Here is a 72,089-nt window from a genome sequence, read left to right as displayed (position 1 = left end):
TATAAAAAGTAGTTTATTTATTTTTTTATATAAGTAGCAGTCAAGTTTAAGACCCTTTAGACTTCTACATTCAGTAAATCTGACCAGAGGGCATTCTGCTGTTTGCATTAATGAGCTCTTTTGCCCAGAAGAAAAAAATTAAACGAACAGCAGAGAGGCACATCTCTCCTCAGCAGAACAAAGAGGACTGCGTCTCTGTAGAGAATCACCGATCCCACATGACACAAAAACCCATTTGTGTGTAAATGACACCATTATTTCTAATGATATTCTTTTTGTTACAAAATAAAAGTCCCCATTTCAATTTTTGCGTTAGATCTCACAGTAGCTAATAGTCCGTGCTGCCCAACACCACGTTAAGTTCAAGTCAAAAGAAAATGTGAGTTGTACATACAGCAACAGGACCGTGATAGCGACTGGAATGAGGTCATATGAGATTAAATTTATGATGGCTATTTATTAGTTTTATGATGTCAATGAAGTTGGACAGGGACATTTAAAAGAGTCAGTGTTGGGGTTCATTTTCAAAGAGAATATAAAAAAACTTTGAAAGGTTTGACAATTTCTTAACTTTTAACACTTTTGATTAGGGATGTCCCGATCAGGTTTTTTTGCCCTCGAGTCAGAGTCATTTGATTTTGAGAATCTGCCGATACCGAGTCCCGATCCGATACTTTTGATGCATAAAAAAATAAGAAGAAAAGGAAGAAACAGTTCCAGAATGTTCCTTATTTTTTTATTTAATTACCATTTAATTTTAATTTTTAACAACATATCACTTCTGTGAGGTAGCTTGAACAATCAATAAACAACATAAATTCTTCACTTTTGGACTTTATTGCAAATATAAAAAGTCTAATATAAAAACAGATCGCACTTCAACTTAAAATACCTGGCAGGGGTCTATTTTGCCTCGGCCCCCAAAATGCTTAGATACGCCCCTGGGCATGGGACGGAGTTCTGAAGATGATCTGAATCGTATCATCTACATAAATACTACATGCTGATAAATTATTGCTTTATACAGGTACAAACGCGTAGTGGGATCAGTCTACCTACATTTTATTTTTTTAAGAACTTTGTTTTGTTTTCTTGGTTTTTATTTTCCTGTCTGTCTCTGATCTTCCTGCATCTCCCAGTCCTCCAGAACAAACTCCTGCCTGCTTCCTTCTTTTTCACCTCACAAGTAACTTTTTAACTAGCAGATCAAATTGATCTATTGACCGCAAAAAAAGCGGAGTGTGTGCTGCGCTGCCCGGCTGCGCCAGTGACGAGCGCTGCAGCACGAGCGCGTCCACACATCATGCTCAAATACAGACAGAACTTACCAGAGAGAAAATGAACGGACACGAACGACTGTGTGCTAATTATATACTTTTTTGGTGACGCCACTTAGAAACTTAGAAAATGTTACTGTGGTCGTGTGCAGAACTCAGCTGGCGTTCATGAATAATCAGCGGTCTTCCTGCCGCTCTCTGCATCTCTGAGTCCATGTAAGTAACATAATAAAGGTAGAAACTGGATCTCTTTTGTGCTCCTTCTGGGTGTGTAAGTTAAGGGCATCAGGGGAGCCTGACAACCTTTAAGGAGAACCAAGTTGCTCTCCTGTAATTTGAACCCAGTATCCACTGTGGATCGGGGCTTGGATCGGGAAGTAAAGCCCGAGTCCCGATCAGTCTGAAACCACGTGATCGGGGCCGATTTCCGATCATGTGATCGGATCGGGACATCCCTACTTTTAATGATCTTTAAAAAGGTGCATCAAACTTACCTGAATGTGCCTCCCTGGTACTCTTCAGGAAGAAGTTTACCATCTCGAGCCTTCTGGGCCAGAGCCTGGGGACAGAGTTCAGGAACCAGATACAGATCATAAACAAATAAGTTAGAACGAAGGTGACATTTACATCTAAATGCTTTTTAGAGGACATTAAGCCAATTTAGTTCAGCACTGATTGCTGACTATTCAGTGCAAATCTCATTAAATACATATGTTTTATATTATTTGCTATGAAAAAAAAAATAAGCAAGGAAATTAAGACTATAGCACTTGAAGGCACAATGTTGCCTTTAGCTAATAACCACATCAATAATAATTCATAGCTAAATATAGACATTCACCAGATGGCTGTTGTGACACAAATACAGGCAAATTTAATTGTTTAAAGAGTACAAAGACATTGTTTAAAATTCAGAACCTCTGGGCCACAGGGATGGGTTTTCCAAAAGCATGCTGAAAAAAACGAATAAATGTCCAATAGCAAATGCTTATATTACTGGAAACGATCAGACTGTGCACCGCTAAAATGAAGAAAGGGAATTGACAACACCCAGAGGGGAGGGTGAGACATCTGGTGAGAAAAACACATTACTTCAGCCAGCTTCCATGAATGCTTGCTTTTTTTTCTGCAGACTGAGAGACAGAGCTTGACAGACTGGTTACGAGCACTAAAGTAACAAAAAAAAGGGGGATTTGCACAGAACTCTGGTGCACCAAAGTATAAATGAGCCATGTTCCTAAACCCAGGAAAACCAAAAAGATCTGTGAAGCACACCCTTCATATATTTGTATCAATCTGCAGACACATTAATAAAGTATTGGATTCTTCCATCATGACGACTTTACCAAATGACTATTACACTGTATATTAATGTGTCTTAAAATACAATGAACAGATTTATGTTCTAAGAAAATATGAATCTCCAGGCAATGATTCAAAAAAATGGAAACATCTTTAATGTCCAGTTTGCACAGTTACACTGTATAAAAAAAAGTTCCACACAGAACCCAAAACTATAAGTACTAGTATATAAGACTATGTTTCCCTTCTGTACCTTAGCATTGGCCGAGATCTCCTGCACTCCTTTGTTGGCAGCATCCCTGATGATGGGAGTGATGAGGCCTCTGTCGGTTGCCACGGCAACAGAGATGTGAATTGAGTCAAGTGCATGGGGTCGATCATCAGACCAGGTCACATTCACTTCTGGCAATTCCTAGGTAAAAGCGTAACAAAACAAGTGAAACATGTGAGATCGTTTGATAGTGAAGAAAAATGTGCTTAGAGAGGGTTCAAGCAAATGACGGTTCTGCAGTTTTCACCAAGCCTCCAAACTCTCAAGACACCAATCTGATAAAAATCGGATGGAATATTTGGGTATGACGTTTAATCCAGAAATCACAGCTCATAAAAGGCCAGTTACTAACTGTAACAGACGTTTCTGGACAACTCTGATGTTCCTTTCAATGACCTGACTGATCATCTTTTGAGGGAGTTCATGCAGAAAACTTACTAAACTGGGAAAAAAATGTATAATACTATGGTTGATTTGTTCATTTTTGATCATTTAGGTAAGAATCAGCCAGTTTGATGGAAGTTGTTTAAGCTTACTGAATGTCATCAGATATTTAATGACGAGTACAATACACGCTTGACCAGAGCCGACCAATCAAAGAAATAGAAAACGGTAGATTTACTTACTTTAAGTGTAACAGCAGCTGCTTTGATGATGAAATCATTAACAGACACTTTAACCTGATCTGGAAATAAAGAAGAAATAACCTGTAAGCCTGATTTAAGCTCTGAGATGAATAAATACGTTCAGTTGAGCTTATTTTAATGATAAAGGAAGGAGGAAGTAGTTCTGAAAAAATAAAATTTGTTAAAAAATTAGACACATTTTTATTGTCTAAGAGAAAGAGATGGCCAAAGGAAGGTGGGGAAAAAAACTGCAGGACAGGCCATGGACACTGTTTTAGTGGGCAGAGCCTCATGACAAAATACTGATTAAAAAATAAAATACTTACATTTTTATTTATTTAAAGATCATAAATAAGCTTTCATAAGACTCGGGCACTAGAATGTGCTCCGTTTCAGCAACTGCCTGCCACCTTTTACCAGTGACCAACATGGCACTAGCAGACAGTTATGAGTGCTGTGAGCAGGATGATTAATGAACTAACCGTGAAATTGCTCTGCTCCTGAACAATGAGGAGCCACAAAAACAACCGGACAAGAGAATCCGTCAGTACACACACACAGCCTCGGTAATAGGTCTGGAATGACCGTCCTGTTCCCTCCGTCACAGACACACAACCCAGAGATTTACGGTTTGTTTGGCACAGAGGCAACCACAGGCCAAATAAAGCCAATTATGAGTTAAACTAAATGTTTAAAAATAGGGAGCTGTCCACACTATTCTGCTGCTATAGCACCCAAGTCAAAAATAATTAGACTTGGTGAAGGAAAATGCTGACAGTGTTCCCGTTTTCTAGTTCTGGTTTTACCCTCCTTCACTTTCAACACACACATCCTGATATATGTTGTGAAACTGGCATTTTGTCACCCAACTGTTGTTAGAAATAACTAATTTCTCCATCTGTAAAGTGTAGTCAGAACAAAACCAGACAAACCCAGTTCGTTTGGCTGAGTGCTTTCATTTAATGAACATTTGTTCAGTTCTCTCCAACGCGCCCATGAACACCCTCATCAGCAGCAAATCTACCAGGAAATTTCATGAACCCTAAATTTAGCAGGAAATGCCAGATTTCATATTCCTTTAAGTCCTTTAATAGTGAAGGTTTGACGTTAGAAAATATTTTTAAAAATTCTTTTTGAAACAACAATTTTTTTTTTCTCCATATAGAGTTCTAACATAAACATCGCAAAGAGACAATTTGCCTTCAAGATGTACACGTTAAGTAGTTTATACATCAGCTTTTGACTCAGAGTTGTTATAAATGTCATAAATGTTAACCTTGCGCTGCAAGATGAATTATCGTGAGCTTTGGAGTTTCCATCTAGTATCGCTCCAGTTCAAACCATCCAAACTCTGGGCCAAAATAGGCCGATCCAATCGTGTGTCAGTACTGTGCTGTAGGGTGGGAGTTAGTTTTGACGATGGTATTAAGCGCCCGGCTAAACAAGAGCACTCGCCACCGTTTCTTGTCCGTGAGAACGGGGGATTGGGGGAGGGGCACTCTGGGTTGGCAAACACGTTATTGGCGGGGAAATCAAGAGTTTTTGCTGTGCTCCGCTGCCGTTTCTCATCAGTATCAGCGGAAGGGAGGCCCGCGCTTCGCTACCGTGCGCCGTCCAAGTCAGCGGAGAAGGTAGGGCTGGGGAGGAGGGGTGGGGACCATGCTTAGCCTAGCAGATGACCATGCAAAGCCTGGCGGCGCGCCAGGATTATAAAGCGCTGGGGCCCTTTATGCGCTTATTCTTCTAGCAAAACTGGCAGAAATCGCCCGAAGACATGGTAATTGCCGTGTGAGTGAATGAAGCTTAAGCGAGTTGTTGTTTTCCAGGCACACGTGGTAAACGTCATTTGAGTTGTTACTGTGATTGGCTAAAGACAAATTACCGTAGCCAGTGTCAGCCGGGCACTACCTTGCACATCCTCCAATCAGCTCAAAATATTATACCAGACAGCCCTCCCTCTATCAGACAGTTTCTGCTGCAGAGGATCCAGATCGAAATGAGTAGGCTCAACACGGGGCGGGGCTACACGTGGAGATCTGGCTGCTGCCAGGTTACATAAATGTAGGATTTTCAGAAATGTGTTTAAGGGCTGCTGACTTGATCACTGACTGAATTAATGGTTTATAGAAATTACTGTGCACTGCTTTCCCGTTACAGCCGACCAACCAGTCAGCACAAAGACATTCATTTCTACATGAAGGCACTAAAAAGCACAAATGTTTGTCTGACTTTAATGATTCTAAATCGTCTTCAAGGGAGAACACATGATTCTAGGCAGCAAATGCGATGTCACCCCTGAACTTTAAAGTGGTTTCTGTTTGGTCTAGCAAAGCAAACCTAACTTAACATAAACAACTAAATATTTTTCTTTCAAATAACCACCTCTACCTAAAAAAGGAGTGAAATTATCCAAAAATTCCTTTCAATCCACGTTCAAGATGAAACTTCAGGCAGTTAAAAGTCTTTTGAAAAGTGGAAAAATTGCAAATCTTCACAGGAAGTTTGTTCAAAGCATAACGAGTAACTTGCAACAGTTTCCCTTTGGATCCAGACCCGGTCAGTGGTAATTCAGTTGTTTGTCAGCGTGTTTGCCTTTGTTGGTGCCCCAGATAACTCTGATGAGATGGTTATGTGGTGACATTCCATCTTTGTGTGGAACTCTGTCAGAAAACAAGCACGCCATCGGGTCTGATGAAAGCGTGTCGCTTTGAGCCAGAGGGAAATAACTTTTGGTGTTTATAAATGGAAATGCTGATAATTATTACCAAGACACATTAAGCACAGTGTTAACTCATTCACTGCCATTGACGACTAAAGTCTAAAGACTAAAGTCGTCATTTGCATTTTTTTACCGTGTGGGCGTCGGAAAGAGCCCCCGCACCGTGACAACAAACATCTCGGCTCTAAAGCCGATCTTCATCCGCATACGTCACGTGATCAGGAAGCAGAAAATCCATGTGTTAGGTCAGTGGTTCCCAACCTTTTTCCCAAGGGACCCCGTTTTTTACCAGTAAAATTTTTGACGACCCCCTCCCATTCGCTCTTCCAGTACAAACATTATTAAGAAATGATAAAATTGTTCAAGCACATTTTAATATGCTTTGATTTAATAGATAACAGTAATAGTAGGCTCCAGTACGGAACAAAGTCATTAACAAAACCGAACAGAGCATAATGTGCTTAACAGTTTGTATTACTTTTCTGAACACAGTGTTTCTTGTAAACACTGATAAATCAATCATTCATATCAATAAACGTTTGACACATAAAAAATACACTGAGCAAAATGTACTTAAATGTGTATATTACTGTTTATACTAGATTATTTACTGTAAAGGCTGTGATTAATCAACCAGTCCGATCTTTAATGAACTTTTGGCACTTGAAAATAAAACAGTGAGCTGAGCAAAATGTTCTTAAAAGTGTGTTACTTTTTCTGTACTAATTATTTCCTGTCTTAATATCAGTAAACTTTTCACTCATGAAAAAAAAAGTGAGCAAAATGTAGGCTATAAACAAGTAATAAATGAAGTTTTAACCCCTTAAAGTGGAGAGGTCCTGGCGACCCACTGAGAGGCTTTGGCGCCCCCTTGTGGGGGTCGGGACCCCCAGGTTAGGAACCACTGTGTTAGGAGATCGTTTTGGGCTGCTGCTGTAGAAAAAAGTGAGGCGCAAACAGGAAAAGCTTCTGCCGATCACAATTCAACAACGGATTATGAAACAACGGATAAAGCTCGAAATGCGCAGATTCTTCCTGATATAAGAGGTGAGTCTCCGCTTTGTTTTGGTTGTTTTGAAGTCGACATCATCCTAGCGCACAACGTTCTGAGACTCTTAAAAAAAAAGCACAAATGGTTATACATTCGCTGGCAGTGGAGGGCTTTACCGATCAGGAAACGGCTGGCAGTGAATTAATGCAATGAGTTAATTTAGAGAAGAAATTTTAATTTAGTTTCAGTCTTTTGACTAAAATGATTTTAAACTTTAGTCACGATTTCGTCACCCCATTAGTTTTAGTTTCAGCTTTAATTTAGTCGACTAAAATATGTAAAATTTTCTTTTGATGCAATAATTTTCAACTTGTGTAAAGGAAATGTTATCTACACTATTTGAAACTGTAAAGAAATATTAAAAAATTCACATTTCACACTTTAGATCAATAAAAATATATATCTGTAATTGTTTCTATAACAATAATTATTGGAAAATACCAAAATGAACACCAACAGTTTGAAACTGTGTCTCTCAAAATGAAAAAAATAAACAAATCAGTTTGATGTGCAGTAATATTTGTAAACACGACAGGAAAATACATACCAACAAAACTTGAAAAAGTAGCGATAGTGTGGAGGTAAACTAAAGGTAAGAATTGTTTTCGTGTGTATTTACTGGAGTGTTCATTAGACTGATTGATCAGGGCGGGACACCTGAACGTTTCTCCTCACAAAAGCACCGCTAGAACGCTGATCATAACTGCCGAAGCAGCGCCACAAAAAAATTAAAAATGACAAGATGCACGTCGCGCTGATCCGTCAGCTCAGTTCGGTTTGCTGAGCTACAGCAACCCCCCCCCCCCCGCTTGCTGCTAACACCATAACACTTTAATGACCAAGGGAAACCCGGATGTGTACTCACCAAGCAAATACTTTTCAGGTGGTCACATCTGCTGCTTTTACTCCCAGCTGCAGATATTTTCTCCCTTCAGACTTGACTTGTACTGGCATAAACATCAGTAGATGACGTCTGGTTAGCGGCAGCGTGTTCAAACAGCGGCCGACTCCAGACTCTGGTTATTTTCTCGTCTAGTCCCACCTGTTGCTGATTGGCTCTTTTTTCCGGTCTCCCATCTTCTCCGTTTTCTGACTCAGTTTTAATTAATCGTTATGTTTAATAATTCGTCATAATTATCTTCTTTTTTGTTATTTAACACAGTAAAGTAATTAGATGTTACTTTACCTTCGGCTGACATGAATCGGCTGGAACTTCCGCCTTCGTCAGAGCCGCCCCGAAGACAAAGGCGGCTGACATTCAGAACGGATATACACGATTGGCGTATATGTTTTCGTTTAATTTTGGTCCGCAAAAATGAATTCGACATGAAACATTTTTTATATTTCGTAGATAAAATCAACACTGATACATCTAAGGTAACATGGATGAGAAGAAATGTACACATGCATGTTTTCATGTGGGCCTTGTTACCTTTGGCGAGATCCTTGCGGAGCTGCATAACTGAGGCCAAGTCACAGTCAATAGAAGCGTATGAATGTGGGATGGTAGTCTTTGATTGGGTCAGTCTTTGGGCGATCACTCGGCGAACATTTGAAGCAGGAATCTCAGTGAAAGTTCCCTGAGGAGGTTGAATCAAGAAATTTAGAGATGAATAATTGAATGAGAACATTTTGAAAGTGACAACAAAGAAAAGTGAGGCTTTAATTAGTGAAAAACATTCTGTTATTATAAAAATGTTTTGCACAGTAAATGGTTGATATAAAGGTTGACTTTGCTCACTGGTGCTCCAGGTTTTCCTGGCACAGAGACAGGAGGTATGCTGGGTCTGCTGCTCGGAGGTGCAGGAGGAGGAGCTGCTGGTGTGAGGGCAGCACGTGTGGCAGGAACTGGGCCTGCTGGTGCGACTGTGGCTGGTGTTGCTTTGGGGGCAGGGGACTTCTTTAAAAGATTCAGGGCATCTCTGATAAAACAAAACGCACGAGGCACTCAGAAGGAATACAGTTTGCTCATTTTAAAAGGTTGTTTTACAAGAAAAGCTAATTAAACAATTTTTATTGAGTGTCCTCATTTATTTAGCTATCACCGTTTTAAATAAACTCCCCTGGTTATTACCATCTGAACTAAATCACCTGCTCCCCAAGGGCTTGAAGAAAGCAGGCTGTTTGCATCATGCGTGCAGAAAGGCAACTTCAGGTTATCTGCAAGTGGAGTGTCCTGAGAATCATGCTGGGCTCACAACCACACCAACAGGTGCAGCAGGATCAGGTGTCTGCAGCATCAGGGGACTAGTTCATTCAAAACATTGGCTTTAGTGTCCCTGCAACCTGTAGACACCTACCAAACCATTAACATGCTTCAATAAGTGTTAAACGTGTTATTTTTGACAACTTAAAAGTTTCTTACTTCAAATGTTTCTCCACAGGTGTTAAAAATAGGATTGTTTCTTTAAAATTTGAGAGGAATAAACATTTTTAATCCACAACATGCCTGCCACTGATGTACTGTTACATCTATTAATGGTTGACTAACATTAGAGCTGGGCAGGACAAGTATCAGGTGCTTGAATCTCTGTGGTTCCAGTTCAGTGCACGGCGGTCCACCTACCCATATGCATCCATTCTTTTGTTCGGACCAGCTGCCTCTGATCTTACCCTGCAGCTATGAACAGTCTGAGGCCAACGTTTTGGTTCTCCACGTCCTTGTTTAAGCTCCGTTTTTATTCTCTCCAAGCACACAAGCTCCTCCTTTCCTTCACAGATCCTGATATTTGTTTGTGAACACACAGAGCCAACTTGAAAATCCCCTAATAACCAGGCAGTGTCCAATGAGATACAACGATTTCTACTAAATCAGGAATAGATCTGAACTAAAATGGCAAACACACACATTTGTGTTGTGAAATTGATGTAAGCAAGCAGACACTGATCTCTTTTGCGCAGCTGGTTCACTCGCTCCCCAACTGACAGCCAAGGCAAAGGAGCTTCTGAAAGAGCAGGAGAGGGTGACTGGAATATTAAAAAGGGGCCGAGGCATCGCTCACATGCACAAAATCTACAAAAGAATTGCTGTTGTGTGAAGACACACACTTTGTCTTTTCTTCCAATGGCACCAAGAACAAGCTAAGATGATAAAAATGTATAATATCACTCAGACTTGCTTCTACTTCACTGTAAGTAAATGTTTTGTGTTTTTAGCATTTAGGGGTAGGGAAAAAAAACAGGGCCTCTAACTGCTTGAACATGCTAAATGACCAGTTTTCTGAAAAAAAGTAGACATTTTATATATTCTTCATGCATTTTGTGAAAATCAATGATAAGATTATATTAAAAAAGAATAGTTAAAAGGGCATAAAATATTAACTTCACATGTAGGGCCCAATAGTTCCCCATCCTAGCTCTGTTTGTGTCAGCTGATGGATAGTGGACTTAACACACAGCATTGTCATGAGGAATGCAAAAACAAAAACGGTTTCAGATACTGTGTGTGACATTATTCCCCTACACATCCTTTCCCAACACAAATACTAAAGAGCATATGGTCTTTGTTTCCATGGTCACCAGTGGGTCCTGGAGACTGGGTTGCTATGGCAACAGAAGTTCCTTAATGAGATTCCCCAGCAGGCTGTTTGGGTGAGTAACAAGAACATTCAATCAGTCCCAGAGTGACAGCAGGTTCTTATTAGAGTTGTGCGTGTTTGCAGCTTTCTGCTAGAGGATTTCATAACGGGGTAAAAAAAAACTTTCCATTTGCAGCACTTCCCAGTTTTTGGGCCACACTGACCTTTTAGCTAGTTGAGGACTAGTTGAACTGTTGTGATGGCCTATTATAAGAATCGATAGCAAGAAATGATCATTTATTTTATTAAGCAAATACCGTACGCATCACCTCCTATGGCAACAAATGCTAAAAATGGCATAAAACAAAACCTGCAACCATAAAATGTTTTTCTAAGTCAGCATGGTCTGGTTTAAGCGAGTTTTTAAGTATGTGATGGTCATGTAAAAGTCCAGAGAGGGCACACAAATAACAATCAGTTTTCAAGAAACTTGGTACGTCAGATTTAGAAGCTAGCTCGTTTGTTGCTAGTTCACTTTTAAATCACTTATGAAATAACAGATATGAGAGGACTCACTTAAAGAGCAAGTCAACCCCTACCAGAGTCTAACTCCACTCCCACTTCATGTTTGAAAAATGCAACACATGCTGTTGCCTGGCAGACCGAGAGGGCGGAGCTGCTAACAAATACACACACACACACACACACACACAGGCTCACGACAGCATTGTGACATCATAATGTACCAGTTTACATCATAGCATACCTCTTAGCCAATAGCAGTGGCAGATTTAAATTAGAATACAGTGCAGAGTTTTTACCTGACAATGGCACAACACTGCCAGTTTTAGCCAGAATATTTAAATTTGAACTAAGATGCACTGAAGTGCCAAATTATTGACGACACGGGTCTGCAGCACAATTAGACACTCGTTTATTTAGTTTATCAGCAAAAAAAGTTTATTTGGGGGTGACTTGCTCTTTAAGCTAGCCACTTCCACCACATATTCTAAACATTATTTTAGTAAAAAAAAAAAAAAAAAAACAAGAAAAAAAAAGCATATATTAGGAAACCTTGTATAAAACTCACTTCCTAACAAGCATGTTTTTTTTTTTTTTTTTTTGTTAAATCATTAAAACACTTACTCTTTGGTGATAAGTCCCCTTGGTCCAGTGGGCGTGGCCAGTCTGGGGTCAACACCGTGGGTATCCAGAATGTGTCTAGCGGCTGGACTCAGACGCAGCCTGACAAAGAAAAAGAAGTTGGGGTGTTACACAGTTTAGCAGTAAAAAAACAAACAAATGCAGTAGCTCTAAATATTTTTGATGATCTTTCCATTGATTTTGAAATTTAAAAACACAAGTCTTTAATTATAGTTCAACTGTAGAACCGCTGACTCAGTGAGTCAGGGTGAAGGGCTGCTTATACTGAACTAGACTCTGTTGGAGGTTTCTTCCTGTTAAAGGAGAGTTTTCCTCTCCTCTGTCGCTACAATCCATGCAGTAGAATGGGTTTCCTTACATAGGAATTCTTTAACCAATTGGCGTAATGAACAGAACTGAATTGGAGTACTTACTTTGAGATGACTCTTGTAATTTGGTACAATATAAATAAACTGAATTGAAACAGAATTATTCACTGGGATATTTGGTGGACCATACACAGCATTGTTACACAGTGAATAAAATGAGATTCCAAACACATTATTTGTTCATTGTCAAGTCTTGTAAATGCAGCCATCTTGTTTCTAACCTGTCAAAGTTAAAATAATCTATGTTCACAACCACTGCCACCCAGAGGCTGTGATCTGAGAATTCAGGTGTTTATTTAGGACCTTTTCTGATTAAATCCATTGTAAACTCAAGCAATTAGACAGGTTTGGTGTAAACACCCAATAAGTGACACTTACGATCCTGAAATAGGAGGAGGACTTGAAGGGAGAGCGGCTGGAGGCCCCACAGAGGCAAGGCCTGAAGGTGTAGTAGGTGGTGCTGCAGATGGAAGTGCAGCATCTGGAGAGGGGATCTCAACCTGCTTCCAGTCCTGCCCTTCCTCCACCATGAGGGCAATAAGCGTGCCAAGGCGCACGCTGCGACTGCCCTCTTCCATCTGTAAAGAGAGTCAGTAATGCACTCTTCAGTTCCATGGAAACGTGATTCAGTTCTTGTATAACTGGGATGTTTCTGAATACAAATAAAAAAAAAAAAAGGAAAATGATCTGTATGTGTGTGTGTGTGTGTGTGTGTGTGTGTGTGTGTGTGTGTGTGTGTGTGTGTGTGTGTGTGTTCTGGTACTTTGGTACCATTTTCATTAAAATGTGAGGACATTTTTCTGGTCCTCACTTTTTTTAAAAGCTTACCAGTTGGTTTTAGAGGTATGGTGTGAATTATCGTTTATCTCTGGAAATATCCATCAAAATGTTGTTGAAAATGAATGAAATGATGCCCAGTTGTTGAAAAATATTGGTGGCTTCTTAATATATAACCATAAAAACCAGCTCTAAAATACATGGGAGCGGGTCTAGGTCTCTGGGCGACGCCATATTAGATGCCATGTTTTCTTCTACGAGCCCATGAGGACAAAATTCAATTACTAATATGTAACAAATGGTTAAAAAATGTCACCATTCATAAACATTGTTGTTTTACACATTTACCTCTCTACTCATTGCCACTGATGCAAGGGAGTCTGATGTGCTTGTCATTTTGCTGAAGTTTGCACTCCCCAGGGCTTTTTGACCCTAATGGGGATCCGTTGGTAAGGTCTTACTCCAACACAAAAATACTGCTTGATTGCAACAATCTAGGTATCTACTGCCTCCATCGCCAGGAAAAAATTCACACGGTCACTTAAGTTTTAGCTAAGGTCAGGGTTAGGAATGGTTCGGCACTGGTTATGGTTAGGGTATGGGTTAGGCACAATACACTCACAAAAATGAATGGAAGTCAATGGATGGTCTTCACTATGATTGAAAGACAGACGCTCGTGCGTGTGTTAGTGACTCCGCCTTCTCAGTCTGCCAGGCAACGCCTCCTTGTGGCGCATTTTTCAAACATCCAATGGGAGTGGAGTAAGTCTCTGGTAGCGGGTGACTTGCTCTTTAACAACAAAACTGCTGTCATCCTTTTCGTTTTTCACTCGATGGTATTTGTATAGTGAAAGCACTGCATGTGTTGCAATGCTTTTATACAATATCGTCCTTTGATTCTCTACCTTGTTACGCAGTAATTCAAATCCAATACAAGCTTCTCACTGGGACACCAGTGAGAAGCTTGTATTGGATTTGTATTGTGTTGTCCTCAAATACAGATAGACACAATCGCAACACTGGGCCCAACAAAGTGTTTGCACAGCTGCATTCTGTCACTTTCATTAGGTAGCCTGTCCAAAGTTTGATTGGAAATAACGCAGTAAAGAACAAGCTGTTGTAACAATCTATCAACATGATGCCATCACTGGTCCAGTAAACACATCAATACCTGCAGCTGACAAAAAAGGTAACATTTACAAAAAGACAACTAAACCCGTGGGCATACATAACAAACCCTTCATGTTTATTGCAGGCTTCTGAAATGAAAAGTAGAGCACTGAAATCCAAACCCATCAAACTGGAAAAAGCACCAGAACATGAACACCTGAGCTACATGTCTGCTACCTCTGTGATGTTTTAGTGCAGTGAACTTCGCCTCCACCCTGCAACATTAGAGATAGCCAACATTAGTTGTCCTGTATAAACACTTTGGCAACATTTTTATGTTATTATTATTACAACATACCAATTTTCTAACAGTAAATCTCCCCTTTTCTCTGAAGATAACAGTTAGCTTCATTCTGTATGAGCACACACTATCATGTGCACCTGTGTGCATTCTGCCTGTACTCTTGGTCATCGGAGGGTGATGGATGTGGGTGTCCATAAGAGCTTCCATGGGAAATCCAGTGTTCTGTAGATTTCCACAGATTCCTCAAAGAACCCTCAAAAGGTTTTGTCCATAATGAAGAATAGCTGCAATACCATTTCAGTGGCTTAATGGTAGAGTGTCCGCCCTGGGACTGGGAGATCGGGGTTCAAATCCCAGTTGAGTCATACCAAAGACTTTAAAAATGGGACCCAGTGCCTCCCTGCTGACACTCCTCCTTAATGGGTTGGATCGGGGGGTAAAAGCACCAAATAGTTCCTGAGCACAGCCACAGCTCACCGCTGCACCAATAGGTCAAATGCTGAGATGTAATTTCACCTGTGTGTGATGACGACTGTGGGACTTTAACAATAAGTTTCCCACATTAGCTCTGTGACCCAAACATCGGTGTGAAATCAGATATGATGTGCTGTTAATTCTTTCTCACTATCAAAATATCGCAACGAATAAAACCCTTTACAAAATCACAACACCCTAAAATCACCGAATAGAGTTATAGCTAACGGTTTATAAACAAAAAAACGTGTTAAAACATAAAATAACAATCTAAGACTTCATGCATTTGTGCTCAGCCCACTGTCATTCAGTCGATTATGGAAAGCCACTGTATTATTTATGTATGACAGGCAATTCTATAATTTAACAGATGACAAATGAATGACCACTGTGAGATTTTATTATGGTTGGCCATTTTATTGTATAATTTAACAACTATAGGGAATTTTGTTATCAAATCTAAGTAAAATAAACAGGTTCTGTTGAAATAAATGGTAGTGAGTAATAGGCAGCCTGATGATGAAGAGCATCACCTCTCCAGCTTAGTTTTACAATGTTATCTTTAAAACTACCTTATTTTCCGGACTACAAGTCACACTTTTTTTCATAGTCTGGCTGGTCTTGCGACTTATATACCAAAGTGACTTATATAGCAAATTATGTATACTGCACTGCTGCGGGCTGGCTCCGGCACAGGTTTCAGCTCCTCTGCCTCACTGGGAGGGTTACAAACACCGCCATCACCTGCTGCATACTGTGGCAGGGTGCTGCGGGCGCTCTCCCCGCCCGCTGGGAGGGTCTGAAACACCGCCATCCTCTGCTGGAGACTGTGGTGCGCTGCTGCGCCCTGACTGTTTATTCTGTTATTGTTACTGGTACTTGTCTTACAATGTGAAATGCTTGGTCTCAGATTTTGTAAGAGAAATAATAAAATTTCCCCCCAAAATGTGGCTTACAGTCCTGTGCGACTTATATATGTTTTTTCTTCTTCATTACACATTTTATGGCTGGTGCGACTTATACTCCGGAAAATACGGTACCCATTTATTGTTTTATTAGCACATCACTCCGGTTTTAGATTCACTGCACTGGCTCCCCGTATGTTTCAGGATCCATTTTAAGGTTCTTTTAATGGTTTTCAAGTGTCTTAATGGTCTCGGGCCTTCTTATCTTTCAGAACTGCTTTTACTATATAAACCCTTGCGGTCTCTGTGCTCCTCTGGCAGCCGTCTCCTAGTTATCCCTAAAGTAAGACACACCCACGGCGAGGCGTCCTTCAAGTATTACGGCCCTCACCTTTGAAACGGGCTGCCAGAGGACCTCAGGGCCAAAGGGAACGTCCAGGCTTTTAAGAATAGGCTCAAGACCCACCTTTTTAGCTTAGCTTTTAACTGATTACTATTTATCTAGTCTGTTTAACTGTATCGCTTGTCGTATTTGTTTATATATATATATATATATATATATATATATATATATATACCTATTTATCTCTTTTACTTAATTTTATTTACATCTTAGTGTTTTTATATGATTGTTTTCTTTTACCATCTTTATAATCACTTTTTATCAGTTACTTTCTATCCATATTAGCATTTGTTATTTTACAGTTATATATTTTAATCCACCAGTGTTGCCTCTTCGGAGCCCTCTGTGGTGGGGGTCTCCGCCCTCCCTGCCTGGGCGTCAAGGGTCGGTGTCTTGGCTGCTGCCGTGGATCTGTTGCTGTCGAGGCAGATGGCTCCGCTGATGATGTGTCGTCCATTACCTGACCCATCTGAACTCAAGTCTATTGTTTACTCTGTTGTTCGCGCGCGCATGTGTGTGTGTGTGTGTGCGTGCGTGCGTACGTGCGTGAGCGAGCGAGTGTGTGGGTGAGTGTACGTTCACCTTGGAAATTGGTTGCGGGAGGGTAAGTGTAATTGTCAATTGTTTTATACTGGTGGCGGGGGGCTGGGATGGGAATATGGGATCTATGGGGCCATTTTAATCTGTGAAGCACTTTGAGTTGCATTTTTTTTGTGTGAAAAGTGCTATATAAATAAAGATGATTTGATTCGATTTGATTAAACACCCGACTAAGAACATAGGAAGCCCGCTTTACAAAAATGTGCTCACATCTTTGAAACGACACTAAGGGTACGTCTCGACTCAGACATATTATCTTGCAATGTGAAACATTTGCTGAAATAAACTTTAGTTGAGCCATTTCAGAGTTTTTTGTTATATTAATTATTATGCAGCATATATAATTTGCATAATGGCCAAATCCGAAGACTACATTGCAGAGATATTGCACTCAATGCTGCCATCAAATGGTTGTAGAGAAGTTGTAGAGCAAACCATAAAATAGTTTGAGTGGTTAAACAATTTAACAACATAGCCTTCAATTACACTCAATGAGGGTTTGTGGTTTAAGAAAAAGAAACCAACACCAACAACTGTGGGAGCATGATGAGCTACAAGTTACTCTGCACAGCTAATTTATAGTTATCTGCAGATTAGGAGAATCTGAAATAGGGCTGGGCGATATGGCAAAAATAGAATATCACGATTTTTCCAATATTTTATCACGATTTCGATTTTATCACGATTTTTTATCCATGAATAGCATAACTTCAATTGCGTATTAAAGGAGAGAAACAGTGAATAAATAAACATTTATTCATATTAGGGATAATCAGCACAGTGCTAACACACTTATATTTTAAACTCACACCAGAGATTATAAAAGCCCTGAGAGAAACAATTACAAAAATCAGTTTTTCTCGTTTTTCAAGTAACTTAACATAAATTAAAATCGTAAACATATTTAAAGTGCAAACATGTCAATTGCAAACGTATTGTGCAAACATTAACTTGTTCAAAATACTATGTAGCTCCCAGTTGCTCATGTAGAGGATAGTTAAGCTCAAATAAGGCTCTGATGTGCGGCTGGACCAGAGATCGCTTGTGGTAGCAAAAAACTGCGCATTCTGAATATTTTCTGCAACTCTCACTTTGCATTCAGCGTACATGCGTGGAATGACGGTGTTCGAAAAATACTTGCGGCTGGAAAACTCGTAGCGTGGATCCAATGTTATTATCATTTTCTTAAATCCCACTCCTACTGTTCGCACGGGACACAAATATTTAACCAAGTGGTACGTCACTGCATCTGTCACACTGTTCCATCGTCTGCTGTCTGTCGTAAGGAGTGAGTTTTGTGTTTCTGTTAGCGTTTGCTGCCTGGAAGAAGCACTAACCGCTGCAGCCGCAGGCTTTTTAGCTTTAGCTGCCAGCTGGCTCTCTTTGTATTGTTTTGGGTGCCTTCTTTTCAAGTGATTAAACAAGTTTGTGGTGTTGCCATCACTTGCCTTGATGCTCTCCTTGCAAACTTTGCAAATGACGTTTCGCTGCTCTTTGTCATCTGGTGAAAAACCAAACCAGTTCCATATAATGGAACGAAAACCTCGCTGTCGCTCTCAGCCGCGGCCGAAGCCATGTTTGTTCACACACAGGTGAAAACAAGCGGGACACTAATATATTACTATGACTCACTCTGATTGGTTAAGGGTCAAACAAAGGCGTGTCATTCGCATGAGGTAAGTTCCCTTTTCATTCAGAGGCAGAATTTCAACAGCAGAGCTGTGAATCGTGATAAAAAGGTCTCTCAAAAATGACAGACCGTCAGATGTGTAGATCGTAAAACGGTCTAAAATCGTCATATCGCCAAGCCCTAATCTGAAAGTGAAAAAAAGGCTAAAATTACATTTTTTACAGTGTTTTACAACCTAAATAAATTCAGGACATAACGAGCCATGTGTGAAGTGGATTTATATGTTATCAGGCCTGCAAAGTCTCACGCTGACCATGTGTCTTCATGCTCTCAGGCCACGCCTCCAGTTTCTAACCCTGATAAATAATAATTCATCTACCTGAGTGACACGTTGCATTGTGCTACTGTACACACTTCCCTACGGCACCGCTGGACAGGACTAAATAATTATTGTGCAGCAGGTTGTGGAAGGTCACTACAACATAGCCATTTCTATTTATTTTTATATTACAGATGTTTTCACTATATAGCTCTTTTGTTGTAGTATTGGTTAGGTAATGGGTAAGCTTAAATAAGTTAAACTTCAGCCTATAGCCTTTCATCTTCTGTAGGTTCATTCTGTGTATTTTGTCAACTTGCATTGCTTGGTTTGTTTAAAACACAGAAAAAAAAGGTTGTTCTTTACCTTGTTTTGCAAACGTTTCGGCTAACTATTATAGCCACCTTCAGAGCTGTGCCGATGTTGGCGGCATCACTTCCTGCCTTTCAGTCATTGACTATGAGCAAGTGTATTGGCTCTTTTACACAAGTAATCAGTAATTGTTTGTGATTATGCTGGTTAACGTTCCCAGTCATCCAGGTCATGGTAATCCAAAAGGGTTCAAATGAAGGCAACTGGACTTCTTTGGTTTCTTGAAGACGTTTCTTTCTGATCGGAGGAGCTTTGTCAATTGAGATTGAAAACGTGTCATCATTTCCGGCTTCAAACCGCAAAGGATTGTAGGTATGAGGGACAGCCCCCCCCAACTACTCTGAGCGAGCTCATTCCATTCAATTTTTTTCCGGACAGTTGCACCCAAACATGGTCAGAGCTTGTTGTGTTGTTGATTGCCATACTAGGTCGCATGACCACCAGGGAAGGCTAATAGCCAAAGGTACACGTTTTTTTCTTCGGATTCCTGCGTGGAAGAGAGGTTGTTCCAGCGATGTGTCTGAAGCTACAAAGAGGCAATGGATGGCGTGGATTACTGCTATCAGAAGACCTAACTTAACGTTCGAGGACACCCCAGGTCACATGTTGGTGTGCTACAGACATTTCCATAAAGGTAAGTTTATGTATTGCAGTGAAGTAATTTATCATAGCAAATCTGTAGATACGGGTCACAAATAAGGCCTCTGCTGGCCCATTTGTTTCGCTGGAATGCTTTGTTTACATTAGCTTTGCGGGCTGCCATTTGTGTCGTATGCAGGCAAACCGGCCTACAGCATGCTGGCATGCAATCCGGACTGGGCTCCATCCCTCCACATGGGTCATACCGAGGTGAAAGCAACGACCACCGCCAGATTTGACCGGTTTAGACGGAGAGCCAGATCAAAACAACAGCCTGTTGTTGATCTTCTCCTCGTACCTTTCTCTAGATTTTGCGTCAAACCCGTCTTTGTACGAACCGGGAGCAGTCTCCTTCGTTTTATACATCCTTGTGAATTAAGAGAGGTTAAATTCCTTTGCTAGTTTACACAGCAGAAGGACTGTTTGGAGATGTAAACACTGAGCCCAACAGAGAAAAACTGACCCGTCCTCAGTTCCTACAATGCACCATGCTTAAGTCACGTGGTCTGTCAATCTCAATTCTGACTGGAATATGGGAGCATCAAGCTTATAAGCTGTAGTGGTCTATTGTTATTTAATGAGCCGGAACTACTCTGGGTATCCCTCTTCTCCATCCCCTGATGAGTCGTTGGCCTCTATTGAGAGGGAGCCGTTGTGTTGATTAGATGTAGGAAGGTGTGACCTAGACTGAAACTGCTTAGGAATGAGATTCAAAGCTGCATTATAGGTGCTGGAAAGGTGAAATCTAAGCTCCTCTTCGCTATTTAAAGTATTTTTTACACATTTGACACAGTTAGCTTCTTTTACTCCTCTTTCAAACCATTTATCTTTTCTGTCCAGAATATGTACTTAGTCATTTTTAAAGTGTGTCCCTTGTCCTTCAGATATAGGTGGACTGCAGAGTCTTGACCTGAAGAGGCTCTCCTGTGTTGTGCCATGCACTTGAGTAATTGTTGTTTAGTTTCCCCAATGAGGGTGTGACGGCTGTCCAGACCTTTACCTTTTTGGATCGTTTGTGATTATCTTGTTTCTTTTTTCATTTTCCTCTGATTATGCTCTGTGCAAGTTTATGACCAAATAAATAAATGTGAATTTATAATCATCTTAAATAATTCAAGATTTAAATTTCAGTCAAAATAATTGTGATTATTCTTTTTGCCTTAATCGAGCACCCTAAGCTGACGCAGGTTTCTTTATGTCCTGGATTATTTAATGTTTTAAGCATGTTTGCACCGTCAAATCAGAGACATTTGGGGTTGCATGCCTCTGGCCACTGGCTTTACATTATAGAACAGTACAGGGTAAAACTATCACTTTTACAGGTCATACTTAATTCCCGAAAAACTCCAGTTTGGTGCTTCGATTGACCCTTTGCACGTGACGTCACGCACCTCATGTGACTGCCCCCTTCGCCATGATGGACGGCAAAAAGACTGTTTACACCCATAGAAACTCCAGTGAAGGTAGTCAAAAAAAGCTAGTTTGTAGCCTTTTGTCGCTTTTATTTAGTTGATTTGACAGTAAAATGGTTTTAGCTTGCTGGCTAAACGAGTTGGCTGCACTAAGAGACAAGGACGTAAACTCAACTCGTTTTTTCTTTAGGGGATGAACTGCAGCGATCAATCAATCAATCAATCAATCAATCAATCGGACTAGCAGGCCTCAGATTTGCAGTGAACATGTTTTTACCGGGTAATACTAACGTTAATTTATTTCACGAGGAAGACAGGGACCGGGATAAATGTGATGTGTTTGTACAAGTTATTGACAATCCTGATTATGGGTATTTCACCACGGAGGCTGGGCTCCATCCACTGTAGTGTAAAGCGAGACAATTATTAACAATATTAAAGCTCTGATGTATGATTACGTGTGTTAAAATTACGTTATTTATTTATATGAGCGTCAGCGTTCAGAGATCTTCTCATTCCGGTGTGAGAGCAGCAGCTGAACCCGGTAACACCACCAGCAACAGAAGCTGGTAGGGATCCGGACTTTTTAAAAATCAGCTTTGGTGTAAAGTGAAACGCTGTTTACAACATAATGTTATAAATCCAGAGGGGTGAATTTAGGCAAAGTCAGCAACATGTTTACATCGGTGAACAGCTGCAGCTGCGTAAGCTAACGTTGGTAAGCTAGTCAACATACCGCTCTCTATGAGCCCCAGCTGGATGCGCTACTTCTTCTGATAACTGAACTGGGCATGAGCTAGTTGAAGGAATGCTGGAGGAGTTTTGTTTTTGTTTTGATTGCAAAAACAATTTCAGGCTCTACTCTTCCCTTTGTTTAGTACTCGTGTCGCTCACTGTTTACATGCTTTTGCCGTCCACCATGGTGGACCCACGTGATTAGGTGATGTCGGTGTAAAGTGTCAATAGGTTAGCCCTTTCCGGGTAGTAAGGTGAATTTTATTTAGACGTGCTAAAAAAGATTAGAGACAAACATTAATGTGCCAAGCAAGTAAGATACGATTTGATTCTGATTGTGAAGCAAGAGAGATTGCAGACACAGGACTTCAGCTCCCCTTTAGTAGCTTCTCACTTTGATGTAATCATTCACACATAAACAAGCTGTAGCTCACAACCAGTTTTATTCTTTGTAAGCAGCTTTCTGAGTCACCTCTCCCTTTCTTTCACATCGCTACACAGCCTCAAATATCAGTGAAATTTTTAGGTGATTTTTAAAATTACCTGGCTGTAAGGGTTTGGTATGTCCGGATGAAAACGCTGAGGGGAAATTAACAGGTCAGAAATGCAGAATCTGATTGCTCCATCCAGCAAACATCTAATGCTGCTTTTCTTATAGCTTTTAATTAATTTGCCTTCAATGTTATTCACTCTGTAACCTGAACAGTCCACAGACGAATGTCTGAACCCATAAAACCAATGTGCATCTATAAATCTACTAATTTGTGTTATTTTGTTTGGTCTATGATTTATTATACCCATGGCGTATTTTCAGATTAAATCCATTGGTCAGAGATGAAGTGAAACACAGAGAACAAAGAAGAATCAGTAATCATTAGGCTATTATACGTTCCACCAACCTGCTCTAATACACTGAAACAATAGAGAAGGAAACTGAGCCACAGCAGTGCTTAACCTCCATAAAATAATAAAAAACTCCCTTTGGAGAATAAGTCAAGGAATTTGGCCAGAGGCAAGTAATTATGGTAGCCTCTAATTCAGAAATGTGCTGAGTGCAGTGGTAAAACAGCACTACCACAGAGGACTCATGTACCATCATCCAGACATTTACAACCACTTTAAATTTCTAAAAATCTGTGAAATTATGTCAACAATTGCTGGTTTTCCCATTAATAATGTACACATTCTGTATCACAGCAAGAAACAACGAGGTTGGGGTTTATCGAATGCAAGCCAAAGCCCCTACCCCCAATTCTTAGCTGGTTGCTATGGAAACTAGTACCTCATCCCCTTGGTAGCCGGAGACAAGGATAGAGTAAGAGAATGTAAAATAATGGCAGTCAGCAGAGTGAAGACATGAAAGATTGATAGTCCAATAGTTAAGTGAGCAGGGACTGCACAGGTAAATGACGATGTACCGAGGTGTGCATTTGTGATGCGCTGACACAAGTGGGTGTTTATCATTGTCGGGTCCAATCCAACATGGCCAGAAAACAGAATGCATGTCTGGATATGGCACTTTCTATGAAAGGAAGTAGTGGAAAGTAGAGCTGAGGAAAATAACCAAACAATCGATGCATCGAGATGCGGACATAAACAATTTTGCATCGTAGAAGAGTACGCCATAATCGATTACAGTGGAATGTAGTTTTGTTTTATTAACGGCGGCACCAGCGCAGCATCAGAAGCTGTCAGAGTAAGTGTCCTCCACATTTACCAAGTACTGTTCCACCTTAATGTGGTACTGCAGGGCTGAGCGCTGGAGTTGTAACCTGAAACCGAACCTGAATCAGCCCGACCGGTTCTGTTGGATTTGGGCCGTGAATTATGCTAATTGAGCGGGTTGTCACATGGCCCGCTCCGCTCTCTCGCACGGCAACTGAGAGAAAGAGAGAGACAGTCTGCTCACACAAGAGAGAGGATCGGAGGACGCTCCTCCAAACACGCATTATTATTTTCATAATTTCATTATTATTTCTGCTCGAAGTGCTCAGTCAGACTGAGTGTTGTGATGCCAGGTGATCCGGTCTTGAGGAGGGGGCGGGGTCAATGTCAGCGGCTGCAGCGTGATTGTCTGTCTCTTTTATTTAGGGACACGGAGAAGTTAAAAGGAGAGAGAAATAGAAGAAAGAAGTTCTTGTTCCACTTTATTTTTTTGTTTCATGAAGATAAACTGATGTTAAATTCAGCTTAAAGAGAAACTGGGAGGAAGCTTTGGTTCATTTTAGGTTACAGGAGGTCTTGATTCCTGCCTGCTCCTCCAGAGACAGCATGGACATGAGGGTTACATGGTGAGGGTCCCACAGGACAGGTTAGTGGAAAGGTTTGTAGTTAGCTGGTTAGTGAAGGAGATCCATCAGCTGGGTAATTTAATCCTAATCCAGCTCACAGCCTTCTGCTGGTGTTATTATCAGAAAGAATAAAACACACATCTTAAATATTATTGGAAGTGTAGAATTTGTTTTATGTTTTATTATTTTCTGTATCAAACAGAACTTGATTCATTCTCCAACATTTCAGAAATGAACCACTGGGTTCAAATAAAATAAACTAAGTCAAATCAAATCAAAGCTTTTTTTTAACAAGTCAAACATTTCATTTGGTTTTATTTCTGACACCCTTGAGCTGTGGCATAAATATTGGACTCTAGATCTGCTCAGAGACATCAAACACTTATATATGAACCCATTATGTATATTATTATGACATTATGTGTCCTGTAGGTTTTCAGTATTTTTTTCAGATTTTGTGAGTTTTTGCAAAGCATGTTTTCTCAGCCTGAGGTGTGGTGTTGGACGAGGAAACAGATTGTTTTACTTTGTTAAATCTTCTTAAAATGTTTTTGTCCTAACCTGTTGTGAATGGGGAGCTTTTGAGGGATGGCAGGTTGTGCCAATTATGTTTTTGACAAAAAATAAATAAATAAATAAAATAAAAAGCTATTATCTGACATATTCTATTTATCGATGAAAACAAATTAATATGAAATAATTGTGACGCATCGGGATATCGAATCGAATTGAATTGTTGACCCAATAATCGTAATCGAATCGAATGACAAGTGAAGACTTACACCTCTAGTGGAAAGATTACATTGTCTCTGAGTATTTAAAGTGTTTTGTTACACTACAAGTAAAATGTGATTTTGGTCTCCTTGGGCATCACATCTTGTCCAAAATTGTTCCCCTTTTCAGTTTGGAGACACGTATGTTTCACTTTCAGAACAGGACAATTTCTGTGTCAGTGTCACCGTGATAGCTCACCAATATCTTTGCCAAGATACCATCATCATTAGATTCCATGGTAACCACAGCCTTGTCTGTCTCAATCTCACAAAGGGCATCGCCTGCTGCCACAACCTCACCTGCAAAAGACAAGAGGCACGTCTGATAACTTCTTCAACTCACATTAACACTCATTTGGCATTTGCAAAGCCAAATAACACACACGCTTTTATTAGCAAAGGGTCTCCGACCTTCGCTAAAGTGCACATGAATCATTTGTGCTGTGGCTGCAATGCAAGAATAATAATCAGTGCTGGCCTTTGCAGCTGCTCTTTTTAAGAGCTTCGTACACACTTAGAGCACATTTAAAGCTTGAAAATAATCCATGGATGTGAAAATAAGTACATTCAGGAAAATATCCACTCTGACTCAGCAGTTTTGGGGAACATTTAAATTAAGTGTCTGTATTTAATAAGATTTAAAAATCATAGCATCCTAATAAACCGGCTGGAGCAGTAAATGGGCATTACGGGACAGGCACTTAAGTGGATAAGATCCTACTTGACAGGGAGGAGTTTTTGTGTGAGGTTGGGGGACTGTTCCTCCAACCTGGCTGAGCTGCCTTGGGGAGTGCCCCAGGGATCGATTTTGGCCCCACTATTTTTCTCCCTATATCTCCTACCCCTGGGTGACCTAATCCGCAAACATGACGTGTCATTCCATCTATATGCTGACGATTGCCAGGTCATTTTTCCAATTAGGCGTGGCAGTTTATGCACCATTCAACCTTTGTTGGACTGCCTGGAGGACATCACGCTATGGTTGGCTCAGAACTACCTGCGTTTCAACAAAAACAAGACTGAAGTAATTCTGTTTACTCCACCAAAGACCCTAGGAGGTGCCCAAAGGCTTGAATTTTCCACACTGGCACCGCATCAGAAGACGGTGGTCACTAACCTAGGGGTAAAGTTGGACGCAGAGCTCAGATTTGATGCTCAAGTGAACGGAATCGTGAGATCTTGCTTCTTTCATCTACGCCGTATAGCGAAAATTAAGCATTTCTGTCACGTAGTCTTTTGGAAACTGTGATCCATGCCTTTGTTACCTGCAGGCTGGATTATTGCAACTCGCTATATACGGGGCTTAGGCAAGCTCCAATAGCACGCCTCCAGGCGGTTCAGAACTCGGCTGCTCGGTTGTTAACATCTACCAGGAGGTCTGAACATATTACACCAGTCCTACATGCCTTGCATTGGCTCCCTGTCTCCTATCGCATCAGGTTTGTTTGTGTTTAAGGCGTTAAACTCAAGGGCACCTAAATACCTTTCTGACATCATCCCGACATGTCCCAGTGCATTCCCTTAGGTCAGCTGACCAGAGACTATTAACTGTGCCCAGGTACAGCTTGAAGTCTCGTGGGAGACGTGCCTTTTCAGTGCTCGGACCAAGTCTTTGGAATGAGCTGCCAGCCGACGTAAAGCAGGCCAAATCACTGGAGACCTTTAAAAGCCGACTAAAAACGCATCTGTTCTCGTTGGCGTTTGGACATTGAAGTTGGGATTGCGTGGGCAGCACCACTTTGAATGTGTCTGGATCTGATTCTGGAAACAGGACTGATATGGATTGCGAACTTGTACTTGGGATTTCTTATTGTATTTTAAATGGTTATGTGTCTGTTTTATTGTTGTGCTTGTTATTGGTGTACAGCACTTTCTTTGTCCGTTTTGGGCATGTGAAAGCGCTTTGTAAATAAAGTTGATTTGATTTTATTTTGATTTGATTTAAAAAATGAGAAAAGGACACATAATATTTGTTTAGCATTTGAGAAATTCAGTTAAGTCCCAGTGATGCACTTCATAGGATTCTAGCTATGATAAACCATTAATTTACTTTAAATGCTTGTTTCTGTAGCAAATAGGATTAGCTTTCTGCAGATGTTCATCCATCATCTCCTCAGAACAAAACAGGATGAAGACAATCAGCTGATTATACAACTTTTTTGTGCAGCAAAAGCTGTGAATGGGCCGTGGCCAGATAATATATACTGATGGCTTGCCAGGCTCGCTATCACTGTGTTAAGTTTACCATTTCATAAATATGTTATTACCCTTATTCAAATTAAATCTGTTGTGTATGTTAAATAAACTTGCACAACCTTACATTATAGTTATAGTTGGAAATACAAGAAGCATGTATGCTGCCGGGAAGAAGGCGGAAACATGTGGCAGTGCCTGGCCCAGGCTCAGGGGACTCAGGTAGACCTTGGCGCATTCAACGGCATTTGGCAGGGGGAATTTTCAGCCTCATCCCAAGTGCCGGTGCCTTCTTCCTATTTTAAACTGCACTTAGACACTGAGGGCTGTGGGTGCAAGTGGAGTGGTGTGGTGGCATCAGCTGGCGTAGGCCAGACGATGCCTGCACTGCCTGCTCACCACAGCCATTGAATACACCTCATCAACACGCACTAACACTATATTGGAGCAGGTGGAGGGTGACTAGGGGCCTTAGCACACCTCTGTTGTCGCTTGGCTTCCCGGGGAGGCAGTAAGTATGGACTTGGGCATGTTCAACACATGTCTTAAGGCTGTGGTTGGCACTAAATGCACTGTGATTTATTATCGTGTGATTGTTCAGTAAAACAATGTTCATTTTATATTTCCTCATCAGGTTGACACAGTGATAGCTTGCTCCTGTTGTGTTGTTGCGTGTCCCTTTTCTGCAGGTCTAGAAGCAGATCCCTGTTCATCATTGATTGTTTATTCCCCCTCCCCCTTCCTTGTCTCTTCCTTTCTCTTTCACCTATGTCTCTGTGTCTGGTCAGAATTACAAAGCATTCAAAAACAATAACAATAAAGTTTTAAGTATCAGGCGTGACATTAAAAGCAGATGCTTTGATGCTCCACCTGAGAGTAAATCTGTACGGCTTGTTACCAGCATTCAGACATCAATTATGTGTGCTTTACAGCCAGACAGGACCGGGGGTGGGTACAGGAAGGAAATGTTTTGAAGCATCCATTCTCATGATTTTCACATACACACAATTGTACAAATGGCAGAAACACATGGTAACACAGCTTGTAGCCATTGAGTTCCTCATGCTGCTTCTAGATAAGAGAACCACCTGGATGATTATCAGCAATTGTGATTTCTTGAGTTAATTAGCCAACAAGGCCCTCAGGTGATCTACAACTCAAGTCTCTGTCTTACAAAGCAATGAAATGTCATTGAGGGATTGATTTGTCCTGATGTTGGTCTGTAATTGTGGGAGGATAAGAAAAGTGGAGCTTCGGATTCAGTTTTGTCCAAATAGAAGCTGTTTGAGTCATGACTATAACATATTTATGTATAATTTACTAAGGTATAAAGCTGGTAAGCGAGAGAAATGACATTGATGTAGTCAAGTTTTCTGTAAAATCTAATGCAATTTTCAGAATTTTAAAATACTTATTACAAAAATACCCTAATTAAGAAACCCTTGATTAAACTTGTATCACTTTACCTTCTTTTTTCAGCCATTTGACTATGCTTCCCTCCTCCATGGTGGGAGAGAGAGCTGGCATTTGTACTTTGAGTGGGCTGACACCTAGAGGATGGAAGGAAGAAAACACAAAATGTATATTCAAAGACAAGAGTAATAAAATAAAAAATGAATAAATATAAAGAACCGTTTTTCTCAGTGCCAGTTATTGCAAACCCGTGATCGTAGTTGATGGCTGTCAAACAAGTTAACTAGTTACGAGACTAAAAAGGATAGTAGGTTTTCTAATATCCGTAACCCATAGAGGCCACACTGTCTAACATGGAGGGGGAGGGGAGTACTGTTAATACTTATCCATGGTACAAAATAAAATACAGAACAGGTTTTAAAAATACTGACAGTGAAATTGTTCCTAAGTGGTTTTCAGTTAAATAAAAAGGTCAGAAGTCTCTTCTGTTTCTAGTTAAAGGGGTGTATGCTGTCATTTGCTGGACACTTAAAGCTTTAGTTAATTTTCATGAAGATTGTGATTTTTTATCTGACATTTAAGAGTAAATATTAATTTTTTGTGGTTATTTTTGGTAAGCTGCAAGTCTTTTGCATGTCTATTTTGTCTTCGAGTCAGCATGTTGTCTAAATCATCCTTAATTGAATATCTAATATACACTTTCCTAAAAATTTACAGGAGATAAAATTCTTGGCCACAATATCATGGCCTCTTTTTATTTTTTAGTAGATATTTCAATTTTTGCGAAGCTTGGTTTGAATTGTTTTAGAAGTAACTCAACTCCTTCGTAGATATTAAACCAGATGAGCCAATCCGGAATCGTTTTGTAAAAAACGACGAGACTTAATGTCACACACGTAAATCCATCACAATTAAACATAACTGGGTGTAGCAAACGTCAGGTCAAAGGAGAGCTGTTCTCCCTTGATTAGCCGGTTTTAAAGCCAACACTCACCAAACATCCATGGCGACTGAAATACGTATCTCACGCGATCCTGCGAAGGGTGTCGAAGCCAAAAACTTTTGTTAAAATTAAGTAATTTGAGACCAGAAAAAATTCCTTGACGACCCAAACGCAAGGAGACCGCCATGTCTTTCTCCTCCGTCGTGAGAGGTGCCCTCACAAGTGCCTGTCCATAAAGCAGCGGAAAGCCAGGATGGAGCTTGCTTTTGTTTTCCAAATCTATCATTGTGAAATTATACAGTATAGAAAAGGTTCAAAGGCATAAAAAACGTTAGCACATTCCTTTTGGCAAGGCAAAAATAATATAAATAGCATTGTATTTGTAATTAAAAAGGCAAAAAACTACCTACATGTTTCGGGCTTTATTATTTGAACAAAAAACTTTATTGATCCAACACATTTGACAGAACAGTGAATAGAAAATTGATGGAAATTGGTGTCATTCAAAGAATTAATAAGTAAATATAAATAAAAATAAAGGAGCAAGTATTTTCAAATGGATCTGAGGACACAATATTTTTCTAAAGCAAAGCAAGGCAGCCTAAATAATATTTTACAAATAGAGGGGATTCGATTTGTGAACAGAACAGAATAGAATAGAATATCCCTTTATTCTATATAGTAGGGACATGTTTGTATCACAACAGCAACCACATTCACAATAAGAACAAATAAATAAATAAGAAATAGAAGGCTGTACTCTAAACAAAAACATGTTAAACACTATTGCAAGAAATATTTTAAAGAAGAATCAATGGAATTTACAAAATGTTTGAATTAAAAAATAAAATATTGTGAGAGAACAAGCAGATTATTGGAGTGATCAGTAGAGAAATGTGAAGATAGAACTACAACAGAACTGTGCAAATAACCAAGCAGCAGGGAGGCAAAAAGTTTTAGTGGGTTAGTTGGAAGCAGCACTGGTTGCAAATCCTAACTGCTGCTGGGCCTGGGAGGAAAAACCCATGACAACGTTCCTTCATGCCCATAGGATGCAGCAATCTGTCACAGAAGGAGCTCTTCTGATCCAAAACAGCATCATGCATGGGGTGGGAGACTATCGTCCAACAGTGATGCTATTTTTGCTAGAGTCCTTCTGTCTCCCATTATATGCACTGGATCAAGGGTACATCCCAAGACAGAGCTGCCCTTCTTAATGAGCTTATCTAATATCTCTCTGAGCCACATAAGACGTAAAATATAAGAATGTAAGAATTCCTTAATGTCATTATATACACATAAGTTGGCAGCTCTCAGCTTGCAGACACACATTTGTAGAATATAAAAGCAACAGTGGGCAAATCACAACAATATTGGTCAGTGCAAACACTGGTAAAAAAAAAAAATAGGGACCCTTAGTCATGCCCATCCACTTCTGGACCATGGGTCTCCAGAAGAACAAAAAAAAAAAGAGAGAATGCAAGTCAATCGGGTTAAAACTGTTATTTTCTAATTACACTTGTTCTGTTCCATGGATTTCACAGATGATGATTGTGCATTTTAAAGAACGGGCAAACATTATTTTAGGTTTTGTGTAAAACTATGTCCAGAACAACAAATGTGCATCACCAAAGTGACATCATCAAACCAGAAATGCCAGTACTTGGTAACACAGCATGCCTTGGCCTGTGTTTAAGATTGGTTTTAAGTAAGAACTCTAGTTGTACGCTATCTGATAAGGTCTAATGAAAAAAGAAAGGAAACTTTTTATTGACCCACTTTTTTCTCGAACCACACGTCTATTAACAGTTTCACAAAAACACCTCCCTATTCTCTTGTCTGTGTTCATTTTATTTTTTCTGCACAATTTTTATTTTAAATGTTTTTGGTGCATACGCCAGAAACAAGTCTTTTATCTGTGTGATCTAAAGATCCACAGATCAGTTAAGTCTTGGATTCAATAACCAGTTTGACCACCTTCTGACAGTGATAACATGTTTCCAGTAACTGCAGATGATTTTCTGCACAGTTCTTCCTTACAGGGCTGCTTTAAAGTCAAGTCTTTTCCTCCAGACACTCCACTGCATAGAAGCTCCCTTCAGGCATGATAGCTGCAAAGATAAAAATAATGTAAATTAAAACATGAGCAAGGCACCGACACAAGTTGACATCTCGGCCCAATCCCAATACTTACATTTTGCCCTACGATCTTCAGCAATATGCACTCGGAGGAAGTGCACAGTAAGGCTTCAAATGGGTAGTACACACATGTGCAAATAATTGCAGAATTGGCACAGTGAGGATTGCGTCACTGACTGCAATGCATGCTGGCTACTTAAAAAAAACTTTATTAACAACTTTCAAACAAACAAACAACTGCTGTTTATATTAAATCTTAGTCTAAAACATTCAGAGCAGAAGTTTCACTTGAAAATACATATTTTCAGAAAAGGCACTCGAGCCATTGTTCTGCATCAACACAGACTTAGGCAAAGCACGGTTCAGCGGTGCAAAAGGGGTGTAGTCAACTTCCACACTTGAGGATTGGGACACCCTACGCACTAGCACCCCTGGACTGGAACGTACAATATAAGGGCGCAACGTTGGAAGTTGAGAGTATTGGTTTGGGCCCTATACTATACCATATTGGGTCTGAGATCCTTAGGAAACAGTCAGCTGGTAGAACCCCGGGTCAGAACCAAACAGGGTAAAGCTGTTTTAAGCTACAATGCTGCACACAGATGGAATCAGCTTCCTCATGACCTCAAATGTGCCCCAACTCCAGTAAATTTTAAATCAAAATTGAAACCCTTCATGTATTCATCACTTTTTGAATGACTGTTCTGCATGTTCTGCGCTGTAACTGCTCACACTTTAACTTTGTCTTTTCTTTTACATTTTTAAATCTAAATTTAATTTGTGTGTATTTTAATCGTGCTGTTACATTGCTTTTAATGTTCTTGCTATTCTTGCAAATGGAAAGCACATAGAATTGCCTCTGTGTATGAAATGTACCAAATAAATAAAGCTGCCTTGCCTTGTTGACTCCCAGAATCAACAGCTGGTTGACAGAACCATTGCCAAAAACCACAGGACCAAACGAACCAGTGAAGAAAGCACGGCTCAGCATCATATACCAGGGCGATACGAATTTCATTTCACAAATTTCTTTCACATAATTACATCAATTCATTAATCCATTGTAAAACAATAGCCATAACCATCTTCTATGTGAAAACGGGGGGAAAGAATAAGAAAACCTCACATAGCCTTCCCCCTAGTACTGAATACAAAACACATTACATAACACAAAATGGCCTCCTACGTTATATAATCATATTTGTACAATATAACATGCAAAACAAATCACTATTTCCCATAATTTATCCCTTAATCATAAGATTGTAATATTTTCTGTTTGACCAATTTCAGAAACTGTACAATAGTTAAAACTTTTTTTAAACCACATCACAATGTACTCCACATTTTTGCTCCGTAAACTGATATACACATTTGTTTGTGTCATTCGTGCAAACATTTCTTTAAACTCATATTTCTTTCTTGTATTGCCCTCCTTAGGATTCACCATAAAAACTTTTTGTAGCCCCATTGTCAGTAAAAATGTTTTAGTTATAAACATAATTAATAAAGTTTATAAACCATCCATCCATCCATCCATCCATCCATTTTCATCCGCTTATCCGGAGTCGGGTCGCAGGGGCAGCAGCCTAAGGGGAGAGGCCCAGACTTCCCTCTCCCCAGCCACTTGGGCCAGCTCCTCTGGGGGAATCCCAAGGCGTTCCCTGGCCAGGTGAGAGACATAGTCCCTCCACCGTGTCCTGGGTCTACCTTTAGATCTCCTCCCGGTTGAACTAACCGTATCAATAGATTTTATTATTTTTGACAGACTGAGCAACCTATTAGTATGTTCTCTAGCATTTACTCTATGTAAAATTCTAATAGCTCTCTTTTGTAATAAAAGCAGTGGACTATAGTTCTTGATTTATATGTATTACCCCATACCTCTACAAAATACTCTACATGTCTCTTTCCCAAAGACCACACCATTACCGTTTGTTACTGTATTACTGCGGAGATCCAGAACAGAGCAGTCATCAGCAACCTCATCTATTAATGGCATGTGGACTAATGACAAGGAAATGACAGAAAATTGAAATTTATTTTCAAAGTGCTAATGAAATGGATTCATATCTATGATTTAATCTTTTCGTCAAGCAAAATTTCAGCTTTCACAAACATATGAAGCAAAATGTTTTAACAAAAACAGGAAGCAGGAAAGCTTATCTTTTGTTCTACTTGGTTACCGAAAGAGTAAAGGCTCTTGGGGGTTTACAACCACAATATCATTATTTATTGATTTATTACTGCAACGTGCGAGAAGAAAGCAAACAAAACAGTATAACTGTTTTTTGGTTATTTAGAATTTAGAAGTTTTGCTTTTGATCTTTGTGAAAGTTTCTAACAAATGTTATTATTCAGATTTTCTTAGATTTTTGTGGAGCTTATAGGTTTTTTTTAAGCAGACAATAAATATGAGCAAATTCTTGGACAATAACTGTGGCAAATAAGATTAAAGTATTTCTACCACAAGCTGGCACATCCTGGTGTTGCTGCCGTGAATGAAGATCCTCACCTGCAAAATCTCCATTGCTGAGATATGTACTGCCCTCTGCTGGGATGAATAACAAAAGATCAGAGTATGTAACACCTCATGCAATCATTTTCTGTTTTCTTTAAGTGCATGCACATTTATGTCAATTCTAAGCAGATTTTTATTTAGTTAATGAAAATAGAACTGATAGCCCTTTTTTTTGGGGGGGGGGGGGGCAGAGCAAGTCAGTTTAGGACATGGGAATATTAATGATGTTACAACAAAGAAAAAAAATCCTTTTGGTGAGAACAGGACAGAAGGTGTTTAAATTTAATGTTCCACACTAAATGTAAGTCTTTTAAAGCAAAAAAAAGTTTTAAATCATATATTAACGACAACCTTGAACTCTTTTTACATTTGTCTTTTGTCTTTATTTATTTTGGACATGCGTACATACACATAGTAATACACACAACATAAGTAAGCTCTCCTCGTTTATTTTTTTAAAATTTATTTAAACATTTTTTTTACACATGTTCAAAAGGGAGTAGGAAGAAGCATCAGCTTATTTAATCCCACCCCTTTCTCGACATTACATAACTAATAGTTATTTAATGTTGTCCGGTAGGTTTTGGCAAATTACTTTGCAACATATTCACACAAATGGCACATGGTTTATCACGATCATATCCTAAATACAAACATTTTGTGTTTATGCACACACGTGTGGACCTTCTTATTCCTTGTATTTGGTAAACATCATGAGTTTAAGCCTTTTTATTTTAAACAGCATCATGTTTGGACATTGCCTCAATTCATCACTCATTCTGTTCCACTCCACACACACACACACACACACACACACACACACACACACACACACACACACACACACACACACACACACACACACACACACACACACACACACACACACACACACACACACACACACACACACACACACACACACACACACACACCAAAAGTTTTTAATGTTGTTCAGACTCGAGCATGTTTGAATTTTAACTCCCCTCTTAACTGATACCTCCCCCCCCCTTTTATGAAACAGTTTTAATATGTTGTCTGGAAGTAGTTTATTGTTTACTTTATACATTTGCTGTGCTGTTTGAAGTTGAACTATATCTGGAAATTAGACGATTTATGGTTTTAAAAATAATGAGTTTGTATGATCTCTATAACCAGTGTTATGAATGATCATAAGAGCCCTTTTTTGTAACACAGATAATGATGATAATGCGCATTTATAGATGTACATTTTCTATACATATTATTGAAAACATGAACATTTAGCACCTTCTAAATGTAAAATACCCTGTTTCTTCAGTTTGTGTACGCTGTGCACACATGGACACACGTTATTTGATGAGCAACAACAGATAAGGGAAATAAACTATAGTTTAAAAAACAATATACAGATATATATGTATATATATGTATGTATATATGTGTATATATATATGCATATATATATATATATATATATATATATATATATATATACATATATATCTGTATATTGTTTTTTAAACTATAGTTTATTTCCCTTATCTGTTGTTGCTCATCAAATAACGTGTGTCCATGTGTGCACAGCGTACACAAACTGAAGAAACAGGGTATTTTACATTTAGAAGGTGCTAAATGTTCATGTTTTCAATAATATGTATAGAAAATGTATGCTTATATATACACATACATACATATATATATATATATATATATATATATATATATATATATATATATATATATATATATATATATATATATATATATATATATAAACAAGCAAGAACATGTTTGGTGTTGTGTAACAACCAAAGGAAGCATCTTAGAATCGTGTCAAATACTTCCTCGTGCTTTAGGGCAAGATGCACAGAAAACAGCCAAAGGTTTTTTTTTTTTTTTTTTTTTTTGTAAATTGGTGTGGAGCGCCAACATGGTCCAAACCTTCCATGAGAATACCAAAATGTACACAGCTCTAATCTGTCCGACTGAATGCCTAGCAGGTTTATTTGAGTGTGAACAGACAACGATAAGGGCTCTCGATAAGATGTGATACAATAGCTCCAGTGTCTAGGCTTAACAGATACAAAATCCCATCTGTTATCACTCACTTGTTCTTCCTCCAGCATGAATCTGATAGAATTAATGTCATCTCCTAAATGATAAAACAAATCCATTGTGGTTCATTCAAATCAAAAAACAATTTTCTGACACTAACACATGAAGCCACTCATGAAAAGCTTTTGTTAAAAACCAGACAGCAGCAACTGTTGTTTGTTTATACCAATGGATTATAATCCATGTTGTTTTGTTTTTTCCTAAAATGAGACACGTGGAGTAATTATTTCCACTCAAGCACACGGAGGCTTTTGTCCCCAGATTTATTCCAACCGGTTTGGGTGCATAACCTCCATGCCTGCTGCAGATGCCCACAGACCAAGCCTTGTTACTCTACAGACATGTAGTGCAGGTTCAACGGTGCAATCTCTTACTCATAGGCAGTTCTTAAGAGCCATAAAAGGATTGCAGACCTGTGTGAATCCCACATTTACAGCTCAGTGCATGAAAGAGACTGATTTGAATGGGATCTTATCAGGCTTTAAACATTCTCACACATTAGGAGTATGTAAAGCAAGGGTTCGTGTTTGCAAGGGCAGTGGTCTGTTAGGAAAATGAAGCTAGATCAGTTTGTCCATTTCTGTTTTATTTAGTCATCCATGTAACAGGCTCCTCTATAAAACAGTGGATATCTCTGTGCCTTTGATAATTATTTTATCTGGCAATAAATTGGTTTTAATTTGGTTTATATCTCAATCAGAAATTTGATTCGGATAATTTGAAATGAAATGATTAACCTATATAGATCCGTTACATAAATGTGTGAGGGAAGGGTGGTTGGGGGGATGAAAAAGAAAAGAAAAGGAAACAAGTCTATGTATTCATTTGTGTATATATGTATATATAGAGGTCTATAACTTTATGCTTCTCTCTGTGTAACTCGTTTTCTCTTTTTTTTCGATTCATGTGTTGAGATTGTGTGGGCCAACCAGTCCAGGAACTATATTGTTCAATTTCTTTTTTTTTTCTCTCTTTTAAGAATCATGATTGTTTCATTTGTATTAATGTTATTTTAGTTAAAAGGGGCAGATAACATAAGTTTTTCTTCCTTCTGTCCCCTTTTTCATTTTGGCTTGTAGCAATTTTTTTTAGTATTTTTATTTTAATGTCAATAAATGAAAAATGAAATATAAAAAAAAAACATCGTCTCACAATAGTCACAGTCTTGAGTACGTTTTTTATTTTCTTGTGTTCTTTTATTTTTTTGGAAACACTGGTCAAGTGACCCATTGGGCGCTGGGGATTGTAACAGCCTCGTCACCATGTTGAGTGGGTTTCTCACTCTCTAAACCCAACTGGAGTCAAAGCAGGGTGGGCAACTATGTCCGTTATTTGCCCAGTCTACGGTCGCAACTTGTGCACTCTTGAGAACAGATCACGTGGCATTACGGTTGACGTTTCTAGTCCATCTGTTGGGATTTGATATTTAAATATATATTTTATTATATTTATATTTTAACTATCATGTCACACCACATGTCTGATTTTGTGAAGAAAAAGTTATGAAAAACCTTCCTCAGTAAAATAAATGCACTGAGGCCAAATGAGAACCCATCCAAGATGGCAGCCCGCTGCTACGCCTGTTCCAATAGGCAGTGCCAGTCCATGGGGTGTTTACTGATATATCTGTGTCCTAAACAACAAGTACATTGAAGAAGTGTTGAGGTTTCTTGGGCCCAAAACCATACTTGAACTTCCACCGTTGCACACTTCAATTGCCCGTTCCCGGGGTGCGGGTGCGTAGGGTGTCCCTATTCTCAAGTACGGAAGTTGACCGTGCCCCTTTTGCACCCTTGATCCGCACTTCGCCATAGTCAGCATTAATATGGACTTCAGCAAAGGGTATTACCCATAATCCATTGTTGCATTGGATTTTTTAGAAGAAGATGGAGCAATAACTCATGTACCTTTTCTGAAAATATGTATTTTTAAATAAAATAATAAAAATTGAAGATCAAATCAAATCAAATCAAATCAACTTTATTTATAAAGAGCTTTCACATGCCCAAAACGGGCAAACAAAGCGCTGATGTTAAAGATGTTTAATGATATTTTTTCATGCTCTGAATGTTTTAGATTATGATTTAATTTGGACAGAAATTGATGTAAATTTTGTTAAATTATTGGTTGTTTGAAAGTTGTTAATGAAGAATTTTAAGAAAGCACACACAGTAACCGACATGCTTTGTGGTCGAAAATGCAATACTGCCTGTCCCAATTTGGCAGTTATTTGCATACTCGTGTACTAAGCCTTACAGCGCATGTCCTTTAAGTGCATTTAATGGAAGTGTGGAGGGTGCAGTGCAAATACAGGGATTGGGCGTGGGTGGCACAGGGGTGGGGAGAAGGATTCAGGGGAAGAAGTGCTGGTCCAGATGGTGGTAATGCACCTTACGTTGCTTGCAGACCATCATAAAACTCTACAAAGAAGAAGAAGAAGTCCCAAACATTTGACGTGACAAAGGACAGTATGGCTGAAGTTAGTCAATGTGTTTTTTATTCAAAAGGCTTTTGAACCATTTTGCTCCTCCTGAGTGCCTCATAACCCTTTGGTCTAAAGCTACACCTGTATCCCTCAACCGAAGACCACTGAGGTGTTTACAATCTTTTCACACCCTATAAGCTCTCCGTGTATGTTTGCTGTTTTTGACATACAAGCCGTTGTGGTTCCGTCCAGTCACGAGCACAAACTGGCTCTAATTACCTTCACTGAGTCATCAGTAGGAAAAAAAAAGAAAACTATATAAAGCTTTCCTTAAAGGAAGTTTCATGTTTTTTTTTTATTTTTATTTTTTTGTCTTTCGAAAATCCCATCAGCTCTATTTATAGGTGACTCGTGTTTAAGTCTGACTGTAAGGATTTGTGTGAAACTTCCTCTTATCCACATCATTATCATTAGATTGGTGAATGACTAATGACGGCATGGCAACAATAGATCTGACGCACTGGGTGAATTTTAAAACCAGCAGCAAAGATAACGACACAGTGTGGAGTCAATGAATGCCACTCTGTGTAAAAAAGGGTCGCACAAGCCGGATAAGTTGGAGTGAAGATTGTGCATAAATTTGCTTGCGATCATGGGGGGGTTACTGACACCGCCTTTATCTTTGTGGCCAATCAAGGCACAGTCATTTGTCAGCTGTCTGCTGGAACCTGCTTGGGCACGCCGTGGCAAACAATTAACTGTGTGGCATTTCCCAGAGTCGGATCTATAAGTACAGGCTTGTAACGGATCCAGTAGGAACAGGAGATCCTGTATCAGTGGAAAAATCTGAAGGATGACTTGAGGCCTTTTGGTTTGAATAATCAGCTGATCTGAAGTCACATTTCTAATCTAAGATGTCTAATCACCCAATAATTTCTTAAGAATGACCTTCATGAAATTAAAAACAAGTACAAGCTTTTATTTATACCAAAGTTTGACAGACATTTGCACACTTTCTTTACAGTTAATTTAACGCAAAGCATAAAATAAGACAAAACAAACTTTTGGTTGCCGGCGAATGTCAATATTTTAATATGCTGCGCTGTGCTTATGGGGTGTTTTATGACTTTTTTGCATTTTTATCTTTCAGGGATCAAACATTCTTCCCGGAGGACACTTCACAGTATCAGAATCAAAACACTTAACTATGTTTGTCGTATGTGCTTTGACTGCTAAATCAACTTCATTGGAACATGGGAGAAACAACTGGGCTTAATAAGTACTTTTATACATAAACAGATGTTACCAGCATGTCTGTTTTATTGAGCTCTTCAAAATGTTTGACAAGGCACAGCTAGTAAAAAGATTGCAGTGCAGTCTTACAACAAAGACGGATGTAAAAGCAAAAGTACACAGAAAAGCAAAACACTTTTAAACAGTTCAAACACTTCTAAATGGTTACAGAAAAGATAAATGAAATCCAACAATAAATTAATGAAATTTTCACTTCTCTGTCTCCCTCCATCCTCTTGCATTCCTCCCAAACTTGTAAACCAGTCTGCGTCCGTCTACTCGTTCTAGGATTTCTCTTTTGTAATAATATCTGTAACAGAAACAGACAGAAATATTTTATTTGGAAAAACAGGTTTAAGAACTGTGTCTCTTTATTGACTCCGTTTCACAATAATTTCTTTTTTTTTTTTTACCAACCTGCTCTTTTAGCAGCTTTTGAGACACCTCTCATGAATAAAATACTGTATTTTACCTCAGAGTCTGCCGACACTTTAGCTTCACAAATGCTAATGCACTCATCATGTAATTACATGCAGTGATGTAAACAGTGGCCTGGAGGCAGCGCTAATACTGTATTGTGTTTACATGAAGTGCATTGTTTTCAGGAATCTACTTTGATTAAGAAAAACTCATAATTAGGGGTAAATTGTGTAGTAGCCATTTTCATATTTTACACAGAGTTTCTCTCATTACCACCATAGTTTATGAAATAAGACTGCCTGGTAAAAGGATCACCAATGACCAGACTGCACACCAGCACTGGTCTGTGGATGATTTGGTGTTAGAGCTCACAGACATTCTTAAAACGTCATTTTAAAAAAGACAAAACAAACAAAACCTCATCTCTATGCATCTTTATAAAACTTGATGTGCAAAGTGTGGTGTTTTTAAAAATGAGTAAAATATCTGACACACAATACGACAATAAGAGCACACCATTTACATTTGTGCATCTGGTAATGTGAGCATTCAACCCTAGCCTGGCCTGCCAGACTCCTCTGTTTAATTCTGCACAGACAAAGGGTCTGGGACCTCTCCTATTCAAATAACCCCACCCCCTGAGAAATCTAACCGAGCCGATCAGCGCTGAATAGCGTACGTCACACACCATAAAACCGAGTTTGTCAAACATGGCGACTGAAGTTGAGTTCGCTGCAGCTCTTTCCTCTGTTCTAAATAACTCGGCCACGTCTAACAACAAGTAGAAGCGCTAAAAGCCTTTCTTCTCGGAGCGAACCAGCCGGTAGGTATTTTATATTAACCCAGTAACTGGGAAATGGCTTGAATTCATAGAGCACCTCCTAGGGTTCTACACCCCCGCAAGACGCTTTACGGGTGAAGTGTCTTACCCAGTGACACAACGACTGCGACTGGTGAATCTGCAACCCTCTGGTTATGGGATGGAAACTTTACTCATCTGTCACCATTGCTCCATAAAAAGCCCCATGGTTTTCCCACACAAAGAACCAAAAGATTTATTTCTTTTGTATACGGAAGTATAAAGTTAGTAGGCGATGGAAAATTACCAATACGTGCTTTGGGGTCACATTCTTTAAGCGCTTTTTGACTTTTACTTTGAAAGGCACCCTATATAAAAATAGCTTATTCTTTTTCTTCTACTTTGGACTTTATGTTGACATATGAGGAGGAATCTCAGCAAAATTTCCTGTGTCATTCGTTTTCTTTATAAATGTAACTTCAGTAAAAAAAAATGGACGGAGAATGTTTTGTTTTAGGGGTTAAGGTGAAGTTGTAGCCAAAGTAAAGGACAATGGTAAATGGCCCGTATTTGATATAGCGCCTTCTAGAGTCATGGGACCCCCCAAGGCGCTTTACAACACAATCAGTCATTCACCCATTCACACACACATTCACACACTGGTGGGGATGAGCTACGATGTAGCCACAGCTGCCCTGGGGCGCACTGACAGAGGCGAGGCTGCCGAGCACTGGCGCCACTGGTCCCTCCGACCACCACCAGCAGGCAACGTGGGTTAAGTGTCTTGCCCAAGGACACAACGACAGCGACAGACTGAGCGGGGCTCGAACCTGCAACCTTCCGATTACGGGGCGAGCACTTAACTCCTGTGCCACCGTCTCCCCGGTGAATAACAATTGTGAATAATGCGATGTTCAAAGGGATGAAAAATGAAAAAAATGAAGAAAGCACAAATTTACAGAGTTGAAAGTTTGACAAATTATATGAAAATCAGTGAAAGCCGTCTAAAAACATTGATTAAATAATAAAAATTGGTTTGCCTGAAGCATAAAGTGTTTATCTGGATTCCTGAGAATCTACACCAACATATTATTATTATTATTAATGTTGTACCTCATTGCACGACTTAGTTTCTCATATGTCATGCTGCTGTTATTCTTCTTCTTTCCCCATAGCTGTGCCACTGCTTCTGACTTCAGGAATCGAAACACCCCCTCCGTCCGATCCTCCCACTTGATCAGCCCCGGGTTTCGATCTGGGTTTAGCAGAATATCTCTGATGAACTCCCACAGGTGGGTTCCTCTCGGGTCTTTGGGTGCAAAAGGTTACAGCAAAGCAATAATTACAGAGACAGTTAGGAATGCTTAAACACTAACATATTTTTCTCATACTTACTGTGTTTCTTGACCGGATGATTTCGGCTGAAAGAGCGTTTGATGTCTTAGGGGAAAAAAGACAAGAGGGTGTTTTATTTCTAACTCCTGGTTGTTCTTATTATTTTAAATCTGAACATATTTTGTTGAGAAAGAGAAAATCCTAACCAGGGCTCAAGGGAGTGGGTGAGGCATCGGGAGCAAGTGAACAAAGTGAAGGATCATAGATCTCTAAAAGGAAATATATTGAAATTAATTTAAGAAGCTAAAAATTTTACGGCAGTAGTTATGCTGCAGATAAATATAGCTTAATCACCTCCAGGTGGATAGCCGACATCTGGATATGGACATGAGTCTGCTGTAGTGAGAAGAAGCAAAATTGAAATGATGAGGTTGATTTAAAGATGTTGTCGTTTAAAGATGTGAGAGCATGGACATATTTTATTTTTTTTGTGGGGGGGTGCCCCCATACTTTTTCTAAAGTCAATTTTTGACCCCTGCACTTTTTACCGTCTCAAAACAATATCACGCTATGTTAAATAGGCACTGGTTGAGCGCTAGGACCAAGCAGAAAGCAACCGCTTGTGTTGGAGCCTGTTTCCCGTTAGAACCATCCATGAGCACATCTACTCACTGACTTGCTAACGTGTGATTGGCCGTTCCTGCCACTCGTGTACTAGACAGTTCTTCATTCCTGGCATAGCGTAAAACAGCCTCTAGGCTGTAGCTTCGCACATATTTTTTGTATACTTACTGTAACCCCCCCCCAACTCTCATGCTGGTTGTGTGTCCCCCACTTCTAACATCCAAACTATGTCCATGGATGTGAATGTTAAAACTCTTACGTTCAGGTTTGAGTTCCAGTTGCCCAATATCCACATGATATTGTCCTGCAGGGAAAAGAGGCAAAGTGAGGCCCACATTGATGCATTACATGTCATTTGTGATGCAACAGTTGAAGATTGCCCATTAAAATTCACTTCATTAGACAGTTACATTTAAATAGTTCAATTACTGCTTAATGTTATTGAAAGTCTGAGAGTTTTTAACAGTAAACAATCAGACAGTGTTAACAGACATAGGATTGTCAGAGTGTATGTATGGGTAATGCATACATATCAGCCTTTTCCCCTTAAACAGTCTGTTGGAAAAATGTAAAAAACAAAACAAAAAAAAAAAACCAGAGCTTCAAGGAACAAAAACAACTCTGCTCTTGGTTTGAATGTTTGACTTTCTTTGTTTACTGGAAGTTAAACCTGTTCAGCCAGCTGTTACGGTAATGTCTGTGTTGTAAATGCCTTAAGGCATTAATGCATTTAAGAATTCTTAAAAACCCCACCAAAAACCCCCAGAGTCATTAATCCGCTTACCAGATTGATGTCATCTTTTTTTTTGTTTAAATTCACTCTTGCAAAAAGAAAAGTAAAATCTATCAACTACCATACATAGGTACTCATTTGCTCTGCTGTGTTCCACCGTGCGAGGTGACCTCTGACCCACTGTGATCCCCACTCAACACACACACACACACAGCTTCACATTTTTTAAGAGACGTCGTCTTCATGTTTACCCCCCCCCCCCCCCACCCACCCCACCTTTCATTCTGATGCTCACCGCTCGATTTGAGCTCCATGATGCTGTTGAAAAGAATTTGTCCCACGCTGCCTGCAGCACGGATGAAGTCATGGTAGCCCAGGCTGCAAAGCTGATGGCCGTCAATGTCAAAGTTTTGGAAGGGAATGCTGGCGGCATCAATTTGGTGTATGTCCATGATCTGCTGCAGCCACTCCCACACCTGGAACTTACTCCAGAACTGAGGCTGGGACTCATGAGACCACAGGCGGCTCGCGTAACCAGACATCATCAGCGGACCTGAGCACAGGCATCAACAGTTAAGAAAACACGTCAAAAAAGGGTGAAGAAAACATTCACAGACATGCTGTCAAATAATGAGCCTCATTGAGAGTTTAGTGAAAGAGCTGTTGACGTATTTCTCAGTCGGGAATCTTTGATTCATGTTTCAGAGCTCTGGGCGCACCAGGTGAGAGATCCATCACCGTTAAGTGATTTTCACTAAGTGTTTTCAGCTTCATCACAATAGATTGTTTATGGGAGAGCAATGGAAATCCTCAAGCAGAACATTTTACCGTTTTCTTTAAGCGGTTTTAGAAGTAATTCTAATGATGATGAATATCTGTTTCATTAATTTGGGTCAAAATACTCACTATCAGAATAGAGGCCAGGAGGTCCCCAGGTGGAGGTCAGCTGGCTGTCCAAGGCTGAGGATGAAGTTATACTCATATTGTAGCTTTTCCACTGGGATGTACCATGGCCCAAGAGCTAGGGAGGAGGGAGAGATTTGTTTCACAGAAATATCACATCCATTCTGGTACGCCAGATTGCCCCAAAACCCCATTTTTATTATAAAAATATCACATAGTTTTACCATAAATGTGTTTATCAAACGCACAATTCATGGTCAAAATGTATGATGTCAACCTGAGTGAGCATTTAAAATCCTTTTTTATTTACTTTTTATTTTATTGAACTTTAAATTAAAATTTTGCTTGAGGATTAAGGAAAAGCACACACACACACACAAACACACACACACACACACACACACACACACACACACACACACACACACACACACACACACACACACACACACACACACACACACAAAAGAAAAATCAAACACCTGACTCATGTTGTCATAATTCATGCATGCAGTGCTTCTTTTTGGAGAGTCCCATGCTTGATTTAAACTTCCTTGTTGCTTCCTTGCACAGGATATTTAGAGAAATGCACAAAAATCAGGAGATATTTTGGGAGAAGACATTGGACACCGCCCCCATAAACAAGCAAACAAACAAATACAATATAACACAACAATAAATTGGCTTAAGCAAAACATACTGCTGCCACAGGATGCAATGGAATGCCAATATAGAATATTTGAGCATTAAAGCATTTGAAACTATGAGATAAAACAAGATAAAAGCCTGCTTGCGAGCCTGATAGAGGGTTCCCTAAATGCTTTGTGCCATTACCCTGGTTATAAAAGGCTTTGCTAAATGTACCATGCATAAAGTCCCACATAAAAATGCATTATTAATTGATACATAACATGCACATTTATACTGTTGCAGATATATAGGCTTTACGAGGCACTAAAACATAACAACACAAAGAGGTTCTGTTCCTGTACAGGTAATGAGTTCTGTAAGCAAATGTTTTACTTTTTAACCAAAGCTCTTTTCTTTGCACACGCCGTTTAATTTATAAACCAGCATTGCATTTACTTTTGGAAAACTGACTTTGAGTAAGTGTTCAAAATGAATTAAGTAAGATTATTTCCATATTGACCACTTTGTTTCCATGCAAGCTGGTTTTAACTAACTGTCATCCCTAACAGCTACCGACCTTTCAAGGTTATTTTGCCTTCAATTGTGTGTTGTGAATGTAAAATGTTAACAAAGACATGTTTCAGACTTAACTCCAAGTATATTTGCATGAGATGCAAATGCAGCAGTGTCAAAATTTCACCCGCTTCACTGTTTTGGTGGCCGAAGTGTTGCACGGGCACAATAGTTGTGTTGTATTTTCTGGGTTCACAGCTGGTGTAAGCTGGTGTATATTACAGTCACACAGAATTGGCCAAACTGGCGCGTGTTAATAAGGTACAAATGTTGGCTCTAAATTCCAGTCTACATGTTATTTGACATGATTTTAAAGCATTTTTTTAAATTATTTTAACCCTAAAAGCATTCAAATAAATTCATAGTGTTTAAAGTGTTTTGTGTGTTTAAATTAATGTAATCACAAATTGTCAAAGGTCAGAATGATAGCTGACCTATTTTTAGTGGCTAGACCGTAAAACAGATGCCTTCACACGGCTACCTGTTAGGCTTTTATGATGGGTTGTAAACAACCTTCCAGAAAGCCTCGTCAGACGAGTTTATCTCAACAGTAAATGTGGTACAATCAAATTAAACCTCTACGGGAAACATTTAGCAAAGGATTTTCCCACACCTTCGTTTTAAAATCAACTTGGAACTAAGGCTTCTAATTGTGCTCGTAAAATCTGTGCTACACACCAAACAGGATTAACTCCTAACCCGACAAGTCAGTTAAAATGACCTGCTAGCTGTGTTAACGCTTCTTATTTACCTCTGCCAAGAACGTATCTTATCAAGAAGGTGCAGCGTGCTCTACGTCAATACAATAATCACGCAGGTCCGCTGAGAAGGTTTATAGATCAATTTCCCTTCAGCTGAGTCACAGTAAAAGATCACTTATTTGCCTTGATATGAGAAGATAAGGTGCATAGTTGAGTCTCCTGGCGTTTGAATGAACAGTGTTTGCTTTCATTTTCATCTTAGGTATATTCTCAAGCTTGCAACGTTTTCTGTTTCAACTCTTCTCGTGTTTTCTCTGAACTACGATTAATTTTGGAATAAAAATGCTCCCTTCTTCCCAGAGATCTCATCAAATATGAATGTGATGGCATTAAACAATCCTATACATGTTTCTTGGGATTTGAAGTTCCCTATTTGGATTTGAGTGACTTCACTCGGGTATGAGGACGCAATCCTTAACATTTCTGGTGTCTGTGGGTTTTACTAAAAGCTGTAACATGGCATTTTTCAAAAGATAAATAAAAGCATCCTGGTTGAAGTAAACTGCATCACCTACCAGAGCAGAAGAATTGGGTCCTACCAGACCGGACAGATGCCTCACGTAGATCCTTCACTGATCCAAGAGGACAGATCAGCCCAATTTCCAGACGAACAAGTTTTCCACACTGCCCGTGTTAACAACCTGATGAAGAGCGTGCTCCGGCTTCCCAGGCTTTCAAAGTTTTTAATCAACAAATATGTGCACACACCACAGGTGCTATCCCTCCACAATGGGATTTTTATCCTGCTAACTTCCTCGTCCCATTTCAATTGGCTCTACAGGTTCTTAATTTGCATAATACACCCCCCCAAACACACACACACACACACACACACACGCACACACACACACACACACGCATGCACACACTAGTCATAACTTTCACATTCCTTGTTGGCACAGTTGCTGCTCATGCGCCTAAACACACAAATAAAACTCACTTGACAACAAATGTCACACTTGTGAGAAAAGATATAAAGTCACAAATCCGATCATACACAGGAAGAGAGAATTAAATGGTGGCTTTAAATGGAATTAAACACTAGAAAAATATTCTCCTGTATTAATGGTATGGAACCCTGAAAAAAACATGCTATGATTATTCTTGACTCTAATCAGTCTGAGTTTTTCTTGCAGGCTGAATATGAAAATAGTCTCCTACACCTAATTCCTGCATTTTTCTTGACTATTGGAAGCTAACCGTTAGCATTAGCAACTCCACCACACAGCAGAACTCCTTCATTTGTGGCGATAAAACATCAATGTTGCAGAGCAAACAGTCAGTGGTAGAGTCACGTTGTTTTTATCCAGTTAGAGGAGAGATGTCCAAATATCCAACACGTTCTCACGTCTGTGACCAAGCAGTTGTTTCCGATGCACTGGGAGTCCCAACGCGCGGGAGGAGATGCGTCGCTCTCCTACTGCCGCGGTAAAATGGTGATTTCACCAAATGCTGACCTTTACCCTCTTGCTGTTTAACCATCCCTTCACCCCATTCTAACTTTAACCCCCTTATGCTTTCAAAACTTTGTTTCTAGTTGTAACGTCCCTCTTCAACACAGTCAACGGGAACTTTAGAATGAGCAAAAGAGGTAAAGGTTAGGATGGCGGTAAGGGGAAGGCAAAATAGCAAGAGGTTAAATGTCGGTGAAATGTGCGTTTTACCGCGGGTGTCGGAAACTGACGCTCTGGCACAGTGCGTCGCCTCCCAACGCGTCGGAAACAAACGCTTGGTCACCCAGCGTCATTTTTTGACACTTTGGGTGTGAGAATGTGTAGAAATATCCTGTCCTCTGTCGTTACTTTCTTCTCCTGCTTATTTGGAAGTTCTAAAGCAGGTGGTTCAGGTGCACCTGTGGTAGCAAAGATAGACTTTTTATTTATAACGGCTGTTCAAGTCAGCCAGTCAGGTTAATCAAGGTGACTCCTGAGCCTATTTTTTTTCACTCAGCATGAACTAATGTCACACTAAACCCTTGACAGTCAAATCAAAAGGTGAGCAACAAACATCCTATCTAACCAGTCGGTTAGTCATTCTGCCCACACAAGTTTTGTTTCAAGGTTGTCTAAGTTTATGTTTGAAGAAAAAAACATAAGTGTCTCATTTCAATCGCCGACAGCTGCCTCAGCAGGCAGGCGAATGCCACCTCCTTTGGGGGGATCCCAGAGCATGACGGCAGCCTTGAAATGTAATTCCTGCAGCACATCCTAGATCAATTTAGAGTCTCCTCCAGAAAGGAAACTCCTGAAACAACTTCTCTAGGATGGGGTCCGAGAGGCATTTTAACCACATCCCTTAACCACCTGAGTGACGGTTCCGCTCAGCATAAACAATTCCTTCTTGGATGGCTGAGCTGCTCTTGGCCATAAAACTGATCCCGCACACCCAGCAAAGGGAAATCATTTTGGTCATTTGTTTTGACAATCTAATTTTTTTCTGGGCAAGACATTTCAACCTCATTTCACCCACCATCTTACCCTCTTTACCACAAGAGACTTTTGCATCATTACCTCGATCAGCTTGTGAATCTGCCGCTCCATCCTGTCCTCGTTGGTGAACAACCCTAGAACAAACCTTCCACTTGAGGTAAGTCCTCTCCTCTAAACCCTCATAGGCATCAAACTCCTCCATGACATGGTTGTGGTCCAAAAACTATTAAAATATAGATTGATCACTTTGGGCAACGGTGGCAGTGGAGTTGTGTGCCTGCCCGGTAACCAGAAGGATGCAGGTTTGCACTCCGCTCAGTCTGACACTGGCGGTGTGGCCTTGGGCAAATCACTTCACCCCCCTTGCCCACTGGTGATGGTCAGAGGGACCAGTGGTATCAGCGATCGGCAGCCTCGCTCCAGTCAGTGCACATCACAGCAGCTGGGCTACATTGTAGCTCATCGCCACCAGTGAGTGAAAGGGTGAATGGCTGTGTTGTAAAGCACCTTGGAGGTGAGTGGGGGTTGAACTGCAGAAGGTGCTATATCAAATATAGACCATTTACCGAGAGATTGGTGTATTTTTCAGGGCCACAAAATATTTAACAATTCAAATTGCACTCTGGGGAGCAACAATGTACTTTTTAATCTATCCTTGATTTGTACAGATAGGGCAGGAATATACTTGCTTTTCATCTACATATGCATATTTAAAATGTTTGCCTTGCGTAACTTGCATTGATTGGAAGCTTTGTGCATGTCACCCGAAGTTACTGCAACTCATTCGAATACTGCAATACACGAATAACCAGTAGGCAGTGGTGAGACACACTCACCATGGTCACTCCGTCTCTGGTCTTTCATACTATCTACGATATCGCTGCTGTCTTTTCTCCTGCCATGTTCTCAAATTTAACCAGTTACTGATCTCTTCTAGTGATGCCATGTTTGATTTGGTTGTCCTCTACAAACCCGAGACTTTATCCGGTCTACGTTCTCTACTGTTCCCCCTAGTGGACTCCTCTGGTACTACATGCAGTTCACTGCCATGCAGCAGTATGTGAACAAAGATACAGCCTGCTGCCTCACCAAAGCAAGGTTAAAAAGCAAGTACAATCCAGGCCTAAGGCTTTGAAAAAAATGCACATACTACACATATTTCACCATGTCCATTACAAATCTATTTTTTACATTATTTAATGTATCAGATGAAAACCATCATTATAATGGATTTTAGATAAACATAATATTTTCAAATGGCAACAACATTCTCAGTTCAATAATAGAAAACAAAATACTGTACTTTATATAATATCTTGCTAAAAAGTGTTAAGCGCTTGCCTTCAAATAAAAACTCACATAAGACATCGCCTTTGCAGGAGCGAAATGTGTGGAGGAATGGTTTCACTAAACTTCTCTGCTCTTTACATGTGCTGTTGCCACCGACAATGATCAGAGGGAGTTCAAGCATTCTATTTTTTGCTTGTCGCCAATTACTGTTTGGACAAATTGTGACACCCCTGATCAGAGATCCAAATATGATCTGTAGCATTGTACCAGTACAGTGCCTCTTGGGGACTAGAGGCACTAACAGCATCGCACCGATAATTGAGGCAACGTTGCACAGGGCTGAACTGGATATGAAGGAAAACTCTAAGGAAAGTATGTCAGGTTATTCTTGGAGTCTCTATGGCAGAGATGGGAGATGAGATCGGATGATGAACACATTCATTTCCCTTTTAAATGAATTATTAATGTGGATTTGTTGAGTTACATAATCATATAACATCAATCAAGAGGATTTTGAGGAAAAGTAGAATAAAACATGACACTGGCTATTAAACTGCATATTTCAATATCCCAACTGGCTGACATCAGTGGGCTTCCCTCATTCCATAAGCCGTATGATCAACATAAGCTTCTGCTCTATGCTGAGTTCACTTCTCGAAGCTCCAGCTCTCCCAGAGTGTGTGCCTTGGACTCTTTCCCACAGCTCATCCTCAGAGGTAATGAGGGAAGTCAGTATTAGGCTGATTATCTATGAGAGGTCCCCCTTTTCCCCAAGCAGACCAGATCGCTGCAGTCCTAATTGCAAAATCCACAACTGATCCACCCCTTACAACTCTCAAACACCTTACCACCTCCTGCATGAGTTTCAGATAAGGTTCCCTCAGTCCTGCCCAAAATTGTCCTGCAAGTAACGGGCGATGGTTTCCAAATCTTTCTGCAGCAGCTTTCTGACTCGTCTTAGGTGTAGCCCTCTAAACGCCTGAGCAAATTACATTGCAAGAAAGTTATTATGGAGATCACACACTTCTCATTAAATGGTTTGGCCTGCCTCTTCACTTTTGTTCTTTCTATATCAGACTCTCCATTTGCCATGTGACAGGGACAGACTGGTAATCGGAATTCTATTTTCTGGATCTTCGTTCTGCTTTTTTAGGGTGGATGTGGGTCGACATGTGTGAAAGTCCATCAGGAGTATGGGGGGAGAAAAAAAAAGCAAGAAGCAGAGAGGGAGATCAAAGCCTGTCATATCAGCCTCACTCTGTGTGACTCAGCCAACCAAACACAGCGAGACACAGTGAAGACATCCTCCCAGACTCAAGAAAATGTCATCGAAACGACGCCCTTACAGACACCACCATCTATTTCTAGAAGCTCAAGTCACCCTCCAATAATAGCGCTCTTCTGATCCATTAATAAAGAGGCTAAGAGTTGAACTGTGACATATTAATGTCTTTTCTTGAGGAGGCAGTCAAAAGTTACCTCCTGACTGGGAAGTCTGTCGGCGTTGTCAGTCAGCCGAAGCCGACAAGACAGGAGGAGGGTCCAGATGTCTGCTCTAATGAACAGTTACTTATTAGCTGGAGTGTTTCCATTACTGTCTCAGTTGCCCCTTCCCTTTCATTAACTGCTTACAGCAACCGTTAATGTCATCTTTAATACTTCATTTTGATTAGCATATAATCCATGAGGAAAGAAGGCACAAAAATCGTTTTATTAGAGTCAATTATTGCAATTTTTACTGAATTGTGATTTTACATTTATCTTCTGTCAAAGAACAATTGCTGCATAATTACTGTAATGAATAGTGCAGTAGGAAAAAAAAGAGATGCATCAGTCCTACTTTTATTTGTTCGTTTGTTCTTTTGAACTCCATCATTTTGCATCAATCTGGCTGTGGTAATGATGGGATGCAAAACAGATTTTTTATGTTTCCCTTCCCACCTGTTTGGGTGTCTGGGAGCTTCAATTGTTGCATGTAATTATCTGTTTTGCCCATAGGTGTCACTGTTGTCCCACGTGGTGAAAGTAGTAGTATATGATGAGTGAGCAGCACAGATGTGATATAAGAAAGTGTGGGCGATGAAACATTCTCCCTGACAGTTATTGACTATGCTGCCCATGGTTGGTGCTACTCATATGGGTTACAGTTACATTTCCTACATACATTATTAGCTTTTATAGGGAAGCATGATACATGAGGGAAAAAGAGAGATTAGAGATGAGAAGGAAGGGCAGCAAAGGCTTCAAGGGGGTGCATTGCCAGTTTGTTGTGACAGAGCTTTACTTTAATATTGGTTTGCCACAGCCAGTGGCAGCCCCTTGTGTTTTAATTATCACCTCTCTGAGGTGGACCACCGGCTGAGTTCGTCCCAGGCATCAATGGATGCTTTTCTCTGTGTTCTAAATACCACCGGTGCAACACATCAGTGGAGCGTCTCGTGTTTTACACAGAACACTGAAGCTGCAAAAGCAACACTGTAACCACCAGCATGTTATGGCTGCACCGTGATGAATCATTTATGCGTATCAAGCGGTATCTAAAAGAAAAGTCAATTTTTACAATGAGAGGGATGCTTTGGATATTTTGAAGTGGGGTTCTGCAGAAAGAATACGAACTATTCATATTTTATGTGTTGTAGATACCTCTCGAAATTGTTTTTAAATCTAATGGCTAACTAAGGGGACTAAGATCAAGAGGATTGCTGTTAACAGAATGAAAGACAGAGCACATATTTCCAAATATGTGTATGTTGTAATACTTCAATACCATCTAATCAGAAATACAGGGTTTTCTGATCCTAAAAAAATGTTTCATTATCATCCATTTGCAGAAACTTCATCCATCATGCATAAACAAAATACAAAAATCAAAAAAATGAAATGGACATTGAATAACCAATATTACTGGCCAGTATTTGTATTAATATGTAATATAGGGAATTATTTGCAATGGTTTTTACTATTTTAATCACACAGTAGTTACATACCATGCACACACCTAATTATCTTCTCCCACAAAATGTCAAAACATGATCCAGGTTCATAATTTAGAAATCTTTTTGTTTGTTTGGCACCACTGTTTGGCCTAGCTGGAATTAAAGTAGTTGTCATATTTTGCAAAAATAATTTTTAAAGTAAGCAAGGATTATGGGAGATGTATTATCTTCCCATGGGCTCACCACTCGTGGGAGGGGCTAAAGGGGTCGGGTGCAGTGTGTGACGGGTGGTAGTCGAGGGCGGGGACCTTGGCGGTCTGATCCTCGGCTACAGAAGCTGGCTCTTAGCACATGTAATGTCACCTCTCTGGTGGGGAAGGAGCCTGAGTTGGTGTGTGAGGTTGAGAGGTTCTGACTAAATACAGTCGGATTCACCTCAACGCATGGCTCTGGCTCTGGAACCAGTTTCCTTGAGAGGGGTTGGACTTTCTACCACTCTGGAGTTGCTCCCGCTGAGAGGCGCCAAACAGGGATGAGCATACTAGTTGCCCCCCATCTTGGGGTTTACCCCAGTGAACGAGAGGGTAGCCTCCCTTAGCCTACATGTCGGGGGACGGGCTCCGACTGTGGTCTGTGCTTATGCACCAAACTATAGTTCAGACTACCCACCATTTTTGGAGACCTTGGAGGGGGTGCTGGAAAGCGCTCCTTCCGGTGACTCCCTCGCTCTGCTGGGGGACGTTAACGCTCACGTGGACAACAGCAGCGAGACCTGGAGAGGTGCGGTTGGGAGGAACGGCCCCCCGATCTGAATTCGAGAGGTGTTTTGTCATTGGACTTCTGTGCCAATCATGGTTTGTCCATAATGAACACCATGTTCAGACATAAAGGTGTCCATATGTGCTCTTGGCACCAGGATACCTTACGCCGGGGACACACCAGCCACCAAAGCGCCGTGAAACGGGGACCGCCTTCATTCGGCGCCCTTGTTATCCTATTCTATAGACCACATGGGCCGCCGAAGCAGCACGTGCCGTGCAGCGATCGTTTCCGCGTCTGCTCTATTTTTTTACGTGAGCCGCAGGAAGTCAAACCTAGACATAAGAGGCAGGCCGGTAAATTTAACAAAATAAAGCATTTCAAAATACAATTCAGCAATAGTCAAATGTGTTCGTAAACAGACACTGCTTAAAAACCACACAAACACACACACACAGCGAACTTATGTGTGTGTGTGCGTGACTACGTGAAGGGGGTGTGGTTTTGGGTGTCTTTCAACTGGAGCAAACAGGACAGAGAGGCAGAAAGTCGTAGGCCACCTATTAACAACTGGTTCACACCATAGGTTCACACACACGCGGACAAACACACACAAACAGCAGGGGGTGGGGGTGGGGGGTATAGAGGAAAAGAGCAGAGATAAGGCAGAGAGGAAATGGAGGACACCAAGTGGTTAAAAGAAAAACTACGAGGCGTGCCTCGGCCGGAGCGGAGAAACAAGTGTCTGGTCTGAACAGAGGATCAGCGAACAGCGGCCGAATTTCGTGAGCGCTTCGCCTCCCGGCGCTTCGGTGGCCAGTGTGTCCCCGGCGTTAGGCTGCAGCTCAATGATCAACTTTGTTGTTGTTTCATCTGACCTGCGGCCACATGACTTGGACACTGAAGGGGAAGAGAGGGGCGGAGCTGTCAACTGACCACTATCTGGTGGTGAGTTGGCTCAGATGGTGGAGGAGGATGCCGGTCAGACCAGGCAGGCCCAAACATACCGCGAGGGTCTGCTGGGAACGTCTGGCATAGTCTCCTGTCAGAAGGAGCTTCAATTCCCACCTCCGACAGAACTTCCGAAATGTTCCGGGGGAGGCGGGGGACATTGAGTCTGAATGGACCCTGTTTCGTGCCTCAATTGTCGAGGCGGCCGACCGGAGCTGTGGCCGCAGGATCATGTGCCCCGAGTTCTTTAAGGCTCTGGATGTTGTGGGGCTGTGTTGGCTGACACGGCTCAGCAATATCGCGTGGACATCGGGGGCAGTCCCACTGGACTGGCAGACTGGGGTGGTGGTCCCCTTATTTAAAAAGGGGGACCGCAGGGTGTGTTCCAACTACAGGGGGATCACACTCCTGAACCTTCCTGGTAAGGTCTATTCAGGGGTTCTGGAGAGGAGGGTCCATCGGATTGTTGAACCTCAGATTCAGGAGGAGCAATGTGGTTTTCGTCCTGGCCGTGGAACACTGGACCAGCTCTATACACTTAGGGGGATCCTGGAGAGTGTGTAGGAATTTGCCTAACCAGTCTACATGTCTTTTGTGGATTTGGAGAGGGCGTTTGACCGCGTCCCTCAGGGGGCCCTGTGAGGTGTACTCCGGGAGTATGGGGTACCAGGCCCTCTGATACGGGCTGTTAGGTCCCTGTATGACCGGTGTCAGAGCTTGGTCCGCTTTGCCGGCAGTAAGTCGGGCTCGTTCCCAGTGAGAGTTGGACTCCGCCAAGGCTGCCCTTTGTCACTGATTCTGTTTATAACCTTTGTGGACAGGATTTCTAGGTGCAGCCAAGGTGTGGAGGGCAGCCGTTTGGTGGCCTGAGGATCAGGTCTCTGCTTTTTGCAGATGATGTGGTCCTGTTGGCTTCATCAGAACATGATCTTCAGCTTTTGCTGGAGCGGTTCACAGCCGAGTGTGAAGCAGCTGGGATGAGAATCAGCTCCTCTAAATCTGAGACCATGGTCTTGATTCAGAAAACGGTAGAATGCCTTCTCTGGGTCAGGGATGAGGTCCTGCCCCAAGTGGAGGAGTTTAAGTATCTCGGGGTCTTGCTCACGAGTGAGGGAAAACTGGAGCGTGAGATCGATAGGCAGATTGGTGCTGCATCTGCAGTGATATGAGCGTTGTACTGGTATGTCGTGGGGAAGAGAGAGCTGAGTCAGAAGGTGAAGCTCTCGGTTTACCGGTCGATCTACGTTCCTACCCTCACCTATGGTCATGAGCTTTGGGTAGTGACCGAAAGAACGAGATCGCAGATACAAGCCGCCGAAATGAGTTTTCTCCAAAGAGTTGCTGGGCTCTCCTTTAGAGATAGGGTGAGAAGCTCTGTCATTCGGAGGGGCTCGGAGTAGACCCGCTGCTCCTCCACATCGAGAGAAGCCAGTTGAGTTGGCTCGGGCATCTGGTCAGGATGCCTCCTGGACGCCTCCCTGGTGAGGTTTTCCGGGCAGGTCCAACTGGGAGGAGACCTAAAGGTAGACCCAGGACACGGTGGAGGGACTATGTCTCTCACCTGGCCAGGGAATGCCTTGGGATTCCCCCGAAGGAGCTGGCCCAAGTGGCTGGGGAGAGGGAATTCTGGGCCTCTCGCCTTAGGCAACTGCCCCTGCGACCTGACTCCGGATAAGCGGATGAAAATGGATGGATGGATATTATGAAGTTCCCTAAAATAACTTAGATTTAAAACCACATTGTCATATCAGGTGTTGGTAAAAAAAAAAAATATATATATATATATATATATATATATATATATATATATATATATATATGAATCTCAAGCTGGACAATGTCTTAGCTGCGTTACCGGTGTTAGCGCGCAGGATTGATAACATCTCAGAAAGGGTCACCGGACGGTGTGGAGATGTTTAATCTCTGAATTGGCTTCACTGGAGGACTTGAATGATCAATGCAGACTTAAGGCAGAGAGGAAAAATTATCTCTGTCTGACCCAAACAAAGTTCTGTTATCGAATCTGACGCCATAAGCAGCCTTGGAGTTGCATGCAAAACCCCCACACTGGAAGGAATGCAGACAAATGCTGTGAATCTCTACCCCCCCCCCCCCCACCTTCAGATTGTGGTCTCCACCGAGGTCATCAAGCTAAGGACTCACTGCTCTCTGTGCTTCCCCATGACCTCCCTCCCACCTGCGGAGCCAGCTGGTTGAGCGCCACACAGGCCGCCCCCGCTGAGGAAACCAGGATCCCAGCCCCTCCCCCCTACCAACGGGTCTCATGTTGTGAACTGTGACGTTTGTTGCTTACATGTCGAGTGTTTTTTTTTTTGCATTTGAGCGCTACACCCAGCTGGTGTAACCCTGTTAATGCCTTTTTTCTCCCTCCCTGAACTTCTCTCATGTATTCCCTTACTCATCTACAAAGGAGCGCCGTCATGGCTGCTCCCATGGTCTGCCTGTATCTGTCTTGTCTATATGTGTGTGTGTGTAACCTTGGTCAGGTTGTACTATGGAGTCAAGTTCCTACGCTCTGAAAAGAGCGCTGGCAATAAAATTCATTCTGATTCTGATTCTGATTCTGATATATATGCTGTAAACAGAATCGTACTATGTACATTAAAAATTCATTCTCTTTAATTTTTCCTAAAAATAAATTGAATCAAAAACAGCGGAGAAGTGGAAGAAGGAGGCTGGAGCTCTACATAAAAATATTTTTTGTCATTGCTGCCTTCGTCAGAGTTGCTTCAATGCCAAATCAACAACAAATCAAACATTTTGTATAGGTTTGGAAAAATATTTTGATTGAAATAAATGAAACCCCTGTTCATTTTATGTTACTTAATTTTAACAGAAGTATTGCATTTCTGCAGGGGAATGTCCCAAGCTGCTGTGGAAGTGCTGCAAAGCTGTGTCTGTAACTTCAACACGCAAATCACAACATCATTTCAAATAAAGAACAATGTTATGTGAAATTGACTACGACAATTAAAATGTTTGTTCTCATTTTCATTAGCTGTTGGCCATTAGATGTACTCATCTGGTGGGTTTGTATGAACATTTTCCATGTTCCACGTCAATAAGACAAAAAGTCTTTTGAATTCTTGTTTTTTGAATTAGTTTGATTCAAGTCCTAGAATTTGAAATGTGTTAAATGAAATGTTTCAGTCCTACCCCAGTCTATGCAATCATCCCTGTCAATTCCATAAACAACCAAATAAACAAACAACAAATAGATCCTGTGTCAGTATCCCATAAGAGTGACTCATAAAAATGTTCTTGCTGTTAGAAACACATTTATTAAAGTGACATCAGTACAGAAAAGAGAATGATGACGCAATGATCAAAAATACTTGAGCTGTCTGATTGCATTATTAGATAGACATGGTCAAAGCTTAGTTGCCATAGAGACATGCTGTGTGCATCTCTTCACTGAAAGAAAAAAAAACATTGACGCTGTCAGAATTAGAGTCAGTCAGCCTCTAAAAGATACTAAAATGATTTGAATTTAAAAAACTGCATTTTAAGCCTATTCTTGTAATGTTCTAACAGTAAAGTTTCACTCTTTCCTAACATCTCACAATGCCGTGACTGTGCACTGTATCCTTAGAGTGTGATCTTGTTTTTCCTACAGTTCTCAAAAGTAGAACAAAAATCAAGACCTTCATTTATCAGGCTCACTCCTGTGGAGCAGAACCTAGTTTAGATTCAGGAGGAAGACGCCTTCTCTACGTTTAGGATCAAGCTCAAACCTTACCATACCTAAATCTCATCAGTGCGGATGCAACAGGTGACCTTGAACTATCCCTGGGTTGTGCTTGTTCACCTTTAGGGTGGCTTGGCAGCCTATTTTTTTCCACATAAAGCACCTCTCTCACATTGTGTTCATTAATCTTCATGACAATTGTGATCAAGAGACGTATGGGTTTGACTTTTATTTTTTATCAAATGTTCTGCACCTTAGAATGTAAATTGGTTTCAAGCATTCAGGAAACAAAGGGAAATCTGATCACAAGTAGTGATATGGAAAGATCTGTTTTTAGAATGAGGATTGAAAAGGAGATTTATATGATCACATATGGTTCGTGTAACAGTGCTGCAATTTTTCTTTACCAACCAAACTTTGGAACACTTTGCAGATGATATAACAATACTACATCTATAACTTGCCATTTACTGGGAGGATTAGTTTTGAATAGGCACACTTGCACTTGCATGTTTTATTCATGCCACAATCATGTTGAATAAAGACTAATGGAAAAGCTAGATAAAAAAACATGAAAATATGCACAAGAAATCTTCCTAAATGTTGTTAATCTGTGCTTTTCTGTAAGCTGGCAATTCTTCACACAGCTGATTAGAGTTCTGTGAGAGTGATGAGGAGTAAATTTCCACCACTTAAAAACGGTTTCTGCAGCAATGTGCATTTCCAGTGATAAACATGGCTTTTTACACAATATGCTCAGAAAGATTTTCATTTTTCAATTTTAGGTAGCTAGACGAACTAAAATGTGCCACATGTTTGCTAACATTCCATTAATGAGCTAGCCTGGTAAGGCATTCTATATATGTGAATATATAGTGTGGCCAGTGGCCACAACACATTGACTTAGACAAGATCTACTGTTAGCTTGCAAACCGTCTCTGCACGCTATTGGACAACAAACAACTTGACATGCTCACCGCTACGGATGTCAGTCAACGGGGCAATCCGCCATATGCTGTCAAAGAAATTGAGACCAAAGCCATTTTAAATGAGCCATTGCCATCTTGTGCTCATTCGGAGCAGTATCCCCCACAAAACCGATAGAGTGCTGTGATTGGTGTACTAAATCAAAGGAGCGCTGTGATTGGCCCAACAAACCAATAGAGCGCTCTGATTTAACCAGCAAACTGGTAGAGCTCAATGATTGGCCAGCCATCAGACTGGCCTGTGCAGCAGAGGTTCCAATGGAGGGTGGCTAAATCATTTTGCTTCACCAACTGACGGTCTAGATTTCTAGGCTAGCTGTGTGCAGGATCCTAACCACATTATCCAGAAAATCTTTCAGAAAAAAATTGTAATGGCCTACACTCATTATTTCAGCGAATTTCTTGTGGTCTCTAGTATGAATTAATTCCATGATTTGTCATTTGCTGACATTTACTAATATTAATGATATGCAAACATCTCATCTCTACCTTCTTCTGCCTCTTTTAGATAATATTTTTTTGGGTACATAAATGCAACATTGATGTTTTTCTCCACAACTAGCTCGAGCCTGAATGTGTTTTGCCATATTGTGGAGTTGCTGAAGCTGAATGTTCGCTTTGATGAGACAAGATGTGCTCCACTCTCTCCTGGTTGCTAAATCAACACAGGCTCCTGCTTGAAAACAAAGATGAGCGAGTCCATGATCGCAAATGTCACAGCATTACGTAAATCCGTGTGGCTTTTTCTCACCTGACTGTGTCCACCTTAGTTTATTTTTCTGCGGGTAATTGAAACAATAGGGATTAAAAACTATTTTCATGTTCAGCTTGCATGTAAAAACACACATACATTTCTCAGGAAACCTCCTTAAGCTCTTTGTTTCTCAGTGGAAGGTGGATCGCAACTTGTGATTAATAATACTCAAGCTCATGGCTCAATTGAGAATGATAAAAATATAGCTCTTTTAGAAATGTGTTGAAATAAAGTGAAGTGAATCGCCCCAAAAACAGGGTTGACACTAATGAACAGCAGGTTTTAAGTACTTGGATTTCATCACTGGTAAAAAGTTAAAATAGCCCGGGTCAGAAATGGAAAACTCTGCTTTAATTTGGAGACCCCCCAGCCTCAAATTTGGTTTACAGCGTATGCTGTTTTTTAAGTCAGTTAGAAAATATGTATGCGCCCTCATTACAGTGAAAATTATAGCTCACTGTGGCTCATGATGACTGTGTCTACAGGCTGTGAAAAGCTCTTTTCACAGTGCTTCCCCAACGTCACACATGAAGAACAAAATCCACAGCCAGTGCCAAGCGCTGGAACTTAATTAGCTTGAAGTGTTTGGTTTTTATGTAAAACAAAAACGAAATTTTCTCCACATCACGAGAAATACACAACAATTAAAATAAATAGAGACTCTGTTTTTAAGTACTTTTCAATGGAAGCCACGAGGAACAATTGCACACAGAAAGACTATCCTTAAATCTCAACTTTACTACTATTTTTAATACATTTGTAGTGGTCTCTCATAGGAATGAATGCCTTATGATTAATTCTCTGGGGAAAAAAAAGCTCAGGTGCACCTATTTCAGTACAGAGAAAACAGCTGGAGGAGAAAGTGGCTGACGACGGCAGGATATGGAATCTTATTTCCTGATATTTGGACGTCTAGCACCTGATTGGCTAACAGCAATGCAACTCTACCACTGAATCCGTTTGCTCTGCAACGTTGATTTTTTTTCTCCACAAATAACACAAGCTTGAGGGAAGGCTAACAGTTAGCTTCTAATAGCTGAGATGTTCTCTGCTGTTCCCTAGAAGGTAAACCAATAACAGCCTTCGAGTCAAGATGGGTGAGTCCATGAATGTTAAGAGACAGTGTGACTTACATCTGTCAGGATTTTCAAATCCAGAGTTTCATCATTTATTTTATATCAGAAGCTAATGCGACTGATTAAAACAATGTTTTTTTCAGTAACGTTTACCTTTAAAATGCTGATTTAAACTGGTGGTGTAAAATATTTAAAACACCTTCATGCTTTTCTTTTTCACAAACTTGGTACTTAATAGGTTTGTGGCAATCTAGCTTCAAAATCAAAGAAAAATAAGGGAGATGCATAGATTTAATAGACAGGGTCAGTAATTGCTGCCAGGCAGCAGTGATAATAACGATAACTATCCTCCTAAACGAGCACCCAGGTGAGAAAAAGACAGACACAAGGGAAAGAATAAAAAGAGTTATAGCAGGACACGAGAATGACATACTTGAATTTGAATTTTAAAAGCATCTCGAGTCCTTCTACCCATACCTTTAACTTTCTTTGAGTTTCACTCTCCCTCTCTGTCTCACTCACTGTCTCTATTATAAAGTTAATAGGCTCTCAGCAGGGACATTTAAACTGTAATTTGAAAGCTTCCATGAGCAACTTTGACAGTCTGAAAGTGGCACACCATGCCACCTGCAGAGTGAACAAAGGAGAGGACGAGGGTGGATGTATGAAGCTGCATAGAAAGAAATGAGTGGCAGAGGGGTGGAGAGCAACAATTAGCATTCCAGAGGCTGCGTGTGTAACTAATTATGTGTGAGCATTGTGACAGGGTAGCTGTTGAGTGCAGTAATGGGATCCCTACTGCTTAATGAACATGTCACAAGTTTCTGACTCCGCTGAAGGAAGGAGACAGCGCTTGATGACCACCGGGCCTCATGTGGACTTTCTGCATGTGTTTTGCACAGGATCCCTTTGGATGTGTGGATTCCTACGAGGACATCTGCCATGGGAAATGGGATTTCAAACTAATTCTTCTTTGTTAACATTGTTAACAGTCAACACACTGTTCAGAGCAACATATGTTGTCTTTTCTCATTAAAGCTCTTACACTGTACGTTTAGAACTAATCACCCGTGCTGGAAACATAGTGTTTTGGCTTTATACTGCATCATATCAATTATTAATTCCCCTTCTGTCTGTTGTGACTCACTGTGTAGTTGCTATGAAGTATGCATAGATCAAAATGATGTTTTTGAAGTTAGTCAGACATTTTATCAATAAAAAAGTAAATTTGTACGTGCAATGTTCAATGCAGAGCATCTTGTTGGTTATTTTCTGTGCAAACATTAGTTGTTGCAACATTTGCATGAAAAATATCATTATTTAAACTTTAGAAGGATGTACTAAGCCTACCGGGCCTTTCCACCAGTTTAACATCCATGAAATGTGATGCGCAGAAGTGGATTGGTGCTTTACGTTTTGGAAGCGTCCCAGAAGTGTCATTCATTGCTTGTGTTTAGGGTCTATACTTTATGCAGTAAACTTCCAAAACACGTAAAGCTCAGCAGTTCAGGTCGCGTCAGGAAGTCAAATACTAATCCACCGTAAAACATCTTGAAGTTTTCAAAACAAAAGTCACATTCAGAGTTCCAGTAGCTTTAGTTAAAAAACTATATGCCATTAACTCTGAAACCAGAACAGAAAACGAACCACACATCTTTCTGGATACATGGTGCCATCCCTCACCTTGCTCTTTATTACTTGAACTGCCAAAATCATGCAGGGTCTTGTGGTTCTCCAGCGATTTTGTGACATCGGACCAGCTGTGTGGAACTTTTTAGCTGCCATTTCACATCTCAAACGTTCTCACGGGTGAAACACATTTATTCTCTTATGCACAGCTTCTAATAATAATAATAATAATAATAATAATAATAATAATAATAATAATAATAATAATAAACTTGATTTATATAGAGCTTTTCAAGGTACCCAAAACGCTTTCCATTATTCACGCACCCTCACATTTACACACTGCCAGTGATGGTAAGCTACTATGTAGCCGCAGCCGCCTTGGGGCAGTCTGGCAGAAGCGAGGCTGCCATTTCACGCCATCGGCCCCTCTGACCACCACCAACACAGGCAGGCAGGGTGAAGTCTCTTACCTAAGGACACAACAGCAGAATACCCCTACATAAATGTTCTCTCCACAGACAAGCAAACAAACTGAAAGCTCTGAGCATTTTGACCTCCTTTGTTGCTCCATGAGAGCCTAATGGTCAATATAAAGGTATAAATTTGTCTCGTTGTTTTTCTGTGCCACATTTGAAAGTTTTGTCAAATTTACTTTAGCTTTGAAATATTAAATTCTTATTCCCCAAAACAGTCCAGCTCATTATTTTTGCAATAAAACCTTTAGGAATGTATTAATTTTATATATTTTTCCTATTCATTTAGGTCTGACAATAAAAAAATGAAATCAACTGATAATTTTAGTTTTAAATATAATTTAAAGACCACCATCCCATACTATCCTGTAAAATAGAACCCAATCCTGTAGATTACCATAAAATGCACCCCTTGTGTGTAACTGAGGAGCTAGAATAAAGGCAACTAGATATATTAAGAGGCTATGGTGAAAATATTGAGAACAGTAAAAGTAAATGACTTAAAAGAAGATTATAGCCAACTAAAGTCGTAATGAAACTCAAGAAAACCACACAGAATAAACCTAAACTCACAAAACACAGCAGAAAAAAAATCAAACACTCATTAAAGTCATTCAAAAACCTCTTCCAAATAAACAAATTTAAGGTAATGTGACTAAACTATAAAGCTCGTACTATACCAAATGTTTAATGCATTTATAGTGCATTTAGAGTGGGTTTAAGTATAATTTGAAGGCCATTTCCTACTCAGTCTGCAGGTTATGTTTCAGTCATAATTAAAATGTTGGAAGTTAGTTGTGTCTGCATGCCCTTGTGTAAAATAATAACAGCTGTGTCAAAACCAGAGGGTAGTAAAGCACCTTTCACCCTTGACAGCGAACGTTCTCAAGTTTTAATACGTTATTATCCACAAGACTACATAACGATGTGCCAGCAGGGTTTTGTTGACCAGATTTATGTGAGTCATTGCCATTTCGAGCGCTCTTACGGTGACTTTAAGTGGCTTAAAGGAGAAGTAGTACAACTAATCTACAAGTCCAGAGTTTGACATGTCTTCTTATAGGTAAAATACAGTCTACACAATGTGGAGAAACTCCACAAATATAATTAATTCAGCATAATCACGTTCTCAAGACTGTAGCATGAAGAGAAAGATTAATTGTGTGGAAGAGCTGGGAGGGAGCGAGGGGACGCATTCTTCACCTCTGTGGCCCTCTCGCTCACTTCCTTTCAGTCCCCATTCTTTCTGAACAGCTGAAAAGTCTGAGATACATTATTGGAGCTAATCAGACTCGAATGAGGAAAGCGCTGAGGTGAGACAGCAGAAATTACCTCCCTTCTCAGCCCCGTCTGTGCCTCTGTCCGCTTGTTTCCTGATTGAGGTGGAAGGATAAGGTGGTGGGAGCTGACTGTGGAGGGGGTTGTGGAGCTGTGTGTGCCGCTCTCTGAAGTCAAGAGGGTGATTAAATAAATACATAATGAAATGTATTATTGTTACAGAGGAAGGTGATTGAGATCATTTAACATCATCTTCATTCATGTCTTTAGAGCACACGTTGTCATGATCAACCCTTTTAACAACTGAACAGATTTTCATAATTGATGTATCGCATGCATTTGTGACAGGGTGAGTGTCACTGTAGCTCGATTGATCATGCGCCCTGACTACTTGACCAAGGGGACGTCCCTTTGGCTGACTGGTTAGCACGCGTAACTCTCACCCGAGAGTCTGGGGATCAGATCCCGCCCGGGCCCTCGTTTCTCCACCTTGCCACACATTCACAATAATACAAAGCACGTAGCGGCTTTGTCAAGCTTCATCTACAGACACAGCAAGTTTTCTTTAAAGAAAGAACATCCCTCTGGTTAATGAAACAACTTAAGTGAAATCTAAAAACCACTAGAGGAAAAAGCATTTACAACGTGGTTCAAGAATGCATGAAAAAACAACAACTAAAGGAGCTGGCTTGGACAAAATATGATGGTCCCCTTATCCACAGCTGGAGTCCCCAGCCACTTGGGCCAGATCCTCCAGGGGAATCCCAAGGCGTTCCCTAGCCAGCTGACAGACATAGTCCCTCCAGCTTGTCCTGGGTCTTCCTAGGTCTCGCCCTGTTGGACGTACCTGGAAAACCTCACCAGAGAGGCATCCTAACCAGATGCCCGAGCCACCTCAACTGGCCCCTCTCTAACTGGAGAAGCAACAGGTCTACTCCAAGCCCCTCCCAGATTACCACGCTTCTCACCCTATCTCTTAGGGAGAGAACAGCCCCCCTGTAGAGAAAACTAATTCCAGCCGCTTATATCTGCAATCTCATTCTTTCAGTCACTACCCAAAGCTCGTGACCATAGGTGAGGGTAGGAAATCAGATCGACCAGTAAATCGAAAGCTTCGCCTTCTGGCTCAGCTCTCCCTTCACTACGACAAACCGGTGCAACGTCCGCATCACTGCAGACGCAGTACCAATTCACTTGTCGTTCTCCTGATCCATCTTTCCTTCTCGTGCGCAAGACCCCGAGATTCTTAAACTCCTCCACCTGAGGCACGAACTCATCCCAGACCTGGAGAAAGCATTCTATCCTTTTCCAACTCAAGACCATGGTCCTGCATAGTGGTTGAAATATAATGCCCTCGATCCAAAATGCAAAAGTCAATAGAATTTGTCATCAAGGAAAGAGTACCAACAATTGTGACCTTGCCTACATGTTTGTTTCAGAGTAAAAGCTTATTTGTGTGCTCTTTTAGACAGTGGTGAAATGTCCTTAGGCAGAAGGTTGGGAAACGACTAAGCCTGTAAAGCTGGTATAAGTTTACTTTTGTTACCAAGCAGTCTCACCAGCCTCACTCACATTTACAGTAGAAGATAAAAATACACTTTTTAAGATTTCCTGTAAATCATACCCATAAACAATTACATAAACTTCCTCACAGCCTCCCCTGTTAACGTGTTTCCTCATTCCTTACATGCTTGGTTTTGCAGTTCATGTACCAAAGATCACTTAAACTGCTTAAGGATGATGTCAAAAGAGGCACTGAATTTAGAGGATTGATGATAGGTAATTAGATTTATCCCATATTACCTTAAAGGATGACACACACAGAGAGAGAGAGAGAGATTATTTGTAATGTCCATGTGGGCGAATCAACATGCGAGGAGCTGGACTCAACCAACCAGCCCCCTCTCTGCTCCAGCCTCAAAGCCTTCACCTCACCAGCTCTGCATATCCGCATTCTCCATCAGGAGACCAGAATGTTAGGTAATATTTAATCTCCATAACCCTGGAACCTGAAATAAACACACATGACAACAAGGAAGACATTTTACCCTGAGTCCCCAAAACATGGAGAGTTAACGCAGAGAAACCTCCTCCGAGGCTTCCCCACGTCACTCCCGTGTGCTCCTAGTTTGTCAGGGGCTTTATTTACAAAGAATGGGGGAGAAGGCGGGCCTTCTCAAGTTACAGAGGTACAGAGGTTTCTTACAATCAACATCCTTGCTCAACCTTTCATGAACAGCCACAGTAGTTGGCAAACACAGAGATTCATGATGTGTTAATAACACAAAATGGGCATTTTTAGGCCTCAAAAAGGTACAATTATAAAAATACCCAACAATTGATATGTGTCCTAAAGCTGAGGTCGGTTTAGATGAGGGAAATCTGAAAAGCAAAAAGTTTGCAAACAGGAAGTTTTTTATGCTAATAGACGCAAATTAGCCAACAGCTATTGTACGTCATGTACAGGCTTTACTGTGTTTTACTTGCATCAGTATGCGATCACCTCTTCAGCATCTGTCACCACAGAAGATGATCACTGGGTTTCACCAGGCAGTGACAGCCCCTCTGCTCGCTCTCATTGTCCCTGCTGGCAGACCGTTTCTCCCCCTGTCCTCTTGCGTTATCTCTGCACACACAGAGCTCTTTGCCTAAGGATGGACAAGAGGACTTAAAAGGTTCATTAGGATTTATTTTTGTTCATTTTTATGGTGGGCCTATGGAGTGCTGCGGTGCCTGCGCAGCTGGACTGACCCCGCAGTTCAAACGCTCTAACAGCCCATAAACACAGACAAGGCCTGCAGATGACAACCTGCCACAGCCCGGGCCCCATCATCTGCAGCTCACCAGGCTCTTTAAATAGGTGTCTAGGGTGTCATTGTCTCTGAGGGCTGCCTTGTGGAGAGATGCATAATAAAACTAGGATCATAAACCTGAGTGTAAGTGGCACAGCCTCTCCTGTGGCTCACATTGCAACTTTTTAGCAGATACCGACTCTGGGCTGTGCAGAAGGAACAGAGAAGGAAATAATCAAGGAAGGAGTAATGACTGAATTTATGACATTAAGAACTGAAGGCAGTTAGTCAGCATAAATGTCAGAGTGAAGGATTCTCACCCCATTTTTTATTCACGGACGAATGCTGGCATCAAGAAGGTCCACTTGTTACAGTCACATACTTTGAGGATTGTTGTATCTAAGTATGTCCGATGTCACTGGTCTGCATCAATACTGGCTGACATCAGCATTAAAATTTAAAGAGCAAGTTACGTCCCCTAAATCAACTTTTTTTTTGCTGATAAACTATATAAATGAGTGTCTAATCATGTTGTAGACGCATGCAGTCAATACTTTGGCACTTTAGTGAACCTTAGTTAAAATGTAAAAATTCTGCCTTAAATAAATTCTGTCATTGTTGCACCATCATCAGGTAAAAAAATCAGCACTGCATTTGAATTGAAATTTGTTATTGCTATTGGCTAACAAGGTACCTTGTGACGTTAGCTGGTACATTATGATGTCATAATGTCATTGTGAGCTATATGTGTGTGTGTGTGTGTGTACTTGTTAGCGGCTCTGCCACTCTCGGTCCACCAGACAACAGCATTTGTTGCATTTTATAAACAGAATCTGGGAGTGGAGTAACATGCTGGTAGGGGGTGACTTGCTCTTTAATATTGGAAAATATTTGTTTTTACTCCTTTGATGACCCGACGTTTACATACCATGCACATATTATACATCGCACTCTTCAGCTTCATCTTCTCTCTCTCAAAACGTCAAAATATGAAAGATCGGAGGTAAGGTTTTTGATATATTTGAGCTAATTTGGCGCAGCTTGTGAAGGAGAAATTTGCCCTGTGTAATGAAGCTATGCTGTCCTAACAGCACGTAGCTATGTGTAGCTAGACTGCTAACAAATTCATAAAACAAAACAAGAATCTTTAGCCAAGGCTTTGCTTGTCTGAAGTTCTCTATCAACATTTTAACATTGTAGCTGCTATAGAAAAATAAAGATACAAATACACACATCTTAGTGTCACGCTGGGAAAATGAGATTCAGGTGCTAAGAGATGACTATGGGGCATTTTTATTACTTACTTAAATTAAAGTAATTGACATTTTTCATAGAAATTGTTTAAAATGTAAGCGTGTATGTCTGATGGGAAACATGATGTTAGTAACTTAAAATGTTACTTTTTTTCATGAGAGGGGGACACAGGATACATCGGTATCAGAAATTAAGAGTCAGAGAATATTGGTGTTATGGAAATTTTATATTTCATTACTTTAACCCTTTGATGCATAATGGTCACTACAGTGGACAGGTACTCAAAATTGTTATTTATTCGTTTTTGCTATTAAGCACAGCTGTTGAAGATTTCATTGCATTTGAGCCCCTCCATTTGGACTTCAGTAAGCCAAGCCAACATATTTCATGTTCAGAATGCACGCTGTCCACTGAAGTGGACATGTAATAAATTATTTGTAAATTATAAAATTTTACAAAAAATATTTGTTGAAATTTGTTTCATTCACACCTAAAGACGAATGAAAAAAATGTTAAAAAAATCATGGTTGAAGATTTCATAATTCATGCATCAAAGGGTTAATCTTATTAACTGAATGTTCTGAAAGCATTCACACACACACACACACACACACACACACACACACACACACACACACACACACACACACACACACACACACACACACACACACACACACACACACACACACACACACACACACACACACACTCAAACCTGAGAGTTCGTAGTTGCTGGTCTCAAATCACAGAGCTATTTTCTTTCTTCGAGGTTTACTTGGTCTGAGGTTGTGTTCCCCTGCAGTTCCCACAGTCTGCCCAATAAATTATGTTTGCTTTGCTCACAGTGTGGAGTGAAGGAGAGAGGGTCTGTCTTAAGCCTGAACTTGAAAAAAATAAAAGCTTTTCAGTGGCTTTAAGTGGGCAAATCAGCAAGATCCAGAAAGAAGGATTGCGCTGAACCATCTGCCAAAACCAGAACACTTTAAGCATCTGCTGTTCTTTCATGTATTTGCTGACTTCTTCTTTTTTACATTATGTTGTTTTTATCTTGTCCTTCACAGTATAAATAAAAGCATTCAAGCAGGTAAAAAGGGCAATTTCTGTCTTCTCTGTGATTTATGAATGCAGATTTTGTGAAAGTGGAGCGAAACAATCTGCATTATTGTGGATGTGAGAAGACTGAATGACAAATGCATTTATCTCTGCCAACAAAATCTCTTGTCAAAGCTAGTAATAGCAAGGGGTAAAAGGACAAAGAAATGATGCAGTGTATTAGATGAGCAGTGCAATTTAGCTCCCTCCTCAGCAGCAGTATTCTGGTTTGTTTTTAACCATGACATGAAGGGATGCATCTGTGGCTCTTCCATCATATCTGCGTAATGACCACCTTCCTTTAAAGGGTCCCTGTGAGAGTCATTATCCCTGATTCAATCAACGATGACAGGGGAAGAGGCTGGAGAAGATGGAGGTAAGATGACAGGGAATGGTCTTTCTGATGTCTTTTGGGAGGGGAGACATGCCACATCTTCTGGGAAAACGAATAAACAGAGAAAGAAAAATAATCAAAGCTCTTCAACATCAGGCTCAGGGATCATGACTCGCTCATTGATGTGCTCCTTGAAGGGCAGACCACCAGTTGGGCACCAGATAACATCCAGGTCAGTGAGGTTTAGAGGGAAGTCTTTTCACACACAGCATGCCCATTGACATTTGGGCATGATGTTTCTATTGTTAGGAGGCTAAAGGTGTTATTTGACTGAGAGGCTGAATGCATGACGCATCGTTTTGTTTTGGCTTCATGTGAAGCAGCAACCTCACTTCTGGCAGCGACAGTCTTCTTTGTAATTACTTAAAGAAGCAGCGCAGGCTGGAAAGAGGATGTAAAAGGGAATTGATCTTTTCGTTATTGTTGCTGAATTTCTGCAGTGAAACAGCGTAGATGATTTTATGTGCAAATAACTTCATAAGCGTGTTTTGTATGGACCATTAACCTCACATATGAAGTTATTGGCACAGCATCCTTCTCACATAAAACAATCTAAGCAGTGATATTCTTGACATTTTAAGTACCTTCTAGAATGAGCCATTTCATGGCTCTGTCCCTTTAACCCTCCCACTGTCTTCATGGGTGACCCCATGAGGAAAGTTGACCATTGAGCAGGATTGATGGTTTATCCCTTGAGGTCCACGTGGCAGGGGTGGGGTAGTGCTCACTCCTCATCCCTGTCACGTGGACCCAAGGGATAAACCATCAATCCTGTTCAATGGTCAACTTTCCTCATGGGGTCACCCATGAAGACAGTGTGAGGGTTAAGAAAACAAGCTAGAGCTGGCCATGCCATCGTCCGCTCAGGCTGCTATGAGCTGAGAAGCTCCAATATCCTGGAGGGGCTCAGGGAAGAGCCACTGCTCCTTAGAGTTCAATGGTAGAGTGGGGGTTCCATGTCAATTTTCCTTATTGTGACATCACAATAAGGGACTTTTGGAAATGCTTGTTTTAGGAATGTAAATCCTGAAACCAAAAACGGACAGAAAATCTGTTTTATTCACATTTTGTGGGATTATAAAGGCAGCAGAGATCCCTGGCAGCACAAAATAAAATTTGGTTTCTCTCTTACACACTTTATTTTGACAAGTTACCACTGATTCCAGTTGAAACTTCCCATTTTGACAGCTTTGATCAGTTCTGGTATTCAAATCTTACTTGTTGATTGTAATAATTCACAACAAGTTGGTTAGGTTATTTAAAAAATAATATACAGTATTTGAATGGTTTTAGAGGAAAATCTGGACTTGTTAACAAGCTGGAACCTTCTCTCCATTATTCAATTCAATTCAATTCAAGTTTATTTATATAGCGCCATATCACGACAAGAGTCGTCTCAAGGCACTTCACATAATAAACATTCCAATTCACAGTTCATT

The 72,089-nt window shown here is 40.5% G+C and overlaps 2 protein-coding genes across 3 annotated transcripts in view; both read right to left on the bottom strand.

The window, feature by feature from the left end:
- The window catches only part of pdhx (pyruvate dehydrogenase complex component X), a 30,612-nt gene extending 789 nt beyond the window's left edge, over positions 1-29,823 (bottom strand). Inside the window, exons 1-10 of the mRNA XM_015964823.3 lie at positions 29,641-29,823; positions 28,700-28,783; positions 25,240-25,340; positions 12,675-12,874; positions 11,911-12,009; positions 8,988-9,168; positions 8,679-8,826; positions 3,477-3,535; positions 2,833-2,991; positions 1,772-1,836 (exon numbers count right to left, since the gene is read on the bottom strand). Coding sequence (XP_015820309.2) covers positions 1,772-1,836; positions 2,833-2,991; positions 3,477-3,535; positions 8,679-8,826; positions 8,988-9,168; positions 11,911-12,009; positions 12,675-12,874; positions 25,240-25,340; positions 28,700-28,783; positions 29,641-29,776 — 1,232 coding nt within the window. The 5' untranslated portion in view covers positions 29,777-29,823. The remainder of the gene's footprint in view (positions 1-1,771; positions 1,837-2,832; positions 2,992-3,476; positions 3,536-8,678; positions 8,827-8,987; positions 9,169-11,910; positions 12,010-12,674; positions 12,875-25,239; positions 25,341-28,699; positions 28,784-29,640) is intronic.
- A 9,906-nt stretch (positions 29,824-39,729) lies between these two features.
- On the bottom strand, positions 39,730-47,552 carry ehf (ets homologous factor). 2 transcript variants are annotated; one of them, XM_015964821.3, is made up of 9 exons: positions 47,358-47,552; positions 44,882-44,996; positions 44,271-44,528; positions 43,502-43,546; positions 42,973-43,014; positions 42,825-42,887; positions 42,679-42,723; positions 42,397-42,592; positions 39,730-40,374 (listed from the first exon to the last, which is right to left on the bottom strand). In XM_015964821.3, exons 2-9 carry the CDS (start codon positions 44,955-44,957, stop codon positions 40,275-40,277), a joined length of 825 nt encoding a protein of 274 aa, XP_015820307.3. In that variant the 5' UTR covers positions 44,958-44,996; positions 47,358-47,552; the 3' UTR covers positions 39,730-40,274. The 2 variants fall into 2 exon arrangements, with proteins under 2 accessions (XP_015820307.3, XP_054589189.2); XM_054733214.2 differs by having other exon boundaries at positions 42,973-43,011.
- Positions 47,553-72,089: the final 24,537 nt, after the last annotated feature.

The sequence above is a fragment of the Nothobranchius furzeri genome, chromosome 4 (genome assembly GCF_043380555.1).
Source record: "Nothobranchius furzeri strain GRZ-AD chromosome 4, NfurGRZ-RIMD1, whole genome shotgun sequence".
Classification (NCBI taxonomy): domain Eukaryota; kingdom Metazoa; phylum Chordata; class Actinopteri; order Cyprinodontiformes; family Nothobranchiidae; genus Nothobranchius; species Nothobranchius furzeri.
Note: the sequence above shows the minus strand (reverse complement) of the source record. Positions and strands in the feature narration are given on the sequence as shown.

Coding starts and splice junctions, on each gene's coding strand:
- ehf (XM_015964821.3), bottom strand. CDS start 44,957: ATGAGTATAACTTCATCCTCAGCCTTGGACAGCCAGCTGACCTCCACC. Junction 44,529..44,881: donor TCCTGGCCTCTATTCTGATA/GTGAGTATTTTG, acceptor GCCTGTGCTCAG/GTCCGCTGATGATGTCTGGT. Junction 42,724..42,824: donor ACCCACTCCCTTGAGCCCTG/GTTAGGATTTTC, acceptor TTTTCCCCTAAG/ACATCAAACGCTCTTTCAGC.